Source organism: Micromys minutus, assembly GCF_963924665.1.
Source record: "Micromys minutus genome assembly, chromosome: 21".
NCBI classification, from domain to species: domain Eukaryota; kingdom Metazoa; phylum Chordata; class Mammalia; order Rodentia; family Muridae; genus Micromys; species Micromys minutus.
Genome location: NC_137956.1, coordinates 3,173,812 through 3,245,900, shown reverse-complemented (window position 1 = coordinate 3,245,900; position 72,089 = coordinate 3,173,812).

The window sequence follows — 72,089 nt, the reverse complement described above, 5'->3', positions numbered from 1 at the left end:
TTATTTTGATGGCATATTCTCTGCAAAAACACAAGCTTATAAAGGGTAAAGAGTATATGCCTCATGAATGTATTTACTCATGTTTAAGTAAAGTATCTCTAATTGACTGTAGCAGTTGCCAAAGCAGGGGCTTGTGAGACCCCATTCCTCCCTGAGTATTTATAGGCACGTAATGGTTGCTGGAGGAGGGAGAGACTTGTTCTCAGTAGTAAAGCCACCTGTGTGAATCCCATCTTCCTGTGAATGACCTCTTACCCATGGGCCTGTGAGCAACCCTAATGAAACCTATTGGGTAACCAAAGACGATGAGTGAATGAATGAATGAATGAATGAATGACAGGTGACTTAAGAGGCTAAGAGAATGGGCAGGAGTGGGATGGAGACAGAGCGGGATATGAGGCAGGAATACAACCGAGCCACATTATACACATGATTAAATGCCATAAGGGAGCCCATTAATAGATACTGACATCTATAACTCATATATGCCAATACCATCTTGTTAAAAGTGCCTTAGGGCTGGGTGTGGTACTACATCACCTTAATCATAGAGCCATGAGGCAGAGGCAGGCAGATCTCTGTGAGTTCCAGGCCAGCCTCATCTACCTAGTAAATTGTAGGCCAACCAGAATATCTAGTCAGATCTTGTCAAGAACAAATGAAGAAATAAACAAACATAATGTCTTAGGGCAGCTCTGGGTTTACAGCACGCACCTCCCCTCCCCCAAAGGTGGCTTCACTGTGGCGTCAACACCTTGCTCTGTTGTATTTCTGCTGCTGCAACTGAGTCCCCAACACTGGGACATCCACTACTTAACTACACTTCACAGTCTACGTAGCCGTCACTCGGTTTAACCTCTTGACCTTTTCTTGTTCTAGGACACCACTGGGGTCTCCTGTGACATTTGCCATCATGTTTTCCTAGCCTTCTCTGGGCTACGACAGTTCCTTAGGCTTGTTTTAGTTCTGGTGCTCTTGGCAATGCTGTGGCATGCTGGGTAGGTGAGTCAGAAAGAGGTGGGGAGAGGGAGAGAGGAGAGGACAGAGAGGGGCAGAGGCTAGAGGGGGATAAAGGGAGAAGGAGAAAGGGTTGGGGGAAGAGAGGGAGAGGGGGAAAGAGAGGGTTAGAGGGAGAGAGGGAGAAAGGGAGAACTGAAATTCAATTCTCTGCAGGAACAGTTAAGAGCATTTAATGACTGAGCCATCTCAGCCGCTGCTGAGTTTTCATTTCTCGTTCTTGACATCTTGTCTTAACTGTGGATCCACAGACCCATCTTATCTGAAAGTCCCAATGTGAGGAATCACTCACATCACCCAGTTTCCCACTCCCACCCTCATGGCTTTTGCCAGAACTTTTAATGATGGCTGACTTGTTCCTTTCTTCTTTGTCTCCCCAGTGTCTAATATCTTCCAGGGTGGGTGCTGTGCCTCTGCTGCTCCTGTAGAGTGCACGCTGTTATCCTGTCGATATGACAAGTGGATTGATACTGAATAAGACGGAGGTGATGTGAGGGAGATGAACAGGAAGTGATGAGAGCCACTGATGTAAGCCATACTGAAAGGGAGCAAGCAAGAACTGGGTAGGCAGCTGGGACCCAGCCAGGTCATCATAGGAATCACAAGAGTGTCAGGTCATTCCAAATGGGGCGGCATAATTTGGGCAAAGGCCAGCGATGTCCTAGGTGTAGGCTTCTCGGAGGTACAGGTCATCCAGTAATTTTCCATTTCAAGATGGCTAAAAGAGCTTCACAAAACAAAGATGGAGAGGACAGGGACAGCAGTGGTCAATAAATGGTAGGGGTTATAGGAGGATCTGGTTGAGTTAACACCAAGACACGTGAGGACAGCAAACTGAGCTCCTGGAAGTCAAGAGTGCTTCCTAGTTTAACTTCCCTGATGTTGCCATGACCCAAAGAAAGAAAGGAATATTACTGGGTGCTACTGAGCCAGCACATGGGGAAGGAGGACCTGTGGGTTTGCTATAGGGTTCAGCATGAGAAAAGGAAATGTCATTATATAAAGAAAGTTGGAACAATGCAAGGGTGGGCTCCAGAGCTCAGGGTCTAAAGGTTCGATTAGGCATATCAAAAGAAGCAACTGAAGAAAAGCTGCAGGACCACCTTTGTACAGCCACGTAAACGATTAGGATTGTTGAATGTTTCTTGTTTGCCACCCAATGTGAGGAGCAGCTTTGCAAGTGAAAGGATCTGATGACTTGCTCGTATGAGTCTAGGTCAGGCGCATCCTCCATGATGGTTTACTAGGCTCCTGGAAAAGACCAAACCTGTGGTCCAAATGAACTTCCTTGGACAGGTGGGCTGGGGCATGGGAAGGAATGAGGAATATCTGCATTTGGATATCTGGAAGTCAGAACTACAGGTCAAGAAGTAAGTGGCTGTTATTTCTGATCCACAATCTTTGAGCCCCTAGGAGCAGAAGAGTCCAATGTGGAGTTCAGGAATTCCCCTTTCTCCAATTTGTTAGGGACTTGGCTTCATACTCCTTAGAGCCCAATTCTTTTGTATGTAAAAGAGAAAAATTGATACCTTGGCAGCAGTATGACCTTCCCACTGTGTGAGATGACATTTGAGTCGGGGTACAACTTCCTCACCCACCTTCCTTCTCTCAGTCCCAAGTATCTCAGGATTCTCTGAGTTGACTGAGTGATTACAAAAGCAGGCTTTAGTGTCTCATTTGATTTTCCCTCTCATTTATTTGGTTAAATAAGTGCTGCTTACAATAAACATGGATGGATGGTAGATAGATAGATAGATAGATAGATAGATAGATAGATAGAATTAAACAAACAAAGCAGGGAAAGGTCAACAGATAAAGCAGTTGCCACACAAATGTGACCTCTTAGCTGGGTCCAGCATGAAAACTGGACAGGCATGGGGGCTACCTGTAACCCAAACTCTCAGGATTCAGAGACTGGGTATAGTTGGAGCAAGCTGGCTACATAAACCAGTTAGAATCAGTGAGTTCTGGGTTCAGTGGGAGGGCTCTGCTCAATAAATAAAACAGACAACAATTAAAGGAGTCATTTGATGCCAACTTCAGGCCTTATATGAACACACCACATACATATGCATGTATACTTGGACATACACATACACCCCTACACATGTGAACACTCATTTATACCAGATACATACACATAAAAAAATCACTTCCCCAAGTATACATGAAACGTATACTTGGTGTCTGACCCAGGATTTCACTTTCCTGCCTACCCCCCATTTCAGTCAGTTCATTTCCCTAACAGACAAGCAGGTGTTTATTTTGCAAATGGAAAGTTATTTCCCTGCAAGTATTTTCATAGTGGCCACTGGCCCCATCAACAGTCTTATTATTACTTCTGTTTTGTGCTAAGGTAGCAAACCCTGAATTTGCCAGGTGGGATGGTTAAACAGAGGGGAACACAAAAATGAGGACATTTAACTTTTGTCTTAGTTGTAACAACAGACAAAGTGAAGAACAAGTGTGTTGGCCGAGTGCCTAGTGCAGCTAAGTGCACCTTACAGGACTCTGGCTTCCCTCCCTGCTTCCCACCCACAGACTCTCAGATCCTGAAATTCCGTGTGGGTTGAGCCGACTCACCGGGGAGCACCTGTACACCGGCTCGGAGCTGGGCAGTGGAGTGACCAGGCGCACTAGTCACTGTTAAGGTAGGCTAACTGGGGAAAACGTTAACCTACTTTATTCCTCTCTAGAACTAATAGAAGGCTCTGGTGCACTTTTATCAGATCCCAAGAACCTAAATATTTTACATTTGGACGAGAAACTAGACAGCGCAAAGGCAGCTGGAATGCGCGTGTTACCCTTAGATCTACTGGGGCTCGTTCCATTTGGATTTTACTGCTCAGGCAGTTTCCAAAGGGTCAGACAGCCCTGGCTGTAAAACATACAATTCCGCTTATATCTGAGTTCCAGATAAATAGTACATGATTTGTTTGTCGTATGCATATGAATGTAACTATGAGACAGGGCACATTTCTTTGTCTTGTTAACTCGGTTCCTTTGCTTCCTTCTTGTTTGACCTTTAAGGGGCTTAATTCTAAGACCCTCATTAGAGGTGACTGAAGTGTGTTGGGCATCCCATTTACCTTTAGCTGAAGAACAAGTTTTGGTGAGGGTGGGAGCTGATACTTTGGGCGAAACAGGATGATGATCTGTTTCCCCCAGCCCACTGGCGTTTTGTCAGAATTAGCAGTAGATGGATTTGATTTTTCAGAGCAGTAAAATATTAAGGGAAAAAAAATAGTTTCAATTGTGGGATGACTATTATTCAGATGCTACAGTTAAATTTGATTTAATAAAGATTGTTTTTAAAAAGCAAGACAAAATGAGACAAAAAAATCCCAGCTACCCTATTCATCCCCGTTCACTCCTAAGGAGAGCAGCAGGTAAACCCTCTCTGTGTGGAGGATTCATTCTTACAATAAAGAATAATGTTTCTTAAGTCAAGTTGGCAGCCTTCCAATGTGTTGCCTTCATTTTTGTGTAGGCATCTCTGCAATCTGGTGCTGGCCCCAGGGTGAGATCACGCAGAGCAGACAGGTCTCTCGGTGTCCCTGTCTGATGACAGCAGCAATAATGATTGCACCATTATACGATCTGTTTGGAGACAGGGTCTCAAGCAGCCCAGGTTACATTCAACTGGCTAAGTAGCCAAGAATGGCCTTGAACTTCTGACCCTCCTGCTTCTCCCTCTATGATATCAGGTGTGATGAAACCTCTAGCTTGAGGCAGCTCTAAGGAATTGAAATCAGGGCTTTGTGCACGCTAAACAGGCATAGTGTCGACTGAGATATGGGTCCAACCTCCACTATCTATGTTTGTGGAGAAAACCAGAATATCAAAATAGTGTTGAATTTTGATAACCTTCCATAAACACCCAACTTAGTTTATTTAAAAGGTTTTTTATTTTAACCCCCCATACACACACACACACACACACACACACTCACACACACACACACACGAGTGTGTACACTGAGCGTAGGTGACTATGGAGACCAGAGGAAGGCATTGGATCCTTCTCGAGCTGGAGTTTCAGGTGGGAATGAGACATGGGTTCCCTGCAAGAGCAGTCTGTGCTCTCGGCTACTAGGCCACCTCTCCAGCCCCTTCGATACTGTACTTTTGAGAGGTTTGTTATTTTTACAGATGTGGAGGGACTCGCTAATCACAAAGTCTTTCCTTAACTTACATGGAAAAGAAAACTCTCTGCTCAGCTTCTTTGGAAGGCAGCTCGGCCTGAATTCCTCACCCTGACCTATGTGAAGTCAACACTTTGAGAACCTGATAATCTGACAGGAGCTCCATTGCTCCCCCTTCATAGAGAGTACAGAGGTCTTTCAAAGCACAAGTAATTAAGTCTCCTGGCACCTATGAGCTGGCAGGACGTGTGGCTCCAGGTGAGGGAAGTTGGGTATTTGCCAAAAGAGGGGTGTTCTTGGTAGCCATGCTTAGAAAGTAAGTTCCCAGCTTCAGATTCTCTCCCAACCTTCAATTTTCCATAAGGGAAAATGTCAGTGTGGAAAGTACAGAAGTGCCTAAAATAGCCAAGTAATTAACAGAAACCACGATTAAAACAATTTGCCCTATCCAAGTCTTCTAGTGGTTTCTTCAGATCTCCTCTAGCTCGAGAAGCAGATATAAGGGCAATTTGACCGTCAAAATATGGATGGGAATTTGATTTCATATGGTACAGAGGAAGTATTATTTACCAATGATTCCCAAATCCTTTCCTTTAGTGCTCAGGGCTTTACCCTGGGAAGAACATACCATTTTCATGAGCTCTTTGAAACAAAGAGACATCAGTAATGTCTAGATATACACTTGAAGGTGTATATGTCAATATATGCTTTGAAGACATGAGTATCGATCCCGACCCTTTAGAGTTAGGGCATCAGTAGCAGCCTCTTCACCGCATCATTCCTTTTCCATAATGATGGAGTTTAAGTATAATTTTAATATTCTATGAACTTTTGAAGGAATTAAAAGCAAAGGTACAAAACATATACACATTTCTTAAAGAGAATTTTTTTCCACATCAGGAATGGTGGGTACATGCCTGCAGTCCTAGCATTTGGGAGGCTGAGGCAGGAGGATACAAGGTGAAGGTCAGTGGGGCTGCATAGAGAGGGTCTAAACCAATCAAAACAAGATACAAGAGAACAAGACATCAACAGCTCACTTCCGGTTGGATTTTAGTGAGGTCATTTAATGTCCTCTCGTGTTATTAGATCCTACTGGATGGGTCGCCTCTCAATGGCCTAAGAAATCAAGTAGTAGTTGGGGACCCCAGACATTGTCTGCGGAGATGGGTTCTTTCAGCCTCTTGAGAACCCAGTTCTTTGGAAATTATCTAAGCTAAGGTATTCCCCATCTCTATTTAATCTCAGCTTACTTTCTCTTTCTCTCCGTGGTGTTTGCCTTCCTCCTTCGGACAGGCTTCCCCCCCATCACCCCAGCTCAGCTGAACAGGAGACAGCCTTTGGCTTGAATTCCAGAACTCTGTTTCACAGAAAGTCAGCTCTTGCTTTGGATATTTGATAAACATCGCACTAACTAATTTCTTGCTGTTTCTGAGTGATTAACATTTTTGCTAGCAAATACTGAGACCTTCAGACACTGCTCATCTCCCACATGACAAGCCAGCTAATGAACCCCACGAGCTGGGCCTGGCCCTCCATCTGCCTCTAATAGTTTCTGTCACCTGGGCCCAGCTGCCGCCCCCATGACTCCGCAAATCCATGTGCAGCCTCAGGGCAAGCAGGGAGACATAGATGACCCAAGCCCTCCAGTTGCAATTTCAGAGTGGCTGTTAGCTTAGGCTCTTCCCACAGATTTCTCTCCCTAACCACTGAATTGGATGATAATGTGCTATTTTTACTTATATTTTTTAGTGGAAAGAGCATCAAACTTTAGGGCGATGGCAGCATATCGCTGAATTATGTGTTTCAGTCCGACTGGAATAAATTAAACATTTTGGTGGAAAGAAGAGAAGTGAACATTGAAAAAAAAACTGTTAAATTTAAAAAGCTAGATTCTCCCACCTCCTACATTCCTGGGTATTAAAAATTAGACATGTTTAACAATACAATCATTTAAAGTAAAATCATTAGATTGTAAATGTTATGGACCTTTCTGAAACAAAGCATTTCTATCTTTCCTTTTTGAGTGTATGTATGCATATGTGTGCGTGTTCTTGTGCAGGTGCACATGTGTGTGTTTGTGTGGAGGCCAGAGGTCACTGCTCTGGTGCTGCCTGCCTCAGGGACCCACCTGTCTCTGCCTCCCTTGGTGACAGGATCAGAAGGAGATACCAGCATGCAGCATTTTCTTGCCCTGCGACCCCCTTTCAGTGTGGGCTCTGAGACTGAATCCACATCCTTAGATTCACACCGTAGGCACTTTACTGACTGAGCTATCCCACCAGCTCTGATTTTCATCACATTTATATCTTTTCAGCGATAATGTGTTTGGGGAAATCCAAATGATGGTATTTGAAAGGGGGGGGGAAGAGCACATTAGGAGGCTTTTCCAGAAGCAGCCAGGGCTCCTCAGACAGGACGGCTTTCATCCAGGGAGCTCTGCGGCCTGGCGGAAATGAATCAGAGCCTGGGGCCTTTCATTTCCTTAGAAACAGAAATAAGCTTAGGGTGGTTAGGATGGATGAACTGGACAGAACACACTCTGTGTTCTGCTTCTGATTTCAGTGAAAAGGAAACACTGCTCCCAGGCTTGGCTGAACAACAGCCTCAGCTTCCTCGTGAGCCACCTTCCCCACCCAAGCCAATACCTAGGGTGACCAAGTGAACTGCACGACAGCCTTCTGCAGATCTGCCTGCTCCCAAGGCTGCTGTGGTGCTAAGGGTTAACAAGTCTGTCCCTTTGGATTTATCATTTGTCATCTCTTAAATGAACCCCCCCAAGTTTATATAGCCTACAGAATGTTGTGATAGTTGTTAAAGTATTTCTTGCCAGGTATATTTAAAGTCCATTCCCCCTATGTGTATAAATGCGCATGTACACATGTATGTGTATTTGTGTGCATGTGTATGGAGGTCAGAGGTTACAGCTGGTGTCATATCCACCTTCCTCTTTGAAATGATACTGTCACTGGCCTGGAGCTATCTAATTTGGCTAGACTGGCCAGCCATCCCCCTGCCTCCATCTTGGCAGCACTGGGATCACAAGACTGGGCTATTGCATCCACTGGGCTATGTGGGCTCTGGGGCTATACCTTAGGTCCTCATGTATGCACAGAAAGGACTCTGCCTACCGAGCCATGATCCCAGATCTCCATATTCATGGGTTTTCATTACATCCACGACTACTGAGTAAAACTGTTACATGCAACCAGGATGAACCAACACATGCATACTCAGCAGTCACCCCATGTCTATGAGAAGGGGAGCTAGCGAGTCTGGCCCTCTCCTGGCAGAGCCTTTCCTCCTTCTTCTCTAGGTCAGGAGATGTGCATTCTGTCATCAGACTAAACGGGAGCTCAATCCCATGTCACCACTCTGAAACTAATGCTCAGGTGACCTTGCCTTCGCTGCAGTTAAGAGAAGAGAGAAAAGAGAAAGAAAAGGCCAGTGAGAGGTTCAGAGGGCAAAGGTCAGAGGGCAAAGGTGCTGGATGCCAAGCCTGATGATTTGTGATCTGTGTGTAATCCTTAAGACCTACAGGATGAAAGAAGAAAGCTGATCATGAAATTGTCCTCTGACCTCCACATGCACACAATTACACAGGCACACACACACACACACACACACACACACACACACACAGACATGCCCACACATGCACACACACACAAACATGCACACACAGGCACACATGTACACACACACACACACACACACACAAACACACACACACACAGAGACATGCCCACACAGGCACACATGCACACACACACACACAAACATGCACACACAGGCACACATGTACACACACACAAGCATGCCTACACAGGCACACATGCATACACACACACACAAACATGCACACACAGGCACACATGTGTGCGTGTGTGCACGCATATGCACACACACACACACACACACACACACACACACACACACCACAGGCACACACACTAAAATTGGAAAAAAGGAGAAGGAAAGGGTAAAATGCCCTGAGCCCAGCGCTGCAGATGAACTGGAGATGGCTCCCAGTTCTTCCCTAAACATAGATACCTCCTGCTGTTCAGGCAACCATAGCTGAAGGTCACCAAGGAGAAAATGCTGTTGGATCTTTGTGAAACTATACTAGTATTATCTACTTCCTCTCTGAAGGGCTCTGAAAGCATATACAGGCATGACCGAAAACATAGAATTTAGAAAGAGGACAAGAGGCATAAAAAAAAAAATCACCAAATGGGGTATTTTATTTGTTTAATTTTAAGAATTGTTTATTATTTTTGCTTATGTGTATATGTGTGCCTGCTTGAGTTTATGCGTACCACGTGAGCACATATGCCTATGAAAACCAGAAGAGGGTGATGGAGCCCCTGGAGCTGGAGTTACAGTCAGTTTTGAGCCTCCAGATGTGAGTGTTAGGACCCAGCCCTCTGCAAGAGCAGCAAGCACTTCTACTCCCCGCCAACACTGGCTTTCATTCTTACCATGAAACATCTGGAAGAACACAAATTTCACTAGTCAAACATCTGGGAGAGCACAGGATTGCACTAGTCAAACATCTGGGAGAGCACAGGATTGCACTAGTCAAACATCTGGGAGAGCACAAAATTTCACTAGTCAAACATCTGGGACATCAGAGGATTGCACTAGTCAAACATCTGGAAGAGCACAGGATTGTACTAGTCAAACATCTGGGAGAGCACAGGATTGCACTAGTCAAACATATGGGAGAGCACAGATTTGCACTAGTCAAACATCTGGAAGAACACAGGATTTCACTAGTCAAACATCTGGGACATCAGAGGATTGCACTAGTCAAACATCTGGGAGAGCACAGAATTGCACTAGTCAAACATCTGGGAGAGCACAGGATTGCACTAGTCAAACATCTGGGAGAGCACAGGATTTCACTAGTCAAACATCTGGGAGAGCACAGGATTGTACTAGTCAAACATCTGGGAGAGCACAGGATTTCACTAGTCAAACATCTGGGAAAGCACAGGATTGAACTAGCAAACATCTTGGAGAGCACAGGATTGCACTAGTCAAACATCTGGGAGAGCACAGAATTGCACTAGTCAAACATCTGGGAGAGCACAGGATTTCACTAGTCAAACATCTGGGAGAGCACAGGATTGTACTAGTCAAACATCTGGGAGAGCACAGGATTGCACTAGTCAAACATCTGGGAGAGCACAGGATTTCACTAGTCAAACATCTGGGAAAGCACAGGATTGAACTAGCAAACATCTTGGAGAGCACAGGATTGCACTAGTCAAACATCTGGGAGAGCACAGAATTGCACTAGTCAAACATCTGGGAGAGCACAGGATTGCACTAGTCAAACATCTGGGAGAGCACAGGATTGTACTAGTCAAACATCTGGGAGAGCACAGGATTGCACTAGTCAAACATCTGGGAGAGCACAGGATTTCACTAGTCAAACATCTGGGAGAGCACAGGATTGTACTAGTCAAACATCTGGGAGAGCACAGGATTGCACTAGTCAAACATCTGGGAGAGCACAGGATTTCACTAGTCAAACATCTGGGAAAGCACAGGATTGAACTAGCAAACATCTTGGAGAGCACAGAATTGCACTAGTCAAACATCTGGAAGAACACAGGATTTCACTAGTCAAACATCTGGAAGAACACAAAATTTCACTAGTCAAACATCTGGGACATCAGAGGATTGCACTAGTCAAACATCTGGGAGAGCACAGAATTGCACTAGTCAAACATCTGGGAGAGCACAGGATTGCACTAGTCAAACATCTGGGAGAGCACAGGATTTCACTAGTCAAACATCTGGGAGAGCACAGGATTGTACTAGTCAAACATCTGGGAGAGCACAGGATTTCACTAGGCAAACATCTGGGAAAGCACAGGATTGAACTAGCAAACATCTTGGAGAGCACAGGATTGCACTAGTCAAACATCTGGGAGAGCACAGAATTGCACTAGTCAAACATCTGGGAGAGCACAGGATTGCACTAGTCAAACATCTGGGAGAGCACAGGATTGTACTTGTCAAACATCTGGGAGAGCACAGGATTGCACTAGTCAAACATCTGGGAGAGCACAGGATTGCACTAGTCAAACATCTGGGAGAGCACAGGATTTCACTAGTCAAACATCTGGAAGAGCACAGGATTGCACTAGTCAAACATCTGGGAGAGCACAGGATTTCACTAGTCAAACATCTGGAAGAGCACAGGATTGCACTAGTCAACATCTGGGAGAGCACAGAATTGTACTAGTCAAACATCTGGGACAGCAGAGGATTGCACTAGTCAAACATCTGGGAGAGCACAGGATTTCACTAGTCAAACATCAGAGAGAACACAGGATTGCACTAGTCAACACTGGGATAGCACAGGATTTCACTACTGCTGTTTGTTAAAGGTAGTTTTCAAGCATTTAAAAGTTCTTTGAATGTATTTATTACTTTGTGATGAGATCCAGTGTCGGCTGGTATGGTCCTACAGAAAGGGTTGTACCTTTGAGAAAGTTTGCTTTGAGGTTGTAGAAGGCAGGCACAATTACTGGGGTTCTCTTGACTGAAGACCTGTCCTCCTCTAAAGAGAAGGTCATCATCAGTGGTGTGAGGGGCAAAAGGGGACACCACATAGGTAGCCAAGCAGATCAGCTGAATTTTTCCTGGCACTCAATGTGGTTACAGCTGTCACAGCCAGAGCATTCCCACTCGCTACTATAACTTTTTCTAGTGCTGGGACTAAAACTCAGTTTAACTATTATTTTAATGGAAGAACGGCTTTTCTTCCCGTGATACTTTTTCTAGAATCTGTCAACTTAGAGAACTCACAACTTCAGCCATTTGTAAACAGTTCCCAAATAACCATGCTTCTCTATGCATAGGCATTATTATTTCTAACTGTTCCCTTGGCTAGTTTACTGGAGGGAGAATTCACAGAGCAAACGGTGCCACAGTCTTTAGGACTTGAATGCAGGCCGCCAGGGAAGCCGAGTTGTTCATTTTGATCACTGTGTAAACCTCATCACTGGTTCATTGGCTCTTGGGTACCTAGCCCCATGGTTCCTGTGGGGCTGAGTGGCATTTGTAGACTAGTTACCTGAATGTTCTTTTTAATGTGGCGTCTTTGCCATGTTAGCAGTTGAAGCCAGGAACTAATGTAAGTCAAATATCCTATCACTCAGCTATTTGAATTCTTGGTTCCTATTTTCTTATTTCTTAAAAACTTATTATTCTCATCTCTCATTATTATTTTAATAGTAGTGGTATTGTGTGTCTGTATGTTTGTGTATGTGTATATGTGTGTATGTGTATATGTGTGTGTATGTTTGTATATGTGTATGTGTATAAGTGTGTGTATATGTGTGTATGTGTGTATGTTTGTATATGTGTATGTACGCAAGTGTGTGTGTATATATGTGTGTGTGTATGTGTGTGTGTATGCTTGTATACATGTGTATGTGTGTGTGTGTGTGTGGTTTATGGGTGAGATGGTGTGTACTACAGCCTGTGTCAAATATCAGGAATTTCACAATGCCTTCTTAACTTCCATTTTATGGGTTCTGAGTATTGAACTCAGGTCATCAGGCTTAGTGGCAATCTACTGAACCATCTTGTTGGGCCATATTCTCGGACTTTCATAGACAATGTATATTTTTTCTATTTTTTAACCTACTAACTTTGAATCTGTGTTTTTTTTATTTCCCTTAGAGACCAGAAGCTGATACCCATCTAGATGTATATGCAGAATTATATACTCTTTATTTGTTTAAAAGCATTTCTTTAGTGATGATTCTCCAGGAAAAATCATCAGAGCACTTTGTACTGATGGCTTCTCCTCACAGCTTATGCACATGTGTGAACTTATTTGCACAGCAGGATTAGGGGGAGGTGCTTTCTTTTAATATTTTACTGATTTTTTTTCATTTCCTGCTTCTTCACTTCCAATTCCCCTCCCCCCAGCTATTCTTATTCCGGCTTCTTTCAGTGTAAAAGGTGGCCAAGAGAGAGCACACTAGACAGCCATCTAAAATGACCAGGGAAGGAGAATCTTTGCCTTCAGAGTTTGGGGGGAAGTGATCCAGTGTGAGGTCTTGTGTTGTGATGTGGTGGGGTTCCTGCTATGACACAGAAAATCAGAAAGGGTTCTCTAGGTGTTTGTAAGGACGGCAGTGTAAAGGAGAATTAGGACTATCCGGTTCACCTTAAGAAAAGAGTCTTTCCAACGAGGAGCCAGACATTTAATGTTGAAAGATCACTGCTCCTTTATGTTCCTGGGCACCTGAAACAGCCGCGGCCCAGGTTTCTGTTCGAAATAGCCAGAGGCTGTCACGACACAGAGCTTGAGAGGAAGCCGGATCCCAGCAGCCCAGCTGGAGCTGTGCAGAGCGTGGCCGAGAACGGTGCATCGGCAGAGCGGTCGCCTGTCATCCTCCGTGTGACCGGGACATGGGTAGCCTTCTCTTTGTTTCAGTCACATGTTGATTTGGTTCCATTTATGAAATACATTATTTAAAACCTTGCAGCAAAATGTAAACTTTTCTCTTTCCTTATTTCTTACCTCAGTGGATGCAAAACTCATCTTATTTTTTTTCTTCTCATCAGTGAGTTTTTTTTCCATTAATTATTTTATTTATTTACATTTCTTTTTTTGTTTTATTTTTTTAAACTTTATTTTAAAAAACAAAGATAAAAGAAAAAAATTTTAAACATTTTTGCATAAATGTATACAAATACAATTGTGTCAGTGCTTGGCTTTTTTTTCTTTTTTTTAAGGTTTGATACTCTGCATTAAGGTCTTACTAGTTACAATGAGCAAAAAGTACATGTAAAACAGGATGTAACCCGGAATTAGTCAACGTTTTCTTGGAAAACTCATCTTATTAGAAGAGGCTTTTATAAAAACCAAACAACCTACCCCCGAAGACATTCCCCCCCCAAATCAGACAGGACATTCCTAAACCATGAGCCTTTTGTACTGCATTAAGATTTATCCCAGAAAGAGGGTGGGGATGGGGAGACTTGTGAAGAACACCGACAGCCTCTTCAAGTCTCTGTTTCTGAACTCTCAGGGGAGCCTTTGCCGTCATGCTCTTCCCCCCAGGACAGGGACTGACCTACGGCACGGTAGAGAGCAGACCATAGAAATAAGTGTCCACTGCAGACAATCACTTCCATTTCTTGCCAATCCCCCTTGCTTTGTTTCTTCTCTTTAACAAGCTGCACGGTGCTTTACCATCTGGGCGATTCCATATTCCTTCAGTGGTTCCTCCATGTCTCCGTGCTGGTCTTTACGTGTTCAGCTTTTCATTAGTCGCTCATTCTCTCTGGCTGACAGGCAGTGATGTAGGTCACAGGCAGTATACTAGGCACACTACATCTGGTTTTATCTGGCTTAAGCAAAGCTACACTGTAACTCTTCTTGAAAGCCATTCTAAGAGTAAGCGGTGGGTGGGCTCTGTGGCGGTGATTTCTGCACAGTAAGCTCTTGGTCATACCTGCTGCATTTTCCCCCACCCCCTGTACTCACTGGACCACACATGGTTGTCTGGTTTTAAACTCTAGGCCACCCTTTATATTTTCTTCTCATGCCACATTGAAAAGAAATAAAATCCAAGAGCCGTGCATAGCAATTAAACACCCAAGTAAGAGCTGTTTCCTCCCAAATCTTCCATGCCCGTTTTCCTTCCTCAGAGTAACAGTTAAGACCCACAGAGGCCCCTTCAGGATGAGCTAGTCTCTTCACCCTGTGAGTGTGGGAGGGGGGAGCATCTATGTAATTTTGGAGCACGGCTTCCAGAGGATGCTCCTGCGCATGGGGGAAGCTGCCTTCCGCTCAGAGACTGTCAAGGCCAATGTGCCTTTCGGGAGCCTTCGAGATTTTTCAACATTGAAACTGGGGGAAAAAAATTGAGCTGGACAGATCTTTGCCACTGCTACTTCTGCTAAATATAGAGGAGTTGTCACGGGTTGTACCAGCGATTTCCTGCTTCTGCAAGTAGGGAAGGGCGGTGGGTTCAGGGCCTCATGTCCCTGCCGGTTAAAGTGTGTGCCTGACATGAGGCGGTGAGGATATGGGGATGGAGTGGAAGGGGGAAGAGAGGAACACATTAACTTAGTATTAGTCTGTTACGATGGGGCTCAGGGGAGGGATCTGTGCTTGACGGTCATGTCTACTGTGTGCCTATTGGGATTTAGTGAGCTGGAGAAAGAGACAGACGGTCTTCTTTGAGTGAGACAGACAGACGTTCCTCTTTGAGTCTGTGCTTGTCTTCTCTCCGCTGCTTTGAGAAACACCTTGATAGTAGAAATGGGTTTTAAGATACAAACGTCTAATATTCCTGGGCCTCTGCTCTAACTTTATCATCTCTACTATATTTTAAAATCTTATGAGACAGGGTCTTGGAATACAGGCCAGACTGGTCTCAAATTCCTGATTCTCCCATCTTTGCTTCCCAAATGCTGTATTAATACTCTGTCTGGCACCCAAAGTTTGATTTACAGTGAATTACTTAATTTCTTGGATCCTGGACATCTTTACATATAAAATATAGGTTAAAAATATTGTCCTCAGAGCCTTCTTAGGATGAATTTTAGGATCAAAGTTCATAAGATTGCTAAGTACCCAGTATTTGTTGATCAGTCCCAGGTTCTCTCCTTTTCAGCTCATTGCTAAATCTAATTACTTATCTCTCAGCAAGTGCAAGGAGACATCTGGAATTTACCAAATTCTCTCTAGTCCTGTTACTGCCAACCAAAGACACCACCGCTCCTCAGCTAGGCTGTTGTTATGCCTTCTGACCCTATTTCTGTCTTTCGTTCTCAATCCAGTTCAACATAGCACAAGAGATGTTCTTTAAAGCTGTAAATGGAAGTGCAGGCAAGATGGCTCAGTGGGCTAAGGAGCTTGCTACAAAGCCTGCCAAACTAAGGCTGATCCCCACAATCCACATAGTGGAAGAAGAAAAGAACTGACTCCCACAAGTGGTACACACACACACACACACACACACACACACACACACATCACAGAAGAGATGGTAAATCACAAAGTCACATCCTGCTCTCTTCTGGACCTACAACCCTCTGATGATTTTAAAACGTCATGGTTCAAATTCCAATACCCTACGCTTGCTGAGTGACAGCTGTGTCGCCGCCACCAGTCTCTTGTCCCAATGCCTCATGACATCCTCCAAAACTCCAAGTGACTCAGCCCTGCACACTGTTGCCTCTTTGGCTGAATTCTTAAATTAATACTTTCTCCAGAGGCTATAGCCTTTTTCCATTCCTGTTATGCAGTCAAATTTCTGTTCCGCCCCAGGTCCTTTTCACTGCTTTTTCCTTGACTTATTCTCCTGGAGTTGAAAGTTCTTCAACACACGGGTAGGTCAAGTCCTGTTGTCCCCTCCTAGAATGTATTGTCCTTGACTCAGACCCTCTCTGTTAGTTCTTGGTTTATTTTCATGAATGCCACTCTATGTCTGCTTGAATAAAAAGACAATGATGTCTTCTGTGCACAGCAAGGCTTGTTTGTATAAGGGCCACTTAGCCATTTCCATGTTTCATTTTGGTGAGTAGCAGCTAGAATCTGGAAACAATTCCATTCAGTTTACTTGTAGTCCTGGGTTCACAGATCTTAGCAAAAAGAGTGACTCACAAGTGTAACTCTGAGTGAAATGCTTCAGGTGAGTGTTGTCTCTGTAGAGAGTAGTCAGCTCAGAATTTCTTCATCTGTCACACCTGAGTGGCAGTAACACTTCTGGGCTGGGCTGTACAAAGACCACTGTGCAAACTGGGTCATATCTCTCAGGGAAGAAGTTAGAAGCCATTTGAATAGAAAGAACAGAAGAAAACTTCCAGGAAAGGAGTCTGTGAAGTCCTGAGGGTTGTCCATAAATTCCTTCTCTTTTAGCAAGTGCTATTGGCCCCACTGCAGGTGACTATTTGAAATATATCAACATTTGAAAACACAAACTCCTTGATGATCCCTGGAACAAACCTAAAACCAATGAGCGTACAAATGAAGGGCAGATGGACTTATCCAAGGGTGTATGTGTGCGGATTTCAGAAGTTGGTCCTTGTCCACAAGTATAGCCATGCTTGGGAACAGTATAAGGAACATGATGTTTAAGTTAGGGGCTGGCAATTCCAAGTCAGCAATGCTCTCTCTATGAGGATTCCCACTCTGGTAGGTGCATAATATATATATACTTCTGGAAAGTTCTCACTGAAGTCTTTTTATACCTTCTAGGAAGCTAGTGATATCCAGTATTATGTGAGTTGTCCCCTATAGCTTTCTTTCTAATATACTATGTGTGGAATCAGTATGTCTGTTACTGATAATGACAGATAAATAACTAAGTTTTGAATGTCAAAAGATAGCCTAGAATCTCTCAAGCTTTTATATTCTGACCAGAAAGCAAGTTTCAGGAAGCAGGATAGCAGGGCAGCCATGGATTCAGGAATCAGAGGTAAATTTAGGGAGAGCTGAGGCCTGTGCCTTGATACCTGCAGCCTAGCTCTGTTCTCTCCAGAAGGGTTGGCTGGAAGCCCCAGGCAGAACCGTCCCTTCTCGGACACTTTGCAGCCTGACCCTTCTTTTCTCCTGCTCTCTCCTCTGCCTCTCATTAGAATTCCTAGGAGCTTTTGAATGCTTAGCATGAAAATGAGCCCATTTTATTTTTGGACCGCAGAGAGGCAGCCTTGAGGGGACTCACTGTGTTGCTTTTAGCAGCTAAACAATAAGGTGTGAAATCACTTACTGGCTGTTCTAGAACTAGAAGGGAAAACAGCTGAGAAGGAAGGTTCCGGACAGTGTGTAGTAACTTGGAGGTGACCTCGTGACTGGGGCTTCTCCCAGACTTCTTAAGTAAACCAAAACAGTGTTAGGAAGGTCTGTTTTTCTCACCTTCCTTGAAAGTTACGAGAGCAGTGTGGACGCCACCGAGACTATTCTCCACGTTGGCAAAAAAGAAGGAAAGAACACTGGGAAGGGACTAGTGTGAGAGGTTGCCTTAAAGCCTCTAATAATTTCCCAAACAGGAAGGGTGTGGAGGGGAGAGGACATTTTTAACAAGCTTTGAAATGCTAAGCACAGCCAGGAAGGCTAAGCAAGAAAGACCTGTGATACCTGAGGTTCACCTTGGGTTCATGACATTCGTGGGGTGGTACCTCCTTGTTCAGGGAGGCATCCGAGGGTCTCAACTATCTAGAAGAGCATATTTTGAAATGTTCTTTGTGAGTAGAGTAGTTCTCTTTAACTTTTGAAAGGTATTTGTATTTATTATTTTGTGTGTGTGCATGGAGCACATGCGAATGTCTGATGTGTGAGGGTGTGCCCCTGTGGCACATGTGGGGCCCGAGGAGGATATCAGAGGTTTTCTGAACCACTCTCTCCTGTTCCCCGAGAAGGCAGGCGTTTATGGAACCTGGAGCAAGGCTGGCTAACAAAGCTCCAGTAATCTTTCTGTCTCCAGCCCTTTAACACTGGGTTACCAGTACATACACAGCCATGTCTGGACTTTTATGTGGGTGGGGGGATCCAAATCATCATGCTTTTGCCTTCGCTTTTAACCATGGATCCATCTCTCCAACACTAAGAAACTTCACTTTCAATAGCCATCATGAATATAGTCTTTTTAAATACAATTATAGAATCTTTAAATAATATAATATACTAAGTATATATATTTTTTTTTTCATAAATTAAAAGTTGGGTATGTAGCTCAGCTGGCGAGTGTTTATCTAACATACAAAAAGCTCTTGGTTCAGTAGCCAGCACTCCAGAGAACTGGTTGTGGCTATACATGTCTGTAATCCCAGCATTCTGGAAGTGGAGGCAGGAGAATTGGAAACTCAAGGTCATTAATACCTGCTGTGTGAGTTTAAGATCACCCTGGGCTATGTATGACCCTACCTCAACACACACACACACACACACACACACACACACACACACACACACACAAATACACACATGCAAACACACAAAAATACAAAGAAATGTGCACACATGCACACAAATACACAGGCATTTGCATACACACAGACAAATACACAAGACAATATCAGAGACTTAGAAACTATATGTCTCTAGCAACAAGATTTCTCAGTTATTTATAGGTAGCACAATCTGCTTGAACTGTCTTGAGAAGAATTCCAACGCCAGTGTAGCACCCTCCCCACTCTCTTCTCTCTTCCTTGGCCCAGAGTATCCCATGTTGGGCAGTGGCTGTGTATCCTCATGCTCTAGTCTTTGTACAGGTGAAACCACATAGCCACTTGGATTAATGAACATGGCTCTGGAGTACTTAGGGGTCTGACTTCAGTCACTCCTGAGCCTTGTCTCACAGTGGGCTCCAGAAGCCTGTCATGTTATGACAGAGGCTAAGCCTCTGTTCATGGGCACTCAAGGCCAGAACTGCAACATCAGAAAATAGCAGGATGGGATGACTCCCTCAAAAGTACAAGTTATATCCACATCTCATAAAACATATAATGTCAACCTCCCACCGATTACCAGGGATGATCCTATGTGCTGGGACAGACAGACAGATGGGAACCACTACAACCTAAATGCTTTCGTAGAAATGTCCTCTTTGCTAAGAAAAATTCCCTGGGGGATACGGGTGGTAGGGATTCAGAGAGACCTGAGCTGAGGATGACCCTAATGTGAAGAGAGGAGAAAGAAGACAAGAGAAGAAAACAAACGAAACAGATGGAAGGGACAGAAAAGGAAAGGAACAAAGGAGACAGACAGAGATCATGCAACAAAGGGGTTGTAGAAGACATGTCTCTTGTGTTTCAAGCACCAGGTCCTGCTAACAGCAAGACTCTTCAGAGCCATCTGATTCAATCTGCCTGTCTATGAGCAAAAGCCCACTTTCCTAGTCACCTGCATCAGTTGCTTTTCTTGCTGCGATCAAAGAGAGAACCAAAGTATCCAGGGTTTACTTTTGCTCAAGGTTCGATGGTACACTCCATCACTGTGGGGCAATCCATCGTGGTAGAGTATGAAGCAGCTGGTTGAGTTGTTGCATCCGTGGACAGGAAGCAGAGAGAGAAAGAAAGAGATAAATGCTGGGACTCAGCTTACCTCTTTCTTTTCATCCAGCATGATGCTACCTACACTGAGGCGAGTCTTTTAGGAAACAGTCTATTCAATGCCTCACAGACATGCAAGGAGCTTGCCTCTTAGGTGATTCTTGACCCTATCAGGCTGATTAACAGTATGGCATCTTCTCTCTGCCCAGTGGTATTTAGCACAGCTTTTATTTGTCTCAGTCAGCACTGGGAATTCAAAGATGATGCCAAAAAGGAAAAGAAAAAAGTTTTATCTTCTTTAATTTTATCTTAAACAAAGTGCTGGATTCTTAAATACGTATTCTGGCATATATGCATGTATGTATGCATACATGATACACATACATATGTAAATAAACTATACCCAATGTTCTGAAACAAAGCAGGGAAAACCAGAAATGTATTGTTAGAGATGACTGTGGGAAGACAGCATATGTGCTGGTTGTTCGTTTTTTGTCAAATTGACACAGACAAGAATTAACTGGGAAGAAGGAACCTTACCTGAAAAAATTTCTCCATCAGATTAGCCTGTAGGTGAGGTCTGTAGGGCACTTTATGGATTAGTGATTGATGTGGGAGGGCTCAGTCCACTCTGGGTTGTGCCAACCTTGGGCAGGTAGGTGGTGGTCCCTGGTTGTATAAACACATCCTGGAGAGCAAGTCCTGAAGAGCAGGCCAGTAAGTGGTGCTTCTCCATGGCCTCTGCTTCAGTTCCTGCCTCCAGGTTCCTGTCATGAGCTCCTGCCTTGAGATCTCTTTATGATATGGACTAGAAGCTGCAAGGTAACATAGCCCTTTGCTCTCTCTAGTTGCTTTTGGTTCTTCACAGGAACAGGAGGCAAAGTAGGACAGCACCGTCCCCCCCTTATACTCTCAGACCTAGAAAATCTCTGAAACCTTGTCAAGGCCTTGGCCTTCCATGTGACCCGAGAAACTACAGGGACAGACACCTCAAAGAATGCTGCCATGCCATTTTCTGTGTTCTAATTACAGAGGCAGCTTCAAGAACCCGGGCTCCATCACCACTAGGGTGCTGTGGCTGTTCAAAGGTTTTCATGCTGTAGATTCTGCGGAAGGTGATGTTGGAAGACAGATAGATGCTGAAATCGTAACTCACCAAATGCTCTTGCCCGTTGTTTCCAGAGAGGAAACGGCTGCTCGCCTCCAGTGTCAGTGCTGCCATAGCTATGCATGGTGGCACTGGTGGCACACACATACTCCCAGGGACTCAAGATACAGAAGCAGGAGGATCCCTGCCAATCCTCACACAACCAAAACCAACCAGAGGTCAGTTTATCCACTGAGCTTTCACTGACCCCTCAGGAAGGGACAGGCTTCCTTTTCTGAGCTCCTATGTTTCTCAGTGTATGGGCATTTCTATGATTATTCATATCATATGTTATCACATGGTTGTTTTTATCTTTAACATAAGGGGGTCATGGTGTTACCTTTAAATCCCAGTGCTCAGAGGAGAGTCATGATAACTTTGTTGAATTAGATCTGAGCACGCATGTTCTCAAGGGGAAATTAAAGAGTGGATGTGCTATTTCAGGAAGAGCAACGGCTAAGCCCAAGCCTTCTTTCTCCTTCCTGATAATTTTGTGACAATGTGTTTTTCTCCCTGTGTCTAGGTATTGATTTGGAAGAATCCATTGCTCCTCAGAAACAGAAAGCAATGTAATCGTTGCTTGTTTGTTTCTTTATTTCCTGCGCCAAAGTCACAGTGACGAGGCTGGATTGCGCACGGGGTGTGGGTGTCAGAAACTGGAAAACCTCACCCTGCCTGGCCTGTCTGGCTCGTACGCTTGGGCAAGCACATAACTCCTTGGGAACTCCGTTTCCTCACCCAGTGGTAATGACTAGCTTCTCAGGGTGGCTGTAGCACTTAATTGAGACTGAGAAGGAGACAAAGACTAGAAATCATAGCATCCATGTAAGCATGATCTTCCACATGTATTTTTAAACCAGGTAACTTGTGGTAGGAAATACTTATGATAGAAGAAGAATCTAGCAAGCAGGGAAATTATCAATTTTCACTTAAAAACGACTTGTGTGGCCTGGCCTTGAAAGCCACGAGGTTGTTGCATTGGTTCTAATACATTCCATGACCATGACAGCTAAACTGTCTATGTATGCTGCACTAACTCTAGGCTCTGTTTCTCTGGTTGCTAGGGATTTCTCTATGGTCCCTTTTTGCTTAGGTATTCTGTGAGGGCTAAAGCTCCAGCCCTTAGTCTCTCTGCTCCCAAACCATGCTCAGATTCAGACTCAGGAGATACCACACAACCTTGGAGGCAAATCCATAGAAAGCTGCCCTTGTAAAGCCTTGTAAAGCCGTGACACTGTGCGGACTCAGGAATCCAGTTCCTCCTTGGAAGACCTTGGCATAATCACTTGGCAGGTCCATTGCTAACAGTTATCGCAGAAACTGAGCAAAGGACCCGTGGTCCTGAGGCAAGAGTGAGAAGTCAAGAGTGGGAATCACATGAGAACAGTGGGCGGAGCTACGACCTTCCAATCCTTATCCCTGCCTTGGTACTGTCTGTGTTTTGATCACAGAGGCTTTTCCATGGATCAAAGCTTTTCAGAAAGAGAAAGGCTCAATTGCATTAGGCTCACAAAGTACTTGAAAACATCACGTGGGGGTGTTTTTGCAAGAGGAGTCCACTGGAGAGGCCACCCATGATTTAAATAGAGACTATCTGTGGTCATGCCTACCCTCACTAGGCATGGCCAAGACATCAGCCTCAGCCTACCACAGCTGTCCTCAGGACCTGTGGGCTCACACTCCAGAGGCAGGTGGGTTGACCTTTGACATTAGGTGAGGAGGAGGAGGAAGAGGGAGGCAGATATTGCAGGTTGCCAGGGCAGGTGGCTGTGGAGAGAGGTGTGTGGTCACAGCTTATATAATGAGGATGGAGGACAGAGAGGGTGACTTCACAGAGGCAGATTCAGGGAGGAGGACGGCACAATGGACTGCTGTCTCGTTTGTGTACAAGGCAAAGATGTTGGTGTCTTCTGAAATCAGTCCTGCAGAGGCTGGGAAAATGAACACTTCATGTGTAACTCCACTTACTCTTCGTGTACTGGTTTATGGATATCAGATATTCTGGGCATATTTGCATATACTTATAAATAGGTAATTCTATATATATATATATATATATATATATTTTTTTTTTTTTTTTAAATGTGCCTGACTTTTTATCTCAATGAGGTCATGTGTGGAATGTTCTAGAAGCGGCAGCCTGTGCTCCAGCAGTTTTGGGCTTTGGGGTTGCTAGGAATCCTTAGATTGTACCATTTCTGAACTTGATTGTGTGTGTGTGTGTGTGTGTGTGTGTGTGTACACACTATAATAGGTATTTGCGTGGCCATTAATTGACAGTCTGCTAGAGTTCCTTCCATGATGTGGGTCTTGGAGATCCAATTCAGGTCATCAGGCTTGGCAGGGAAATTCGAACTTTTGGTGTACATAGATAATTTTCTTTGCACATTCTGGCTAGCAAAATATTGGGCTTAAGTTCATATTTTTTTACTTATGGGATATCATGGTAACTGGTCTTTGTGTGCCCATGGTAAAATTTTATGCAGAAGGACTGAGGTGGGAAAAGTTACCTTACAGAGTAAACACAGAAACCAGGTTATCGTAACTCATGGGGGACAAAAACAGCATATTCTAAGAAGCACACACATTAAAGCATATTTGTCATGAAATATGACCATACCCATCCCCTGAAAACCCAGCTTTCTAGGAAAAGACTCTGTCCCCTTTTCCCTTGAAAAGGGCTTTTATTTTTAATATGTCATCAGCTTGCTCTGATGATGAAGTAAAGACCTATTCATCCTTTACACTCTGTAGGCATCCTTACTCTTTAGGAGGCAGAGGGAAGAGACTCCCAGCCATCAACCCTTAGTGTAGTTGCACTGAGCACACAGAGGTAGAGGAGCAAAGTAACTACCACACACTTACTGCTTAACCTTGCAGCTGGTACCAGGGTACAAGCCTGTTGCCAACTCTCAAAGAATGCTTTCTCAAGCTACATCCCACTCTGAGGTCAAAGCCATCACAGGTGCTTTTGGCCAGCAAATGCTTGTAATCTCAGAAGCAAATGGGACTGCCAAGTTCAAGTTGCCATGACTCTGAACATGGTACACCATTTCCCACTCCAAGTCAGAACCTGCAACTCTCGTGGTTGTTCAGCCAAGAGCTCTGCTGGTACCATTCTGACTCATACACATGGCTCTGGCCAAGGTCCTGCAGCAGGTGAAGGACTTAAGTGTCACTAGGTTGGTTTCCAGTTGCTTCCAGGAAAAAAAAAAGATCATTGGCACACAAAATTCTTGCTCCTAACATGTGACACTTCCCTCCTGTGTTCACAAGCCACAGAGAGAGGAGGGGAGAGAGGGGGAGGGAGATCTTGGCTTTGATTGCAGTGTCTTCCTTTTGAGGGGGTCTGACACAAGAGAAAGCTAGAGAGTCCAGGAACTTACACATTACGGGGGTGGAGCACATAACCAAACCAAACCAAACCAAACCAAACCAAATCATTTTCTGTGTAATTGCAAACTCTGCCAAGCACCTTAGCCCTGACATGCCATGTATGACTCTTCCAGCTTTAGAACATTCTGTTTTAGAAGTTGTTAACGAGCCTGACACTTCATGCTGCTTTTACAGTGTTGATATACATCTACCAGAAAGGAGGCCAAGAGGAAAGACTTCATTAACTACCCTCTACCTTCTGCAGAAGGTCTGCTCACTCCTGACATTGTCCCCACCCTGGGCATTTGCCTCTGCCTTGGACTGGCTGTTTAAACTTCCCCCATTGAAAACCCTGGGGTAGCGGATTCACCTTAACACAGACTCTGTGTCTTGACCATCGGAGGGGAGTTATGTTATTGTTGTCTTGACATTTATGCATATTGATACTATGCACATCCTCTCCCATCTGGGATTGAATCTCTAGAGCATACAAACTAAACCTAGAAGTTTCTGGTCACATATTTGAGGTGTGTTTGCATCATTGTCAGACTCTAGGAGGTGAGCCCTAGTCACTGGCACCAACCACAGTCTTTATCTTTTGGGTTCCAGGAGTCAGCAGAAGCTTTATCTTGATGATGAGATCATCTTTAGAAGTGGGTGCTGGGGTTCAGAGAGTATCATTACTGAGAAAACACATTTTTTTTTTTTACACAGAGATACAGGCAGTCATGCACTGGAGAGGCAAAAAAAAAAAAAAAAAAAAAAAAAAAAAAAGAAAAGAAAAAAGAAAAAAAAAGTTGAGTTGCCACAAAACAAACAAATATTCAGCACAGGCTTCAGGAATTTTCCAGAAGATCAAAGAAGCTTTTATCTATTGAGGTTGGTCAGGAACATGTCTGCCTTCTCCTACCTTGGCTCCCAGGCTGCTGCTGGCTTTTATGCATCCACCTCAGGAGGGCATTCCAACTTCAGTTTACTCACTAAGTGGCCTCAGAGAAGGAGGTCCAAGAATGGCATCTTCAGCTGGGGTGGGGGCAGGGCAGATTACTCGTGCACCAAAAACGCTTCTATCTGAAGTAGCTTCCAGGCAAGGCTCAGTTCAGACTCCTGCCCTAACTTTGAAACGAGGAGCTGGGAGTGTCAAAGGGGTGGGGGATGCATGAAAATTCCACAGAGAGGGGGTGAGAAGGCTTTCTCAGTGTGTGAGTGGTGGGAAGAAAGGAAGGAAGAAGAGGAGGAAGAGGAGGAAGGGGGAGGAGTCTCTCTTCTGGTGAATTGAAGCCAGGAGCTAGATGATGTGTGGGACCCTAGAGAGGAGTTTGCATATTTTCTCTCTGGCCCTTGGGGAAGAGAATATGGTGCTGGTTGGATTTTGATGCAAATTATCTCCCCAAATAAAGGGGAAAGTTTGCCAACCCCTTGCAAACAAACAAACAAACAAAAAAAATTTTCAGTTTTAGAAATCAATGTCTATTCCAAAGTGATCACTTACTTTCGTCACAAGGTTTTGGGTGATATTTTTAATTCCCATTCAACAGATTAGGAAATTGAGACTCAGTGGTTTAGCACAGGCTCCAAGCTATAGAACAGAGACCAGCAAGAGCTAAGATTCCAATCCGGGTCTCTGCTGCAAGGGCTCTGCTTTGCCCAAGGCAAGTAAGTGCCCCAGCAGCCATGGACTACTAACCTCCTAACCACTGGATTCTATTGTTATCAGCAGGAATAGAGGAACTGGAAAAGCTGCAGACCCCAGGTTGGGGAGGGAATAGGAGGCACTGGCTGTTACTAGGGCCCTGTCTTTGCGTGGAAATAAACAGAACTTTTCTCTGAAACTATGTGTTGGGACTTGCTGCTGAAGCTAAAGGCGCACCCTACATGTTCACCTCTGAGAGCTAGGAGGTGAGAAAGCCTCTGTCTCTGGATGTTTCCAGACTGAAAGATGGCCATCTAGGCCAGCCCAAAAGGACACAGTTGCTTGCCTGGGAGCAAAGTCCCCTGGAGATCAACCCAACTCCAGCAAGGAGAATTCTACAAGCTTATTCCTGCTCGGATAGCCTACAGTGCAGATGCCTAGGTGTGTCAGAAAGGCCCCTGCTTATAGCTGGAAAACTTCCCCTTATAGCTGCCTGGCAGCTTCTGCCTTTTCTCCTGTGATGTAATAGATTTAGGTTACCACAAATAGGCAACTGTTTCCTATGATACAAGCCCATCCGTATCCCCGTAACAATGTGTAATCCCGTTCCTCGTCTGATTCCCTCATGCATAGAAGACCTCCATTCCCAGAGGCCCCTGGACGCATCCACACCATTGGTACCAGCTTCCCACACCCCCCTACCAATCTTTTTTTAAAGTTGATATAACATATCTATAAAGTCAACTATTCCTTTCAGAGTCTCAAATAGCCGTTTTAGCCACCTAAATCGGAGAGAGATAAATTTACAGTCCACTTTAGGTTTATGTGGAAACCATAAATATCAGGCTTGAGCCCCGAGGGCTAGAATTTCATGGGCCATTAAGCATGTCACTAGGAGGAAAGTTGTCAGTGTTTAGATGTGAGTTACACAGAGATAACCTCAGTCAGCCTAGCTTAGGAAAGTACAGCCCTGGTTGGAAGGGTGTCTTTTTAACTCACTCCATCACCTATATGCCAACTTCCCCTCCCTCTCCTGGACATTGACATTTCCTCCTTTTCTTCCATTTTGTTCCTCGGGCCAGTTAGCAGGCAGCCCCCAGTCCTCATTCCCCTAGCATGGAGAGCTGGCCATATGTAAGCATAGGAGATCCACAGCGAACCAGACCTAGATTTAAAACATGCCTTTGCCGTTGATAGCGATGGAGTAACGTAGAAATTACTCCGTCAACTTGAGCCTCAGTTTGTAGAGCTGTAAACTTACTATAGATAATTAACTGTCTAAGAAAGGTCTGGGTGTGGGAAAGGGACAAAGGATGGGGAGCAGAAGAGGCTAGATTTTCAAGAGCAGACAGAATAAGTTTATAAAAGCCAGATAGCTTCACAAATAGAATGGGCCGACTTAATGAAAGAAGACAAGACCACAGGCTTTATAAGTTAAGTGGATGCAGGTTGGTGGGTCCTGGGAATAGATGGGCGTGTCTAACACCCACTGTTAACTTTCTAGCTAATCTTGCTGATTCTGCAATTTACATATAGACCCTTCCAGAAAAGCCATAGTGAATCCTCTCAAGATCCCCTCAAATGACACTTTTATTTCCCACATTCATTTTCCTCCTAGAAAACCAATCCCATCCATGATTTTTTTTTCCTCCTCCATAATTAGGCAGTGGAGAGGCACATTTCCATCCAGTGAACAGAACATATTAACTATTTTGAAACACTTAACATTTAACACAAACCACATGGCTACAGTTTTAATTACTCCCCACAACACAAATGGGTCCATTTTTAGCAAAAAACAATGATCCACGCTGCCTCCTGCTCCCTCCCCCTGTTTCTCTGTTTGAGAGCTCAGTGGTATGGTCCTATCCTGCCCTGTGTTAGCCGAGCCCCTGGCACCTGCCAATAAAAATGATGGCAGACTTTGATGCTCTTCCAGGTTTCCAACAACAGGGCTCACTTCATAATCTCCAGAGTTCAGCCAGGAAGCCTGATCTGGGTGACCCTGGGTTTTGCCTCTGCAGTGTTTCAGGGCAGGCTTTCATTTCTGTAGGTTCTGAACTACTTTGAAAGTGAATTTTCCAGCATGCCAGGGGAAATGACCTCTGAGCCTGCAGACAAATCTCAACTGTTTGGCAAAGCCTTCACTCTTGATCCAGTGTGGCTTTGCTTGGGAAGTCGGTGCTGCACATGAACTGTAGATACAGGGTCATGCTTTGTGATCCAGCGTGTGCTTGTCTGTGTGTGTGCCTTCCTGTGCACTGGAACACATAGACGGTGTCGATCAAATCAGAAACTTACAAAGTGGTATTTTCTTTGTGTGTATGCACCTATATATTCATATGTGCACGTGCATGTGTGTGCACATGTGTATGTGTGGGGGCCAGAGGGTCAATCTTGAATTGTTCCTCAGAACGCTGCCCACTTTGTTTTAAATTAATTAACTAATTGAAAAAATTTAACGTTTGTTTGTTTTTCTGTGTGTGGGCATTTTGCTTACATGTGTGTCTATGTACCACAGGAATGCCTGGTGCCCACAGAGTACAAAAGAGGGCACTGGATCCCCTGAAACTATAGTTTTAGATGGTTGTGAGCCACCATGTGGATGCTCTTAACCAATGGGCCATCTCTCATTAGGTTGGAACTCGGAGTTTGCACAGGCTGGTCTGCCAGAAAGGTTAGAGACCTGCCTGTCTCTGCCTCCATAGCCCAGCGCTGGGATTACAAGTATACGCCCCATGCATGGATTTGCTTTTATATGGCTTCTGGTGACTGAACTCAGATCCTGAAGGCTTGCACAGTAAACATGGTCCTGACTTAGCCATCTGCACGGCTCCCCCAAAGTTTGATCAAGAGCAGCTGGTGTGGAAAGGGGGCCACAGAATAGGAAGAGGCACCACCAAAAGGGAGGGGTGAGACTGAGAAGCCATGGGTGCTCAATCATTCGGAACGTTGCCCTACTTCTGCAGAGGACCCAAATTTGGTTCCCAGCACTTACGTGGTAACGCACAACCATCTGTAACTCCAGTTCCAGAGGGTCTGACGCTCTCCTCTGGCCTGTGTGGGCACTGCTGCACACATGTGGAATGAAATGATACTATTTGGAAGGGGAAAGAGTTGGTTGGTCACTCCACTCTCAGAGTGACTGTCCTTATCATCTGTACATCGTCTATGCTACGGAGTCTTTCTGTGTCCTCCAGATAGCTCCTTCTTGTCACAGAGGGCGCTCAGAAAGGCCTCATTAGTAGGTGGTGGAAGCAGAGGAAAAGCCCACAGTGATTTCCCTGGAAGCTCCTGGTTTTTCAAGACACATTTCTTACCTGGTTTCTTTTTTGAGTCCTAGCACACCGTCATCTCCAGCCCTATTGAGCCACCTCGCCTCCGTTTTGGCCTCTAACAGATTTCTTGCTTGTGTGCCAGACCCTTTCCTTTCTTTCTTGGCTTTCTTATTTACTCAATGTTTTATGTTCTAAGCACCCTAGACAATTGTGTTTCATTTTTGAAATTTCCAAAACGTTAAGAGGTGACGGACAAACTGTGACAGAGGGAAGAGTTTGCCTGGTGATCCTGGGAAGCTAAATTTCCTGTAAGGCTGAAGGGGCTTCTCCTTTCTCCTCTGAAAGCTGTGGCTCTGAGGGTGGGGCAGGTGGACTTAAGATGCCTGTCACCTTAATCCCAGGAAACTGAGGCATATAGACTCATAGACCAGTGTCATTTCCAGGCCAAGGATGGAGAAGTCTGATTCCTTCCTTTCTTCCTTTCCCCCCCACACACTATAATCTTTTTGTGCTGTACTATGGATAATAGGATGGTTTGGGCTTACAACCTGAAATGTTTGGTGGCACAGTTAACTTTCTGTTTGAGAGGTAGCATTTTATAAAGGGGAGATTTATTTTTAGCCTTGACACAATTTGAATGTAACAGACGTCGTCACCAGATTTTACTGTACGCGTTCATCTCCCCTGGGACTGTATGATTTGGAATAAAGCACCATCAGCAAACAAACAGTGCCTACCCTCACTTGTCCTTTGTTGTGAGACTGGAATCTAGGCGCTCTGAAACCAGAAATGCATGTGTCTTTGTTGCAGGCTACTGAAAATGTCACCGCGTGGTCCCCCTCCCCAGCAGGTCTACATCCTAGTTTCCGAAACTTGCAAATATGCTATTTGATGCAAAGGGACTTCAGAGATTGTGATTGAATATCTTGAGATGGATTATTATGGATTCACGAGGCACTTATATGAGGGAAGCAGGGGACAGACAGACACACTGTGTAAAAAGAGGGGATGGTGTGAGTTCTGAAGATGAAGGAGAAGGCTATATGGCAAGGAACACAGGGGCCTTTGAAACTGGGAGAGAAAGAAGGCAGCTAGAACCTCTGAAAGGAACTTATCCTGTAGACAATTAGGTGTCAGCCCAGGGAAATCTTAATGAAGACCAGAGTCCAAGAACCCACAAGAAAAAGCTAGGTGGGGTAGCATGCCAAGTGCTCAATAGCCTAAGCTGACCGGCAGGCCATACATAGGTCCAGACCTTGTCTCAAGAAACAGACTAAGAATCCTGAGGGGCAATATTTGAGGTTACCTCCCTTCCCGTGCCACACATACAGAATGAGAGTAACTGTGCACTAAGTCCAAGCTTGTGACAATGTGTTTATAGTCACGGTAGAGAATTCATGCCCTTGTTTACCGCACATTTCTTCTTTTGCAGTTAGCAGAGCACTGAACATAGGAAGTGGGCTCTTCAGTGATATTCTTTAACACCTTAAAAATATAAAGAACTAAATCTTGAGAATGAATGGAGTCTCCCAGTTTCATGTCAGTATGCTCAAGTTTTAAAGTGGTCCTATTTTTGAGTTATTGTGGAATGTGTCTTAGGGCCCAGAAAGAAACTGATCGCAAGCTGTCCCTGCTACAGCCCTGGTATCTAGGAAGTTGCACACAAGTTCTTCAGTCAGGCAAGGTTTTTACAGAAGCTCACAGGGCTGCTTCAAGAGCACCTATGCCGTGCTACCAAAAGCTCCGCGGAGAGAGGAGAGACAGAAATAGTGTTAACACTTTGGACTACAAACAGCACCTTGAAGATCACCTCGTGTGTCAAGGGCACTCAAATAGTGAACGCTAGGGCTGGGAGGCATGCAACCTTCCTCTCCTACATATATACATGAGACACAGAGGTGGAGAACCTGCCCAGCATGTGCAAAGCCCTTGAGTTCACACTCAATGGTGTAAAGAAACAAAATCAATCACAGAATGACTGCCCCTCAGACTCAACATATGAAAAGATGAACCCACTCCACCCAAAGTTTTCCATAGTAGGACCAGTTTCTTCACCACCTCTAGCCTCTCTGCCTCCCTAGGTGATAATTTTGATCAGATTTTACTCACTGATTTTACACAGCAAGAAAAAAAAAAAAACACCCCTTGCCTCAGACATGGATGCAGCAGCTCTTAGACATCCGTACAGGCTTTGGTGTCAGCCTCAGCCCAAGAGTGACGTGCACCATGGTACCCTCAGCTCTCCCTTACTTGGTTTGTGAGCATGTCAGGGTCTCTTAATTTAACACAAAGTAGATTAAGACATTCTGGTTGATTGAAGAGAAGGTCCCTCAAGGAACTTAATACTTAATGGCTGTATTAGTGATTTACAGTAACCCTTCATTCAGGATTCTTTCAGATGTGTAATGGGAGGCTTTAAAAAAAAATCAATATTGTCTGCCAAACTGGAGAGATTGGATGATCCAGTTTTGAAGCCCAGGAACAGTGAAGAGTTGGTGATGAAGACTGAAATAGCTCCAGCTCTCTGGGTGGGGTAGTCAGAGTTGGGGTTCAGTAGGAGAGGATTAGGGAATCTCTTATTAATGGATCCAGGCAAACAGGCCTGGATGGAGATTCAATCTTATAGCCAGGACACAGATGATGAAAGACCAGGGTTCAGGGCCACTGAGGCCTTCCCAGCTGTGTGCAACCATTTGCCTTACTTCTTGTTTTAATTAAAGGTCTCTCCTCCTCCATTTAAAAATGTGTGTGTGCTCATGTGTGTGTAGTGTACATGTGTGTATGTATGCATGTAAATGTGTGTGAATGTGAAGGCAAATGACTGATGTAGAGAATCATCCTCTACTGCTTCCGGGCTTATTCAATGAGGCAGGCACTCTCGAACAAACCAAGAGCTCACTGACATGGTTAACCTCACTGGTTAGCTTGCTCTCGGGATCCTCTGTCTCTGCCTTTTGCAGCCAGCTTGCCACAACCACTTGGCGTTTATGTGGGTTATAGGGATCTGAAGTCACTGGACCATTTTCCTAGTCTTTGTTTTGTACGTATGTGTGTATGTATGTATGTATGTATGTATGTATGTATGTGTATGTATGTATGTATGTATATTTATGTGCATGTATGTATGTGTATGTATGTATGTGTGTATGTATGTATGTGTATATATGTATGTATGTGTGTATGTATGTATGTGTATGTATATGTATGTGTATGTATGTATGTGTGTATGTATGTATGTGTATATATGTATGTATGTGTGTATGTATGTATGTGTATATATGTATGTGTATGTATGTATGTGTGTATGTATGTATGTATATGTATGTGTATGTATGTATGTGTGTGTGTATGTATGTATGTATATGTATGTATGTATGTGTATATATGTATGTATGTATATTTATGTGCATGTATGTATGTGTATGTATGTATGTGTGTATGTATGTATGTGTATATATGTATGTATGTGTGTATGTATGTATGTGTATGTATATGTATGTGTATGTATGTATGTATGTATGTATGTGTATGTATGTATGTGTGTATGTATGTATTATTATTATTATTATTATTATTATTATTATTATTATTATTATATGATGGGGCACACATGCCATAGCTTATATTTGGAGGTCAGAGGACATCTAATTGTGGGAGTCAGTTCTTTCTGTCTCCCATATGAGTCCCAGGGATCATACTCAGTTTGTCAGGCTTGGCTCTTTACCCACTGAATCATCTTGCTGGCCCTTTTTTCTTCTTTTATTCTCTCTCTTTCCCTCTCTCTCTCTCTTTCTTTCATGGGCTAAAAATGCAATCGAAGTCTTTGAGCATACTGAGTGGGAACTCTTCCCTGAGCAACACAGTCACCCCAACTTTCTTTTACCCCAGCCTCTGAATGCTGCATCATGTGCTCAGTTTGTTTTGTTTCATTAGATAATGGTCCGAAGATCTTGCAAGCACACAAAAACAGACACCCAAGCCACCTTCAATGTGTCTGAAATCTAGCAAGAGGGCTTGGAGACACATCCAAGAATGGTGAGAGTCGTAAATGGACAATATATCACAGGAGACACACCAAAAGAACTCTCAAAATCCCTCCCCTTTGAGATAGCTTTTTCACATTTAAATAACAACTGTAACTGAACCTGTTGAGTCAGAAACTTCCTTCTGTTGCAAACATTCTCAAAACTCAGTACTTGGAATATCACCGAGTTTAGATAGCACAAAGTACAACATCTGAGTATCCAATCGGAAAAGATAAACAACTTACCCTGATCACACACAATGGGGTTTGAATGGGATCTGCTGGACAGGTATGTCACCATCTACCCAGGCAAGCCAACTCAAATGAGGCACTGAGTCAAAAGGGAAGGAACAGTAAAAGATAAAGCCACAGGCCAACACTCCAGGAGGCTGAGAGACCATTTATTAAAATACCACACTCAAGCTGGGATAGAGAAAAGCCCTTGGTTTGGGGCTCGACTACAAAGTCTTTGCAGAGAGGTTATTGCTCACCAGAGACTGTCTTCTTGGTATAATTAGAAGAAGAGAAAGGCCGTTGAATAGTGGGATTCATGAGCAATATGGGTCCTGTGTCTGCACTGCTGCTCGCCTGCAAGATGGGCTACACAGGTTGGCGCACAGCGCCGCAGATATTCGTAACCACAAACCCCTAGGGTTTCCTGAACAAAGTAAAAGGCCATGTCTTCAGATCGACCAGGTCGGAGGTTGGCTCATGAAAGAAGAGCCTGGGTGAGCGGCCAAGCTGCCTGTGAATTCATCTCCTCCTCCTGACCGTCCCCTCCTCCTTGGTTCATTTTGGATGGGGCTCCTTAGTGGGTCTAACAAAGGTTCTGCCAACACTTCGGAAATAACCCTCTGTGACAACTGCCAGGCAGGAATCCCAGAACAGCTCTGGACAATGGCACAGACATAATTCCATAAAGAAACCAGGCAAGCAGACTCTTCTTTCATTGGGGGACCAGAGAATAGTCCTTTAGTCAGGTTGGGCTACATTTGAGGGCCCCAAAATCCCATTCAACAGAAGCAGAACTTGGACCCTTTAAAAATATCTCCATAGGAGCCAGAGAGAATGTCCCTCTCTGTTTTTATCTGCCCAGTTACAGGACTGTTATCTCAGCTTGAAAGTGAACTAGAAGGCTTATTTGTTAAGAATTTAAAAAGGTGCTGAAGAGAGGGAACTTGCTGTAAAACCCAGGCATGGGAGCCTACATCTGGAATCTTAGTGCTCCTATGGTAAGATGGGATGGGGAAATGGGGAGATTCTGGGAAGTCACAGATCAGCTGGTCTAGCCTGTGCATCAGCAAACAGAGACTGTCTCTCACAGAATGAAAGGTGAAGCCAGGCGTCTGAGGTTGTCTCTGATTTCATGGGCAGTAGCAGGCAATGGCACAGGATGGGACAGCATGTTAAAGGGACACAGGGAATGAGGTGCTGTGCTCAGGGCAAAGTATACACAGATGGCTATACCAACCATAGCCCGGTGCCCATTCTACTCTTCCTCCTGGTTCTTGTGTTAGAACCATCGCAAACTGTTCTTGATTCATAGCAGCAATCCCTAGGGCCTCCCAAGGTCTGTGGGGAAGTAGGACCTGCAGAAAGCACTTACGTTGCACACCTATGCACTTTTCTATCTTTTTGTCTTAGAGGGATGGAGGAAGGAGAAGAGAAGGGAGAGGAAGAGGAGGAAGAGGAGGAAGAAAGTACGCAAGAAAGAAAAGAAAACAAGAATATGTGTGTAGGTGCTCTGATTTATGGTTCATTGTAAGTCACTAGGATTCATGAATTAATAAATGAAATGATGCATATATGCATATATAGCCAGCACACACATATATTCATATACACATACACATACATAACCATACAGGTATGCCGGACAGATTAGAAAAGCTAGCTTTTAGTGACAGGCAGGAGAAAGCATACATGTTTTCTGGGCTGGTCACCCCACAGATTTCACTAACAGGTTAAAATCCTTCAGTAGGTTTTGTACAACTACATTTTATTTTATTTATTTTATAAGCAAGGGGTTGGTCTTTCTAAAACTCTTAAAATGCCCCCTATTGTAAAAACATTAGTGTGCAGATGTGAGACTAGCTCTCCACTTGTAAGAGAGGCAACCTTCTGGCTAGTTTTATGATACAAGAGTTTTTGTTACAAGGCTAAGCAGAATTCATCTTTTTATTAGAAGGAAACTGTCCATGTTTTCACTGTGACATTCGGCATGTCAGTGTCAATGACAACAGGTCTCCGGAAGAGACCCCAAAGCAACGCCTGATGACGCTAGCCCAACCCCCCCAGGCTTGACCATCACCTCAGCCTACCTACAGAAAGTCCCTGTAAGCCAGGGAGAAGCTGCGGGGACCCTGCTGGATGTTGTAAGCAAGAACAAGTGGGGACATCACTCTGGGAGTTCGCACACTACTTGGGAATCTAGTGTCGGTAAAAAAAAACGCTGATTTAGGGCCACGCAGCCCAGAATCAAGGCAGACCCAACAGGCAGCCACTGTCTGGATTTAGAGCACTGAGCTGTTCCCCAGAGGGTGGCTGCTAATGAGCCTTTTAAAGGACAAGCTGCAGGTAGCCTGAGGGAGTGGGAAAGGACCCAAGTCTGAAGGGTTCTGGAAGCAAATGGAACTGACTCAGAAGAGGACAGTACACCCTTCCCGAAAAAACATGTCCTCAGTTCCATAACGGCTGTGAAGGCTACCAGGTGAACAATGCCCACTCAGCACTCACATGTCAGGTTTTATGACATACAAACATTGAAATGCTCTAAAACAACAGCACCTGGGTTTGATCTATGGAACCACCTTAAAAAAAAGTTAAACCCAACAATTGCCTATGCGTAATCCCAGCACCTCTACAGAGAGATGGAGGTGAATACAGAAGAATCTTCCAGAAGCTCATGGAACAGCTAAGCTAGTACACGGTAACAGAAACAAAGCAAGAGACATTGGGTCAACAAGATAGAAGGCAAGAACGAACTCCCCCAAGTTTTCTTCTAACTGCTACACCTGTGCCTGAATTCACACACACACACACACATACAAGTAAGTAAAACATTTTTTAAGATTCCAAAATAAGAGTATATGAAAGCTTATTTCTTTTTTCTACTAAAAATCAAAGTCAGGAAAACTTGTTGTAAAAAGAAATTTTAACTGGGCACGCACACACAATGCCAACACTTGGGGGGGGACTGAGGCAGGAGGATCATGAGTTTGAGTTCAGTCTGGATTATAGGATAAGAACCCCCTCAAATAAAAGAAAATATAATTAACGTATTTTTTCTTGCTTGTGTGGTAATGATCCACCCACTCTGTAAATTGATGTATGGATTGTGAGTGCTTAATAGATTATTTTTAGCATTTTGTATTTAATTTTTTTGATATAGAGTCTCACTATGTAGCTCTGGATATCCTGGAACTCACTATGTAGACCAGGCAGGCCTTAAACTTGGAGATCTGTCTGCCTCTACACCCATGTGTTGGGATTAAAGGTATGTGCCACCACGCCAGGTTTGATGTTAACTTCTCGAAGAATTCATTCTTTTCAACTCTTAAAGAGCCAATCTCCCTGAAGGTGCTAAGTCACCACGAACTCCCCCAGTCTTTAGCTCTAACTAATAGATTGTTTTTAACCCCATGTTTGCTGGTACAAACCTGTGATTGTTAAGACCTAATTATTTACTATCAAGTATAACAGTAGACTGCATTCAGATTCCACCATTAGCTACTTTTATCTCCTTTTCAGTATTGACTTAAATCAGTATCCAAGCAAGGCACTGATGAAAGGGACTGCACCCAGGTCACACAGCCTTTTAACTGTTACTTCTGGATGCTAATATTACTTAGGTCCAGATGAGGCCAGCTCTTTAACACCAAGTATTCAAGGATGTGAGATGGCTTAGTCCATAAATCACACACAAATCTGGATAAAGGCGCAGAACTGGAAAAACTAAAGAGCAGCAATTGCAGCTACTCCTCAGACATGCCAGTGATTCTGGGAGCCTTAGCCAAGTACCCTAAAAAAACTTGTCCAACGTAGCATTATCTTGTGGAAAGTCTATTAGGTATACTCTTAAGAGCCGTGCCTTCACCAGTGTGAAAAGCTGTCCTCTCCGGAGTGTTGAGCAGTTCAGTGACAAAAACAAGCATCTTAAGTTGTAGCTTTACTTGGAGTCAGAGAGAGGGAGAAAGAGCAAGCAACGGGGTGGGTGGGCGGGGCACAGCCTAAGTCAGCTACAAGCTGCTGCTGCTTTGACTTTGGCATTTTGGGAAAAGGAAGTCCTACGCTCCTCCACCAGGACTCTCTGGTAATACCATAGGCAAGCCTTGTGACTCATCTCTTGAAATCCTATTTTATAACATCAGCCTGTGTTTTGTAACACACATCAGAAGGAAATGAATGAATGAATGAATGAATAAGTGAATAAATAAATAAATAAATAGCTAGAAACAAAACCCCAGCCTTCTTGCATTGGGACCAAGGTCTCATGATGTGAGAGGGGCTCCTTACTTCAGTGACAGGAACCAAGGCCCTGTCTCCTTCCTTGGGAAGAACATGAGAGAACGTGAAACGTGAGGCTTTCTGGAGTCACACACTGCATGAAAACAGAAGCATTTTCAGACTTGTGTTTTCTTGGACACCTGCCTAGTGACTGGAATCCATAAGGGTGTGTAACTGACAGGCGTGTGAATCACTTGCAGAAATCCTGGCAGACACACACCAGAAAGGAAGTTTATGTGTTTTTTTTTTTTTTTTCCAAGCTGCCCACTCTTCCCCAGAAGTTAAGGAGCCAATTCTTCTTGTTCATTGAAAATAGCACCTGCTTTATATTGTGGTTCATTAGCTTCCCTCACATGCATGTATAAAAGCATGCTTGTAAATTGCACTCTCAGCACGAGTGGTAAGAAGAGGCTCTTTCACAATGCCTGCAATGTGCGGTCGGGTGGGTGGGATTAAACCTACTCTACCTGATGGCAGATTAGATGGCTCGCTCGATATTGGATGTGTGGGATTCCTCTTCCCAGAGTGAGATTCAGGGATTTTTGCCCCCTTGAAAAGCTGCTGTGTTCCTGGGCCCTTGTGATGGTAATACACAGGACAGACTGATCCAGCTGCCGGTGCCATCCAGAACAGCTTGGGAATCTCTTTCCCAGGGCCTCAGACACCGACGCTGTCAGCCCAGGCAAAGCGCTCTGCAGTCCACGGCTTCTCTCTGAATAAAGAAATGACCATCTGAATGGGCACTGCTATCACCCTGAGAGCATCCCTCTCTGTGCAAGGCAGAGGCATGGAAATGCAACACTGGAGACTCACAGAAGGCTTTATTCCATTTAGAACAGCCCTGATTCCATCTGAATTCTAGAGGTTCAGAGATTGAAATCCCAGCACCTGTGAAACTGGAAGCCTCTGTCACCGACCTGGACGGCATCTGGGACTTTTCTAGACCCTGGGGAAATGAGCATATTTTGGACTATGGAAATCACAGGATAGCTGAAAAACAAACACACGAGCTCTGGCTATATAATGTTGCCTCTGTGAACCTGGTGAGATGGCTCAGCGGAAAAGAATGTTTGTAGCAAAAGGCTGAGGACCTATGGTTGATTCCTCAAACCCACCACGGAGAGAACTGGCTCCTGGAAGTTATCCCTGGTCCCCACTCCCAGTCATAAATACGATTTTAAAGTTGTAAAAGGAATGTTGGAGAGATGTCTTTGAAGCATATGGAAAGAGAAACCCTAGATGCTACTTTATGTCGAGAGCATGTGTTTGTTTTCTCGTTGTGGGGGTCTTCATGCTCTGAAGTCAAAGTCAGATGTCACTAGATTACAGGCTATGCCAGAATTTTGAGGTACAAATGAAGGCTCATTACGACTTTGCCACTCTAATCATGGCTGGGAAGCTTGCTCAGCGAGACAAGTAAGGGACAGGACCAGTAACTCTCAGTGGTTCCCGTCTGACAGCCGTGGCGGCTCCCATACTCAGTTCTGGTTTTACTTATGAGAACAGCTGAACACAGGAACTAGACCCTCACAAGCAACCAGAGAGATCTGCAAAAATCCCTTTAGCGGTGTATCTGAATCACAGGGCAGCAGTAGACAGACAGACAGTCAGACAGACAGACAGAGCAGTGTGTGTGGCTAGTTCTTTATAGTCATTCTTTGTTCCTGTGCAAATCCATTTTACATGAGCCCCAATCATTGGACATGTGTTACTTATTTTTTACAATTGAGAAAAATGTGCTAACATACTGGAATGTCCATGTGGAGAAGGAAGGAAACATTTTATGGGATTGTACATATATGATTAATAATGCATACACATTCAGTACCAGAGATCCTAATGGAAAACACTTATTCAACAGAAAACAAACTTTTTAAATTTAGCATTTAAAAAAAATCTGGGTATGCTGTTATTCTGAGGATATGTATAAACTGCATCCGTTTAAGTCTTAGCTAAGCCAATAGATGTAGGTTATCTTAACTAAAGAAAATACATCTTCCCAGGTCCATTTTGCTCTCTGCAGTGAGTACATGGTATGCCACCCAAGTCCACATTCTCCCAGCAGTCAAAGGGCTGGTTCATTGCTCGAGGGTGGATGGCCGAGCTGTCCCCCTGAGCTTTATCCTTCATTAAAGAGAGCGCCCTGTCCAAGGTGCTGTGCACCCAGGAGGTGCTGGTGCACAGTGAAGGGTGCATCTGTCCTGCATCTGTCTGGAGCCACTTCTGGTTTTCCTCAGCACCTTCTGAACGCAGGTTGTCCCAGCATGGCATCTGGACCCTCTCATCATCCCCCTCCTCTGCCTCACAGGCATTGTTCCTAAGAGCACACCCTTCTAATTTCAGAGTCTCAGCATCTGTTCTCCAGGGAATTCCACATAGGACACACCCATTTACTTAACAAAACGCTGGGAATTGCTATGCAAGTTGGAAGAGACTGTGGCAGAAGCTCGGTTGGCTCAGGCTGAGGGAGACTCAGCTTTGATGTCAGCAGGATTGCTTTTGGGTGTTTCAAAGTCTGGCACTGTATGGTGAGCTTCAGGGGTGGCTATCATACATGATGCCAAGCTTGGAGGACTTGTTTAGAGCATGCTAACTCTCTTCTAGAACTTTCTCTTAGAACTGTGACTGCAAACACACTGACCATTAGAGTAGTTTAAACCCTGGGAAAAACTGTGGAAATGGGACCCATGTGGGTCATTTTGTTCATGAGAAATCTAACCTAAGAGAAACACACCAACAGACTCTCAGGTAAAGTAATTTAGGGCAATAAAAACATATTTTTCTAAGTGATACTGTCCCCGAGTGACTCCCATAATGAAAACGAGAACATCTTCCCGTCTTTCAAATCACCCCAGTTATAGGCAGGATTAGGTAACTCCCACAATCAGGCCATGGAAAGTACTTTCAGAGTTTATCCATCAGAAGTTGGCTTTGGGGGCTGAAAGTGCCATGAGGCAGGGTGTGTGTGTGTGTGTGTGTGTGTGTGTGTGTGTGTACATGGTTTGAGACCTAGCGTTTCCTATTCAGCCTTAGTCTTTAGGTTGGGCTGCCTTCTAGGACAGTCTTTATCTTGATTGCATGTTGCTCTCTGAAAGTGTAGCCAACAGTGGGAATGCCCTGAAAACCAATCCTCTCCCTGTGAATTAGACTCTATATAAGGAAGCCAAGGAAGGGACGAGAGAGGGTACCACAGACAGCATCTACCCAAAATCTAATGATGGGGGCCCTAGAGTTGGTTATACTTTATCCTGCTTGTCTTTCCTGCTAATAGCTGCCTAATGAGACAAGAATTACTACAAAACTGAGAAAACCTGAATTTACATCTTCTATGAAGAGACTGGCTTTATGTGGCAGGCAAAAAACAAAACAAAACAAAACAAAACAAATTTATTCTCTTCTTACAACTGCAAAGAGCTTCTTGACCTTGGAAAGAAAAAAAATCAGTGTTAAGAAAGAATTGGTTAGGTCATCGCCTAAGGAGGCATAAAAGGCCACCAGGAAATAAATTAAAATTAAAATAGATTCTTTTATTGGGTCACATCTCATTCTCTCATTTATAAGCAAGGTTTCCACTCAAGGAATTGATCCTGCAGGGGATAATCTGGTTTCTCTTGTTTTCTTGGTTCAAGAAAAAGTTATAAACAGAACTTGGGAGGGGATCTGTGTATGCTACTCAAAGAATTCACACAAGAGTTCCAGGGAAGAACCTGCAGCAACTGTAATAGTATAATAGTGTAAAGGGTCACACGTGAGGGAAACAATTTGTTTTCTTCTGTTAAGTGTGTGGATGCTGTAGATTTGAGTCTGTGGGTCACCCATATGCAATATGTGAATATGCCGTGTTAGGGTGCACACGCCCATGCATGTGTGCAGAACCTAGAGGAGGACATCAGTTGTCCTGCTCTGTCACCCTATTCCCTCAAGACTCCAGGCTGGCAGCAAGCAAGCCCCAGAGATTCTCCTGCTGCTAACCACCCCACCCCACCTCCCAGCATTGGGATTACATGCATATCTGGCTTCTTCACTGAGGTGCTGGGATTTGAACTCAGATCCTCTGGTTTGCATCCACAGTCACAAGATCACCCACTGAGCCATTTCTCCATTCTCAATAAACAGCTTTGAAAACTTGAGTGTCTGCTAAATCAAGACAACTCACAGATAGGCCACAACAGGTAGACAGAGGATGTTAGCTAGCTACATGTCCTGACCTTGAACAGTAAAATTCTTTCTAGAATTTACCCTGAAATTCAATGAAGTAATCTGGGGTTGTCAGAACATCGACTTCAGAAATGGTTTAACATTTTTGGATTGCTTTTTCCTCAACAGACCAGACAAAGATAGACAATCCCCGTGACAGAATATTCTACCTCCCCTTCTTGGAAAGGCCAGCCACTCTCTAATCAGAAGCTTTGTCCTTTGCATTACAGATACTGATGAGAACCCGCTTTATCTTGCAAATCTGATCACTGTGTACTAGAAACTTCTCACCAATAATGAAAACAAATGGTGTTTAAGAGCCCACCCCCAACATCAGCTGTAGCATCTTCAGAGGGATTTTTAGTTGCTTTTAAACCTCAGAATGAGACTCCAACCTCACTATGATCAGACAGATACTGAAGGACTTTTAGAAACAACAAGCTCTAAGGCAGAGACTAAAGAAGTCTCTGGGTGAAGCATTGATCTCTACAGTAAGAAAGCATAAATTTGATGACTGCATTTCAAGGAATATAGCCAATATTTGTCATAGCTGTAAAAAAACCTGTCATTTGCTCTAAGTGTGTAGGGAGAAGATCTGGTCACAAATTTGTTTGTGGATGTAATTACACACACACACACACACACATACACACTTAAAAACTACGTATATTCTAATCTTTCATCTCATCTCTCCCTTCCTTCCTCCCTCCAGCCTCCCTTCCCTCCTCTATCTCTTCTTTGTGCATTTGCACATAAATTTGCCAAATGCGTGCTTTGATGATTGTTTTATGACATGGTATCACTATATAGTCTTGGCTGGCGTGGAGCTCACTCTGTAGACCAGGCTGGCTTTGAACTTATAGACAGACATTCATGAGTCTCTGCCTCTTCAGTATAAAATGAAAGGTGTATGCCTGCCAGAAGAGGTGCTATGTTTGTTTTTATCGTTTTATTGTTTATCCTTACTGATTAGAGAAAGGCAGTAATTGCTAATTGTAAGGATGTTTTAAAAGTATCCCAGAGAAGAGAATAAAGTCAATTTGTGTTTTTCCCTTCTTTTCATAAAGTTAATTATATTGTGTGTGTTTGAGGTTCCTAATACAACATTCTGACTGTCTTAACGAATAAAACGGTTCCTACATTGAAGGAGTTACTTGAGGTACATTCTTGATACTCAGTCATTCTGAGCAAGATCAGGGTTGATCTCCACAGTTGGAAGATGCCCATGGGTACCTCTTACTTTGGTGTTCTGCAAGCACACTGCAGGACCACATCTGTTCTTCAATATCAACACTGCAGGACCACATCTGTTCTTCAGTATCCACACTGCAGGACCACATCTGTTCTTCAGTATCCACACTGCAGATTCATATCTGTTCTTCAGTATCCACACTGCAGGACCACATCTGTTCTTCAGTATCCACACTGCAGGACCACATCTGTTCTTCAGTATCCACACTGCAGATTCATAACTGTTCTTCAGTATCCACACTGGAGGACCACATCTGTTCTTCAGTATCCACACTGCAGGACCACATCTGTTCTTCAGTATCCACACTGCAGGACCACATCTGTTCTTCAGTATCCACACTGCAGGACCACATCTGTTCTCCTGTATCCACACTGCAGGACCACATCTGTCCTCCTGTATCCACACTGCAGGACCACATCTGTCCTCCTGTATCCACACTGCAGGACCACATCTGTTCTCCTGTATCCACACTGCAGGACCACATCTGTTCTCCTGTATCCACACTGCAGGACCACATCTGTTCTTCAGTATCCACACTGCAGGACCACATCTGTTCTCCTGTATCCACACTGCAGGACCACATCTGTTCCTCAGTATCCACATTGCAGGACCACATCTGTTCTTCTGTATCCACACTGCAGGACCACATCTGTTCTCCTGTATCCACACTGCAGGACCACATCTGTTCTCCTGTATCCACACTGCAGGACCACATCTGTTCCTCAGTATTCACATTGCAGGACCACATCTGTTCTTCTGTATGCACACACTGCAAGTCGCATCTCAATATAAAATCAATTTACTGACAAGCCAACTATTTTGAAGAGAATGTTTCAGGTCGAGTCTGTCACTAACAACTTCATACAGCGTTTTCTTTCCTGTACCACTAATTGAGAAGACCATGGAAGGCCATGTAGGAGATGGATATACCCAGTGGTGAACCTTGCAAACAACTTCTTTATCATCCTTTATGTTAAAGAAACCAGCATACAGACAAAAAACAGTTTGACAGACCACGTGAACATTCCCAACCCTTTTTTTCTCCTAGTTGCCATTCGTACAAAGAAGCTATGAATATGTATAGAGTAGGTAACACAGAGTACAATACTGTTTGTATGTGTGTGGATCCTAGAGTTTGCAGGTGCATGTGTGTATTTACAGATAGAGGCTGGAGGTTAACCTCAGGCAGTGTTCTTTACATGTTACTTGAAACCCATCAAGGAGGATGGGCTGGGTGCCCAGTGAGCCCCAGGGATCCCCTTGCTTCCTTCTCCCCGGTATGAGATTAGAAACCTGTACCAGTCCCACCTTGCCTTTACTATTGTTTGATCCCTCTTTATGTCTGCCCCTTATGGCAGGCAAGTGGTTAGTTAATAGGAGAACCAGAGACCAGAGAGGCAGAATCACTGGAAATCATCGTCTTGGTTGGAGCTGGATTGACGGCGGGCATCTCTCAGCCAGTCTGCTGTCCTAGGGAATCCTGACAGTCTGCTTTCTACTGCAGGCTAACATGTCCTCAATCGACAGATCAATTCGATTCCCACGCCTGCTCGACAAGCAAAGGTACCAATAATGCCTTGCACAGTGAGTTTAGGGACATAATCAAGTGGAGAGGGATCCGTGTCAGTCAGACTCTGTCTCCTTAAAAATCAAGAGCACCCGTGGTAACGGAGACGTTTTAACAAGGAGGAAAACCCTAGACAGTTGTCTCTAGGTTCTTTGCTGCCGCTTCAAGGACAACCAGGAAAAGAACTGCTATTTGAGGCAACTTCATTATAAAATCATTTTTAATAAGCAATCTTAACAAAGAGAGGGAACACTCTTGTGGAGAAGCCCTCCAGGGACCCACAGGCTGCCCAGTTAAGTTATTAGGAAGTTTCACACAGGGGACCAAACAGCTATTTCATTGGCCTCAGGGGACAGAGTTTAGTTTTTACCTCATCTCTAGGGGTGCTGGTGTTACCCAGTCTGCACACAGACAGCATAGGCTGGTAACACATATGACAATGCCCCAACTTGGTGGGAAGTGGAAATGGATTTTTAGATTTGTCAATACAAAAAGACGTGGTGTAAGGAAGTCATACAAATGAATCTTATATACTTAGTGATACTTAAAGAATGGGCAGGCAGTGGACACTTGCCAGGACCTCCCTAGTCTTTAAGAGGAACCATGGAAACCCACTTTGGGGAAAAGAAGAAATATCAATTGTGAGAAAAATAATATCTCCCCATTTTTTTCCAGGCAAAGATTCTTTGTAATGAAAAGGGGCTAACACAGTGAAGCTCCCTTCATCTACCTGAGACATAAGCAAGATTTGGACCTTGGGGTTCAAATTTTTATCAAGCTATTTGTAGCTGAGTTAAAAGGGCTGGAGAGACACAGTTTCCAGTGTATCACAGGAGCCTTGGCCAATTAGCCCTGGGATAAAAGCAAGCATGGAGAGCCATTAGCCATGGAATTCAAAGTGCATATGTATTTTTTAAGCTTCAGGGCTCATTCCATGCCTCTGATTTTAATGACACAGCAAGAACTGGTCTTACAATTAGACCTGAGAGCTGGGGAGACAGCAAAAGGGACCAACTCCTTCTCTTCTGTCAGGACAGACTTCTCTCTCCCTTGGTTGACATCTTCACTGCCCAGCAAGCATCCTCTTCATGCAGTTGAGCACAGGAGGAGCCAGAAAATAAGTTTCTATGTAAGGATCAGGCTTTGATTTGTGTTCAGAGAAGGGGCTGAGGCAGGAAGCATCTGATTCAGATGATGCTAAAGGGCAAGACAGGATAGCAATGTTTCCAGGCCACTGCATTTTCCTGTGTACTCCGTAGGCCATCGTTAGTCACAAGAGAAAGGAAACCTCCACATCTTTTCATTATCCATTTCCTCCTTGGTACCAGTAGACTTCAGCCACATGGGTACACATCATTGTCCCCAGAACCATCGACTGACCTAGTGATCTTGCCATAGTGTCAGGCAGAGCTTGGATCATCACCTGTGAGCTGAGCCCATAAGGTATTAAAACACAGCATGTAAGTGCAAACCCAGCCCTGCATTTCCTGGTGGCTCTTTTATTACAAAGAATCCCTCAAATCAGGGGGTAGAGAGGGAGGGGGCAAGGGGCATTAGGGAGGTGGGCAGTCCATAAAGTTCTGGCCTTGCAAGCTCGAGGACCTGAGCTTAATTCTCACAAGTCACTCACACACACACACACACACACACACACACACACACACACACACACACAAAAGCCAGACATGGGGACATAGGCTGGGGAGACAGAGACGGACAAATGCCTGGAGCTCAGTGGCAAGTCAACCTAGCCTACTTGACAAGTTCCAGGCTAATGAGAGTCTCAAAAATCAAGCTGTCTGGTGCTTGAGGAACAAGGACCAAGTTTGTCCTCTGGCATGTACATGCACACACAATCTTCAAAAGGATGTGGGTTTGTCTGTCTGTCTGCCTGTTTGCTTTCCCCTGCAGAGTAGGCTATTAGAGATGAAAAGGAATGTGGAGAAGAACTTTCTGCATGGGGTCTCATGCAGTTCAAGGTATGGGTTAGGGACTATGAGCATCTCTGCTTATAAACCTGCCTGCCTCCTAGTCCTGCCTTCCTACAGGTGTCAGCTGCTGGTTGCTAGGCAGCCTGTTTGCCATCCTTATGTCTCGGTATTACATTTCAGGACTTTTTCTTTAGAATTTCCCTTTTTGTCCCCAAAGTAAAAGTTGAAAACGAAAGGTTTATTTATTATTCCTTTACAGAATCTAAACCATAATCTATCTTTTTCTAGCATTTTCTGTTTGACAGTTTATTAATCAGTTATTTGTTTGTTGGAGACAGGGTCTCACTAAGCACCTTAGCCTGGCCTGGAACTCACAACTTCATCTAGGCTTGCTCCAGACTCTTAGCAATCCATTTCCTTCTCTCAGCCTTCGAAGTTCTGGGACTCCAGGTAAATGTCACCATGCCAGGCTCAGCTTTCTTTTTTCATAATTACACATGGCTGTTGACTAAGACAGTAAGTGCTAGAATTATTGCTTAGGTGGTCAACCCAGTGAAAGATGAAAGGAGTCTTCCTTTGCTGTATAAGCGAAATATTTGCCCAGAGATGGACGTGGAACAAGTAGGAAAGATTCCATTAGGAGGTACGTTTGGACAATCAAAGGCAAGAGGGGAATTAGCATGGAAATGAAATCTTTAGTTGCAACAATATGCAGATACGAGCAGCAACTATAACCAAAAGTTAGCACAAAGTTTTTGGGTAACTGTTCAAGTTGTTAATATAAAGTGGTGGCTTTTGTTACATTCCAAACACACTTGAATCTCTGCTTCTCCTTTACTTTTATTCCTTGCCTGTAGATCAACTACTCAGACCAACTCTTAAATTCAGGTAGGATTAAGCATAAGCAAAACCTAGGTCCTATCTTCTAAAAGAGATCTACTTACTTCATTTTTAATGTCTGTGTGCCTGTGTATGTGTGTGTTCATGCCCACAGGGGCCAGAAGAGGGTGTTTGATCTCCTGGAGTTGGCGTTACAGGCATATGTAAATTGCCCTGTGTGGGTTTTGGAAACCAAACTCTATGCTCTGCAAGAGCACCAAGTGCTCTTGATCAGGGATCCACCTCCCCAACCCTGTTGCTGCTTATCTCTCAGATACATTCCAGTCTCCAAATATTCAAACCTGCAATCTTGTTTGCTTGGTTGGGTGAGGCTTCAAGGGTGTGCTGAATCGCACTGTCTGTGGACACGGAATGTTAAACACCAATGATCAAGTTGAGTTAAAAGAATGAGAACTGTAAGTGTCACTGGCAATAATGAAGGCCTTTTGCTTCAGTGGAGATCAGTTCATGCCACTGGACATGCACATGGCTAGTGGTTGGGGCTTTAGCTCTTCCAGAAGCTTGGGAACCTCAGACAAGCTGCTCTTATCATGGGATCAGCTGGGTTGTATGAACAGTGACACTGACTGCTCATTGTCTAAATATAAAACATGATCCCTTTAACCTGGGAAGGCTGGAAGGCTGCCAGCAGACCATCTTGGTTAGATGAACTTTTCCATATGGCAGAAATAACATTCTTCTGTGTCAAAATAAATTGAGTCTTCAAGTTGAAAAGCCTACCTATACATGAAATAGTTCTAAGATAAAAAGCCAACCTAAAGCAAACCAGCAACAACAACAAAACCAACACCAGGGGCCTACAAGATGGCTTCCTAGGTAAAGGAGATTGCTGTGCAAGCCTCACAATTTGAGTTTGATCTCCAGATCTCCAAAGGTGGATGGAGAGAAATGCTTGTACAAAGTTGCCCTCTAATGTCTACATGTATGCCACAGCATACATACCTGCACATAGACATCACACACCTCGAGCTTGAGCACACACACACACACACACACACAATAACTGAGGGAAACTAAAATATAAAGTGATTTAAAGAAGTAAGACCTCAGACACCTGTAGCCATGACTGTGTTGTGCTTGGCTTTTTCCCCTGCCTTGGAGCAGGAGCGCTACTGTAAGGAAGCCAGCTGACGGTAGATCTCTTTGCCTTTAACTCCTATGTGCTTGAGACAAGCTACAGTCTGTGGCTTAGCTTCCATCTGTGAAACAGGAGTGGTACAGGATCTACATTACAAAGCCATGGCCTTGATGTAAAGTTCTCTCAAAAAGTGCCTCTCACCAAATGGTCCAAAGCATGAGGCACTGCCCATGCTAAAGATGCCGGGGGCAGCTCTCGCATGCACAGGAACAGTCGTCTGGGCTCTGCCCATGACCAGATGGGTGAGGAAACAAGTTTTTTGACTTCTTTAAGCTAAGTGATTCACTCTTTAGGTACAGTTTCTTATCTGAAACTCGTTGCGAGGGTGAAAGCCAATGGAGCCCATGAGAAGATGAGAGAAGATAAAGCCAGCATTAAACAGAACATATAGAGTCTGAGAAGTGCCTAGCAAGGGGGGCACACCACTGTTGTGACTATGAGCACTTCTCTTCCCACTTTTGTGTTGCTCTCGTTGCTGAATCGAACGTAGCACCAACATCTAAATTAGATAATTAGCATCTCTCTTTCCACCCCGACCCCCTTTCTTCTTCATACAAATACCTGGTGTGTGTATTTGTGTGTGTGTGTGTGTGTGTGTGTGTGTGTGTGTGTGTGCATGTTTGGGGGAGGCTAAAGGTCAATAGCAGATATCTTCCATGATCTGCCCTCATCCTGTTTTTTAGAGGCAGAGTTTCTTGCTGAACCAGGAGATCACTAATTTGGATAAGATGGCTGGCCAGGAACCTCCTAGAAATCCTCCGTCTCTGCCTCTCCTCCACTAGGATTATAGCTGGGCATCGCCATACCTGCTTTTTAGAAAATTGTTTGTTTGTTCAAACACATGTGTGCCTGGGTTCTGAACTGATGTTCTCATGCTGTCATGGGAAGCATTTTACCAACTGGGCTTCCTCCACAGCTCCCAACTCTCTCTTAAAGTTCAGGCCAATGGTACATTGAGAGTTTATTAACTAGGTAATAAATCTGCCAATTACACACCAGTATCTAATAAGCCAGATTATTTTTGTTTTCTTCAAGAATTGTAAAGAGTCAGTTACTACACCTCAACCCAGTCTTGGAACCTATGTTATGAAGTAGTGTCCTGATTAGGTTTTTGTCACTTTGAGACAAACTAGGGCCATCTAGGAAGGGGGAACTTTCACAGAGAAAGTGCCGCCACTGTATTGACTTATACATAAGTTTGTGGGACTCTTTCTTGATTAGTGATGTAGGAGGGGCCAGGACACTGTGGACATTGTCACCCCGGGGAAAGTAGTACTGGGAGTACAAAAAACAAATTGAGTGAGCCATGCGGAACAAGCCTGAAAGCAGCCTTATGGCTTGTGCTTTAATTCCTTCCTACCTTCAGATTCCTGCCTTGGGTTCCTGCCCTGACTTCCTTCATGCGTGACTGTGACTGGAATGAATGAAGAAACAAACCCTTTCTTCCCTGACTTGTTTTGGTCATGGGTGTTTATTAAAGTAATAGAAAGAAAACTTGGACAGAAAGGAACCCAAATACTTTTGTCCTAAAGTCAGTTCACAAATCTGGAGTCTACTAACCAAGACATGCTAGCACCAGGAGGCCTGGGTGGAAACACTTAGTGGGTATAGCACTGCATGGAGCATTTGTTAGCTGATGGACTTCTGTGCAGTTCATAGGGCCTCACCCTGATGTTGGGTTTTAAGACTATGAGAGCTGCCTGCCTTGGGAGAGCCCCCAGGGCCAAGCACGGCCCATTGATTTTGAATGTGATGGGCCACAAAACAGCTTGGAAGGGTGTAGCTGTATTCTCACAGACTGATTCTAAACAATGAAATCATTTCCAGACTCTATGCCAGACGCTTGGCTTCTTGAATCTAGTTGTTCTTGAAGGGAGTAGGTAGTTATTGTTCAGGATAGAAATGAAGGGAGGTGAACAATTGGAGCCATTTGTTTCTAGGGTCCCAGGTAAAGTCGTTGTATTTACTTGGTTGTTCCCAGGTGTTTGGGTCACAACATTTGGACTCTGTTTAGAAAGCCCAAGTCTTTTCTTTTCTTCTATACTCCAGCTAAACTTGCTTTCTGCTTATGAGTGGAATCTTCTGGAATGGATGTACTTGATACTCGCATCTTAAGTTGTTTCCTGTGTCTATTTGTCCCTACTTTCCATGTCTGACCCAAGCTCTGTCCCTCATTTTACGGAATCCCTGAGGTTAAAGGACCTGCCAACACAGAGCAGTGTGAGGCATGAATATTGCATTTTGGTTATGTCCCACTGTCATCAAGCTTTAATGTATGGGATGGCTAATAGCCAGCAAATGACCTTTCAGTGACTTTATGAGCCTAAATGTAAGGTTTTTCAAGATCATTTATCAATGAGCCAAGTGATGAGAATGGAGGCCCGGCCCACTAAACGAAGGATCATGTCTATCTTAATGTCTTAATGAAACACCCTGCCAGCACTTGAAATAATAATTACTGAGTCAATTGGGTTGTCAAGGCAACGTATGAGCTCCATCACCAAAGCATCCCCCTATAGTCTTGCCAAGAATGGCCTACGTTTCTCTGGTCTGTGAAAGGTCTCAAATCTGAGATTGCTGAGACTCTACAATCAAAGAGTGGCTTCCAGAAAAGGAGAGGACACTGGAAACTAGGCTTCTTGGGCTTTTGGTTCTCCTGAGTAGAGAGTGATAATTGTGACCAATTGTCTGGTTTATTTTGTGGGATTTACAAAGACTCAGGAAGAAACGTAGAGACCCCCAAACTCATTTTCTTCAAGTCAAATTCAAAACCACATCTCTGGGAATAAAAAGTGAGCACAGGGCTTGGTAGTTAGAAGGATGACTAGGAGCAGTTGTTGCTCTTGCAGAAGACCTGGGGCACCCAACAATGATTCCCATCACCCACATGGCAGCTCACAACCTAAGTGAAATTTTACTCTTGGGGAATCCGAAGCCATCTTCTGACTGTCTTAGATACAAGGCAAATATGTGGTGCATTTATATACATGCAGGCAAAACACATAAACATATAAGATAATAAAATATAGATACATTGAAGAAAGGTGAATACATTAATCTATTCTCTTTTAAATGAATGCAATAAACACTTTTTAAAGGGATATAAAAGATAGCAGCTAAAAGAAATATTCAGATTTATGCAAAAATATTTTGACTACTGAGAATCAGAATCTATTTATAAATAATACAGTGCTTTAATTATTTACTTTAGGTGTTAGCTTGTTACAACCAAACATAAAGCGATCTACTAACTTATCCTTTAGTAGCAATTTGTGTTAATACTAAAATATTTTGGAATATTTGGATACAATATTTCTGTTAGTATTTGTATGTTAGGGTTGTATGGAAAGTTGACAAATCAACTTGAATCAGGCTTTTGACTGTTTATTACTGAGTCACCTGTACTTTCTAGAGGTGTGTACCTGTGTGTAAAAGAAAGAGGCGGGGCAGGCTTGGACTGGAAGAATAAGGAATACAACAAAAGACGGCAGTAGGAAGAAATGGCAGTGCTCAGGTACTGCAACCTTGGCGCCTTTTAAATGTCCCATGTGCCTGCCTTGTAGTGGCTGCATTTTAATTCTGTTTGGTGACAATTCTATGGGAAGGATGGCCTATTGTAAGTTTTCTCCATTTTAATATTCATGTATGTGTACGCATATGTTTCTGCCCTGTGAATGCAGCTGTCTATAGAGTTGAGAAGAGGGTGTTGGATCCCTTGGAGCTGGAGTTAAAGGTGGTTGTGAGTCAGCAAGAATGGATGCTGGGAACCAAACTTTGGTCCTGTGGAGGAGGAGAATAGCCAGTACTCTTAACCAACAAGCCATGCCTCTAGCCCCCCCTTCCCATTACAGGTTTTCAGCTCCTTATTTGTCCTTGCATAATGTTTTAGTAAATTCAGAACTGTCCAAGCAGAACTAAAGATTAAGAAGTCAGGAAATCAGGAGTGAATAACCAGTTTTCTTTGACAATTAAGAAATCTAAACAGATGAACAGTGGCTGATTCGGGGGCAGGGGGAGTGTTATCTACCCAGTATTATTTCATCAGCAAGAGAAACCAGAATAGTCCTGTGAGAGAGCAAAGTCAAAGTGCTCCTGCAAGTGTCCAACCAGAGCTGTGTAATCAGCATGAAAATGAAATTGAAATTCCAAACCACAGTGTGAAATTGATCTAATATGTCCCTATACCACAAGTAAAGATTCTGTTTCATGTTCACATTCTAAACCTAATAGCAGCATTTGCTATCAACAACTGAAAAACATTACAGATGTGAGAGTTTCTCAGCCAATTTGGGCATGATGGCTCAGCATGAGAAACGTCCAAGCTTTAACTTGTCCCCCTGAGCCAAGTAGAGTTAAAACATTTAGGCACCCTCCAGAGCTCGGGAGAACCTGACTTCTCTGAAGACTATGCTCAGGGATTCATTGGAGGCTAGTGATCTTATGTCCTTTCATGAAACTTAAAAGCTTGGTTTGCCCCAAATGTGTGTGTGTGTGTGTGTGTGTGTGTGTGTGTGTGTGTGATATGCCTCTGAGTGTCACTATGATTGAGGTTCACTTGATAGTTTTTGTACCTCTGAGTAGTTCATATGTGACACACTAGTCTGATAATATATTTGGCAACTATACCTATTAATTTGTAAGTTGAGCAATCTCTTTAGAGGGCAGTTTGCAATCTCAGATTGAAACCATGAATGCATGGTGACTTGAGCTGTCAATTATACAGTCAAGGCTTGACCAAGGTTTCCAGAACCCTGGCTAAAAGTGAAAAAATTTCAGCCAGTACAGAAACAACTTCACTGGTAGTGAAACTTCTTAAAGAACAGATGTCAAGAGGACTTAAGAGGAGCTGAAATTTAACATCTTTAAAAAGAAAAAAGAAAATGGTGAAGCATGTTAAGATGGTTTCATTTCCGACAGATTGGAAGGAAGAAGTCATTTGGTTGATGGCTATTAGAGAAAGAACTGATTGATTTTCTCTTCCAAAATACACTGTGGGCCTTGTAGAGACACTACAACCAGAAACACCAAGGGCTATCTGTCAAGCTGGGTGACAGAAACAATCTGTGTTCCAATGGCACAGAAGACTTCTACACAGTCATGCGGCTCCAAGAGTTAAATCTCTCTGGACACTCAGCCCTATATCCGCTGTCAGAATGCTACTCTGTCCAACTTGTTGCAGGGATATTTTATTCTAGAGCATCTCTGGCACTCAGAAGAGTTAAATATCATCTTACCCTTCCCCAGACACTCAGGCATCATTGAGCCTAAATCCTTCAGGCAAGGACACTAGCAAGCGTCAAGTTTTCTACAGGTGCTTCATACTTAATGTCTTCCAGGGTATCCAATATGCAGTCTTTAGGGCTCATGCAGTCCAGGGTCATGTAAACGAAGCCCCGTATAAAACCATAAACTCATGTAAACATTATGATAATAAACTTGATGGAACTGAGAGGTTTTCCAGCATGAACTTTGTAGATGATGATGTCTTTTAATGGTGTCAGAAGGTTGGACACCCCAGATTGACCTTCAAGGTTAGAAAAAAAGTACCATTCTGGCCATACCCTTTAAGGTTGCAGAGATGAAACTGTGAAAGCTTTGGTGGACAGGCCTACCTAGTCAAGTTGCCTGCTACTAGAGTATAACTTTCCATCTCTAGTCAGCACTCTAGTTGCTGTCCCCTAAACGCCTGCAAATTGTTTTCAGTGATGGCGACACCTTGGCTGTCTTTGTAGATGGACTGTCTACACAAAACAACACCCGTGCTCTGCCTTCTGTTTTCTCATTGGTTGAGACGTCCTCTTCATAGCTAATGGAGTTGGACTGGGTTCTTTTGTCTGCTTATCCGAGAGCCAATTCACAATGCAATCTGTCTGTATCTTTCTGTATATTGCTAGGTGGCCAGGAGTCCATACCCCACACCACCATAAACAGTAGGCACAATCAGCAGCCCCTACTTGGAAGAGGCCCAGGATGGAGCTAGCAGAAAGACTGGATTACTTACCACCTCTAGAGTGGGTCCCTCCAGGCCAGGGACGAGCTCATGGGCAAGGCTGTGCAAGGAAGCTCTCTGTACCATGCCTGCCCTGCGGATATACAGAGGACTTCAGTGGCCTGTGCTGTCAATCTCTCAGTCAGCATGAGCTCAATTATGCACCGACAACAGCAAGAACAACAAGAACAACGACAGAACAACCCCAAAAACTAAGGGTCACAGACTACCCTGATGGAGGGGGCACAGCAACTACAAATGTGGGGTGCCATCCTGAGCATACGTCATCTAGCTTGGGCCGGACCTTTCATGGACTTCAAACAAGCGTTCCATGGAGATCCATGAGAGTCACATAGAGGAACTGCAAGACGGGGCCCTAAATATCAGGCAGCTTCTCAGTGCAGGATATTTCTTTTCCTTTCAAAAATAAAAATTGTAATGTCTTACATTTCTCTTTTCTACAAATACAGAAAGACAGACAGACAAACCCAAGAGCACATTTTGAGTCAACTGAGGCACAAGTGAAACTATTTTGATGTTATATAGGTATTGCTTCCCCCGCACCAAATGATTCACGTGAAATTAAAAAAAAAAAAAACACAAAAAGTTGAATGAAGAAAAATGTGGGGAATATATCCTCACCATTCCTCTGTCGTGCCAAAAATAGATCCAATGCTCTGCTTAGGAAGATGCCCAAACACATTTCATCGGTAGTACATATCTATGTTCTAAAATACTCATCGAATTCTAAAGACTCCATTCATTCAAAGCCTAAAGAATATGCTGGTCAACTAGAGCGAAGGTTGGCTGCTTGCAACAGCAACACAGTGTTTCATCCTGAAGTTCAAGGCTCAGTCAAACATCACTGCTCAGACTGCAGATCACAGCACCTTACACTGACGTGAGTTGGGAGGCTTATGGTGGGGTTTGATTGAGCCAGTTGATGAAGGCGATTGACCCTGAGAAGTGGGATGAGTACAGAGCGGAGACCCAGCACACAGTTCCACACCAAACTATCAATGCCAGTTACCAGGGCCCCCACGGGCCATGCCATGGTTGTTCAACAGCGCCTCCATCCCCTCAGGATGTCTGCTCCACAGACATAAGAACAAAACAAGCTCATCTGTGAGCTAGTGGGAAAGAAAAGGAGCGAGAAGCTGAACAGAAATCAGGGTTTTCTAGAAACTCTTCTAAGAAGGATCCAGAATAAGAGGTGAGCAGTAAGTAATGATCCTCCTGACTAGATTCGTGGTGTCTCTAGAGATTTGTGGCTTGGAAAACCAGAATTCATCAGCTTATGCCTGACCTCTCTCTTCAACACACACTCAGCACAAACAGGTGAAGATGTGCCAAATCCGACCACCACAGGTTCATAGTATGACCACTGTTGACCATGGAAACATTGGCTTATGCTGGAAGGGCCACAGCAGCCAGACATATGTGAATTCCAACTCTTCAGAAAACTTGGGACAGAAACAAAATACACGACTTACATGTGTGCGTCTTCTTCGTGACTGAGATACCTGGAAGAGAAGAGACAGAGACAAAGGTCAAGCAAGGTCTTGTGAGGGTCTCTGTGGTCATAGGTCATGCAGCTGTGGGTTTGAAACTTGTCCCCTTTAGCTGGTGACAGGGAGTGGGGGTTCATCAAAGCCTCGAACCGTAGATGGCAGGGAAGGTGAGCTCATCCACTCCCTTATTAACTAACTGCATGCCTGAGAGCTCACTCAGCACTGTGCCTGCCTTGCAAACACAAAATCCATGTTTAATAACAGTAAGGTGTGTTGGCACATGCTTGCAATCCCTTTGCTGAGGAGCTAGTTGAAAGCATAGCACAGTCCTGGAGCCTGCCTCTCAGCCAGCCCAGCCTACTTAGTAAATTTCAGGCCAGTGAAAGACTATCTTCAAAACAAAAGTGGGCAGCATTAGAACTATACTCGGGGTGTCCTCTGACCTCTACACACGTGTGTATACATGGACCTGCACACGCACATACACCCTCGCTCACATGTGCGTAGACATACACAAAGCAAAGGCACAGCCAGTAAGGAGTACAGCAGGATGAAGGAGATGAGCGGAAGCTCTCGGCTCTCTTGTCAGTACAGGAAGGGATGGGGTTAATAGGCAGGCAGAAGGCGCAGGAGAGCAATGCCAACCCACTCTGAGAAGAGGGAGCTGAACTGTGGAGCCATTCATTTGGCACAGCCTTTGATTCCAAGTTTTCCTTTAATAAAAATGTTTCTTCCTGCTCACCTGAAGCATAGCTTTTTATAGTGAAGAGAAAACAACCACACACAAGGTTATTTATTCGTCCATATTCGTTAAAGTCCATAGGGGAATGGTGGCTAACTCTCTACAAATAGCCTCTGTATGTATGGTGGGGGAATAGAGAATGTATGAGTCAGCACCTTGGATGTTCCCAAGATGATTTATGGGTGACAGGTGACAAGTGGAACTAAGTAGTAGCTGGCAAATAGCACTGACAGAGTGGATGGCCATCAGCAAGGCAACTCCAGCTTCGCTTCAGTGTCTCTAAGCTCCGAATGCCTCTCATGCCTCCTTCTTCTTAGGAAATACTCTCAGGGCTAAACCGGCTGACAAATAATCGAACTGTTGAAAACATTTAACTTGTGACTAAGAACTGTGGTAAACCTTGAATTTTTTTTCTTTCAAGTTATTAAGAGAACCATTTAACCCTCCTCTGGAAAGGAAAAGTAGCTGGAAATTTTGGCAGCCTGCATCAGGGCTATTACTTAACTATGGAACAAGTCGTTCGGGGAAGAGATCTGTTACGAAAAACCTTGGTAGAAATTAAGGGGAAAAAGTTTCAAAGCTGTGAGCCAAGACCAAAATCACACACTTGCTTCTCCAAAGTTTTCCAAAGGCCTTACTTAAGGAAGCTGAAATTACATAGCCCAACTCAAATTTGTCGTCTTTTGCCCCCACCCCCACTCTGCCCTGCCCCATCCCCTTCACTTTATTGAGGAAAACTAGATGATTAGCTTTCACTGTGTTTACTTTGGCTTGGCAGAGTAAGCAAGAACCTTCTGTGAAGACCCTCTAAGACTCTTCAAGGAAACTACAGAAGTATTCTAGAACTTTCAGAGCTTCATTTATCCTAGCAAAGCCCCTTTCCCCAAAAGCGGTGGCGAGTGAGCGAATCTTCAAATCCGAGTATGATTTGTGAATCCAGCTCATGACACCCGAGCCAATAAATTGATCCATTAGTGCCTTTTCAGCATTACTGGGGAAGTGAGCGTACTCTCCTTCGGAAATGGTGCCTTCTGTAAAAATCACTTTGAAGAGAAAGCGCTTAGCTGTCACTCCTGATTATTCAACCCCCCACACACAATTGGATTGAGCGCAACCCCAAACAGACCTATCTATATTCGCTGAGTGCGGAACTCTCTTTCTCCTGACACTCGCAGGCCTGATGAAAATCCCACCGCGTTGAGTTTTCTACTTAAAGTTATTATTCAGCGTGGTACCATGTTCTCATCAGAAGTTTTCATGATGATTACACTCTTAATAGATTTTTGAATCTCTTTCCAGGAAAGCTGCCTGCTCCAGGAGGCTAGAGTAACAGGCATGAACGCAAGCGTCATAGCTGTCTCTTGAGAGAAGGCATGCCCCCCTCAAGATGGATCAAACTCTTGGTCTTGTAGTTTTGGGGTTCCGCCAATTAACCCGCTATATTGGCAAACAGAGGTCATGTCAATGTTGGGGTTGCTAAAGGTAACAGATGAAACACAAACTGACAGCTTATGTTTGAAGTATTTTACTGAACATTGAGTATTCTATCTGGCAACTCTTGTTTATAAAAATATAACCCTAAATTACATTACTATTTACAACAAAGAAATGTTAACCAATCAGATGAAGAAGAGAATAAAACTACACCTCCTTTCAAGAATACTATGCTTTTTTTTTTTTAAGGCTCAAGTCATATTTATGACACTCTAACTAGGTGTATTATACTTTCTTTTTTAAACTAAAGAGCTATTTTGAAGACAGAATTCTGTTTTCCTAGAAAAAGCAAGCAAGAGCAACAGAGTAAACACGTGAGAGATAAATTCTATGGGATAATGGGACATTTTATAAACCTTCCTTTGTCCTCCCCACTTGAAAAAATAATTATCTTGATTATGCAGATACTTGACTTTGTCCCTGTTCTTTCTCCACAGGAATTGTGATACTTTGTATCTGGGACTCTACAGACTTCAAATAAAGGACAAAGAAGATGATCTCTGTTTTCCACAGACTGAGAAACCAAGGCCCAGGGAAACTTAATTAGCATATTTGACATTTCTCTGAAAGTTACTGCTTGATGGGGAACAGTCCTAAGGCAAGCCTTTAAGACCCTGGTATAGATAACACCTGTAAATGTGTACTCAACAAGGGGGTCTGTTCCTTTCAACATGCTTCTTAGAAGTGAGCTGTGTAAATCATTTAAACCTATGGGAAGAGTATTAAGCCCTGTCTCCAATTTATTTAAACCAAGTCCCAGTTTAGGTTTGGGGGAGAGAGTCAAATACACAAAGAAAATCCAGTCTTAACAAATAGAAAACAAACATAATCTAGAATAGTCTAGAAGAGAGGAAACATTCTGCAGGGACTGCATCTGCCCTTATCATCCTCGTGTCTGGCTGACATAGGGTCTGTTCACCCGGCTTTGGTCAAGCCTATCCCTTTTCTCAAATCTGTTATCATATTGTGAAGTACTCTAAATTGCTATGTGGAAGAGTGAGTGTGTTTGCTTTGGAGGTGGTTGACAGGGAACTGAGGTATTTTCTCTGTGTGGAAGGGTAGCATTGGTCTTCCTTCCCTGGTGTGACAAATTCCTAAATGGGCATCTTTGGATGTGTGCTAGGCCTGGTGTGCTAGACAAAGGCTTGCTCCGTTTGCAGTGCTCGTCTCCTCTGGTTCCCTGGCGACGGACATCACCTCGGCAGGGGTATCTAACTGTGCTCCCTTCTCTATTCAATATCAGAGCAGGCAAAGGCAGTAGAGCAAACTGAGTAAAAATGCAGGAAAGTTAACCTGCTTTCTTAGTTTCACCTCCCCACATCCCTACATTTCAGGTGACTGTGGCAGGGAACAGATTGTCAGTGTGATAATCTGGGATTTATTTGGCCCAAGTCACCCCACTGGGCCAGCCTTTACACACACACATTGGTGGTTTAATTCTAAGAAAGCAGCTTCCCCAGATCTAATGGCCTTACAGGATTGTGAATCCCATCTCACAAGACACGGGAGGGACAGGTGTATGTGTTGTCAAATGTGGCATCTTGGGTAAATCATTTCACCTCTCTCAGCCTCAGCATCCTTAATAAAAGGAGGAAAGGGTTGGTCTGATTCTCTGAACTTTGATTCTCTGAACTACGAAAGAGGTAGTGGTGGTAAACTGAGTCCTCCAAGGATGGAGACAGCCTCCCTGGAACGAAGTGCTTGGGGCCCATTTCTGCTAAAGATGTTACTAATTGCATGCACTGCATCTCTATATTTTGAACTAAATAGAGGGACTGCTGCTAAACATGTGTCTAATCTGGGCAGCCAGTGCCTGAAGTCTTCGGCAAATTTCAGCAAACAAAGCATCGAGCACTTAACCTCCTGTGTACCATCAAGGGGCACCAGGCTCCTTAGACTTTATCCAGGGAAGGAGGAAACCAGCAGTGAAGACCATAGTTTACAGGCAGCAAAAGAACATTCATTTAAGAACTAAGGCACAACCTTCCCCACCCCCTTCCTTTCCGAATGGTCAACAGTTGTTTCACAAAGAAATCCATCTCACTCTGTGCTCACCCTCTGCCCCTCCTACTCCACCTCCAACTGGCAGACTTGAGCTTTCTGAGTTCTATAGGTCAAGGAGAAAGCAGCAGGAAGGGGGGTGGAGTGGGGATCAGGATACACTCAGAAGAGGCTGGCCAAATAGAAACAATGTTACAAAATGTTGTCCTTGTCTAGGACAGAAGAACTATTTATGATAATCTTATTGACAGTGCTCCAAGTAATCTCGGGACTTTGTTTCAGAAATTCTTAATGGACATTAATGCTTAGAGTTCACTCAAAAGAGAAATAAATTACATGTCAGGGTTGCATGGACCAAGGGCAATAGGCAGAAGGCACCAGAGCATCTAACAACGACAATCAACTCTTTTATAATTGCATAAAAGCCTTTAAAATCATTTAGAAGTACTAATTATCAACATTAATATTATTTTAATGTGAGTTTCTTTCATGTTAGGGTAGAGCCCAGTGTGAGCTGATTCGGTAAGAATATTCCAACTTTTTAATCAACAAAGGTGTTTTTCTTAGTCATGAAACCAGTTCCCCTTTGGTGTGAAAAACGGTTATGGGAATGAGAATATCCCTTCTCTCTCTCTCTCTCTCTCTCTCTCTCTCTCTCTCTCTCTCTCTCTCTCTCTCTCTCTCTCTCTCTGTCTGTCTCTGTCTCTCTCTCTCTTTCTCTCTTCCTTCCTTTCTCTCCCTCTTTCTTTCATTTTTTTTAAAATTAAAGTGTGTGTGTGTGTGAGAGAGATAGAGAGAGATAGAGAGAGAGAGAGAGATCCGAGGACTTAGCAGGTCACACATTCCAGGACACACAGACCATTAGTCTCTCTGGGAAAGAAATGTGGGTATCTTAGAAATTCCTCTGAGAAATGACTATTCATTATGAAAAGTCCATATTGAAGGGGAGGGATTTCTCCTGGTGGTACCAAACACATGATTAGCACCAGAACTGAGAAACAATCATTAGAATCTTTATTCTAGAAGGATCGACTTTCATCCAGTTTGCATATGAAAAGTGGACCTGTTTAAAAGGTCTCTCTCAATTGGTTACATTTGACCTCAGAGTTCTGGGCAGGGGTATGAAATGGTGACTACCAATGGTTCCAATGTAACCTGGAATTGAGAGGTGTGTGTGTGTGTGTGTGTGTGTGTGTGTGTGTGTATGTGTGTGTGTGTGTGTGTGTGTGTATGTGTGTGTGACTGTGTGTGTATGTGTGTGTGAATGTATGTCTGTGTCTGTGTGTGTCTGTGTGTGCCCAGCACACATGTGGGAGTCAGAGCCAGGGACCTCACAGACCTGAAACTTCACTATGTAGGTCAGGTTAGTCAGGCTGTGAGTTCCCATTAGATACAACAGAGGACCTTTCTGCGTCCATCTTCAATCTTGATATTTCCAACCAGAATCACAAGCAGCCAGACCCTCAGCTGGGTCTCAGACTTGGCAGTACTGCATTTATTTACTGCTGATCTATCTGCCAGCTCTGTACTTGGCTTCTTATGTGGGTTCTGGGTATTGGGTTCTGGTACTGAACTTGGGTCCTCTTACTTGCCAGGCAAGTACTGTTTGGAATGAGCCATCTCCTCCTCACTTCCCCCCGGCGATTGAGAAGTTTTATCTAATATATTGCATTCGAATTCAACAGTAGAGATGTTGATACCCTTTTTTCCTCAAAAAGCTTTTCTTTAGGGACTTCTGAAATCTCTTGAATCTATTTCTCTTTGACAAACTCATGGGGCAGGCACAGACTTGAACTGCTTATGCCTGACTCACCAGTACGCTGTCAGCAGGAGTTTCGATCCTTGAAGACAGACCTATCAGAACTGGTTAGATAAGGATAACCCAAAGACTTTGGGGAAGGTAGAAACAAGGTAAATTGATTCTAAATCTGGAGGGAATGATCTGCACAGTAGGAATAGATAAGAACAAAGAGATTCAGAATCCAGTGGGATAACTGACAGTCAAAGACGAAAATGCTTCAGTTAGTCTAGAATATATCAAAAACCATTTTTTTAATGCCAACATTAGCCAACCTGAGTGACAGAGACAGAGATTATCTCAAAACAATCAGCAAGTAAACCTACATTTCCAAAACACATAGAAAAGCTCAATATGATTGTTATTTTGAGGAAGAAAGATTAAAAACAACAACAAAAAACAAAACAAAAGGACAACAAAAACATCAAAAGCCCCAGACTTATAAAACCATCAATAATTCAATCATAAAGCGTAGTTTGCAGCATCTACTCTGTTTAATTACAGGATTTTAGATAAGCTTTCTGGATTAGATATGTTGTGAAGTAATTTAGAAAAGAAGAAGGGGTTTAACAATGACAAATTGTGTGTGTGCATGTACACATGCATGTGGGTACTCAGGGAGGCCAAGAGGGCTCTCTCATCAGAGCCCCAGGAGCTACAAGTTACACGCATTTGTGAGCTACCTAATGTGCATACTGGGAATAGACTTTAGTCTTTTTCCAGAACTGCAGACTTTCTTAAAAGCTGTTTTGGTTTGAATAAGAATGGCTGCTTTAGGCTCATATGTTTGAATTCTTGGTCTCCAGTTGGTGGAACTATTGTGGAAGGATTGAGAGGTGTGGCCTTGTTGGAGGAAGTATGTTTCTGGATTTTGATGTGTCAGAAGCCAACACCATTGCCAGTTAACTCTTCCTGCCTTGTGGTGGTTGACTAAGATGGAAGCTCTCAGCTACTGCTCCAGTATCATGTCTGCCTGCCTGCCACAATGCTCCCTATCATCTTGGTAATAAAATCTTACCCTCTGTAACCCTGAGCCCCCAAATCAAATGCTTTCTTTTATAATTTGCTTTGGTTACTTCAAAGTAATAGAAGAGTAACTAAGGTAGCACTCGAGTCCTTTTCATCTTTGAAGTATTTATTTATTTATTTATTTATTTATTTATTTATTGCTGAATATGTATTTGTCAGGAGTCTGGATCAGGAATTCCTGGTTTGGTCAATTACCTGATATGTAATTTTGGGTAAGATACCTAACTATTCATGCCTCTGTTTCTCTAATTGAACAGGGATAAGATTGTTTTCTTTCATCATAAAATTTTACCATTAGAACTTGGCCCAACTGAGATAGTCACAGTGCCATGTGACAACCATCTCAGCACTAGGGAAATTGAGACAGGAGGGTTGGCACAAGTTGGAGGCTAGCCTAGACAATTCAGAGAGTTCTTCCTTAAAAAAAAGAAAAGAAAAAAAGATGTGTCTGGAAAAATGGCTCAGTGGTTAAGAGCACTGGCTGCTCTAGAAGAACTGAGTCCAATTCCCAGCAATCACATGGTGGCTCTCAATCATCTGTAATGGGATCCGATGCCCTCTTCTGGTGTATCTGAAGACAGCTACAGTGTATACATATAAATAATAAATAAAGTTTAAAATACTTAAAAGAAAAAAGAAAGAAGCAAAAGGCAAGAAAAACAAACAGAAGCAATTAAGCCATACTGATTCATCTTTGGTTCATGATATATGTGGACCTTTTCATTGTCACCTGCTTATTTGAGTGATACACAAGGCAGGAGGTACACAAATGTCAACAAAGAGGATGACATAGGTCAGAGATGTCTACGTCACGGGATACAGGAATCCCAGACAAGGATGACTTAGCAACATGAAGCACCGAGACACAAAGATGCAAATTGCCAGAGAATAATCTTTGCCAAAAAAGAGCAAGCACATTGAGAAGACAGATTGAAAATGTATCTACTAAATTAACAAGAGTGGTTATTTCTGGGAGGCAGGAAATGGTGGGTCACTGTTTCGTTGCCTGTTTCCTAAAATCTCTATAATAAAGTTATATAAATAAACTTTTAATCATAAGAAAAAGGCTTGACTGGAAACACCCATCTCAAAAGGCTACTGGGAAGATAAAGCAAAACAATGAATGGTAATGTTCATTCAGAATTGCGTTGTTTTTCTTTGTTTCTATTATTGCAGGCGTCTCTTTGTGAGACCCCGTTTCTCATGGCAACTGCTAATTGCATGCTTGACCTTTCCTAGGGGACTAGGTATGCTGTGAAGAAAAAGGCCTTGACAGAGCTAGCTACTTTCATTAGGGTCTATAGTGACATATAATCAGGTTAATAGTTAGCCTAACCAGACTCTACATCTGAAAAGTTATCCCTGCTTAACACAGTATATGCAGTGTCCCGGAGTGAAGGCAGTAACGGGGTAGGCACTGTCTACGTTTTAATTCCGGGGAAAACAAGCATCCGTATCTGCCAGTCAGAAGTCTCCTGATGCTCACAGAGAGATACATTCAATGCTTCAGATCACCACACCAGAAAGGCTCTAGAGAAGCACAAAACAGGAAATCGAGTTTGTGGATGTGGCAGGTTCGGAAGGCAAAAATGATAATCTCAAGGCCGTCCTGAGAGTCCTGGGAAAGGGACCAAGGGGACAGAACTATTCCTGAATGAAACAAGACAGAGCACGGGACAGGGCACCATGTATCAAAACCTTGCCAAAGACTGATTGGGTGTTGGTGTATGAGAGTTCACCTACTATTGACCTGTAGATGAGTGGGGGTGAATCTGGAGTTCACTGATTACCAGACTAGCTAGAGAGCAACAGTCCCTGGGATCTTCCTGTCTGTGCCTTCCCAGACCTGGAATTATAAATGTATAGCATCACATTTTTCCTTTTCTTCTCTAAGTAGGTTTTGAGAATCTCAGACCATGCGTGCTTGCATAGCAAACACTGTACTGGCTTAACTGATTCTTTTTCTCCCTTTTTCCCTCCCTTACTCCCTCCTTCTCTCTCTCTCTTTCTTTCTTTCTTTCTCGTTCTTACCAACAGGGTATCATGTAGGACACGCTTGTCTCACACTCACAATATAGCTAAGGGTGACCTTGAACTTCTGATGCTTGTCTCACACTCACAATATAGCTAAGGGTGACCTTGAACTTCTGATGCTTGTCTCACACTCACAATATAGCTAAGGGTAACCTTGAACTTCTGATGCTCCTGTCCTCAGACAGGAGGGATTGCAGGGATTGTAAGTGTGTGCCATCACCCTCATCTTTTGAGGTGCTGAGGACTGAACCCGGGGTTTTGTGTAAGCAAAACAAGTGCTATATCCCTAGCCCCTGAATATTTCACAATAGAAAGATAATTTTAGCTAGAAAGGGGTGGCTAGAAAACTGAGATATTGTGTCTCCCTCATAGGAAGTGGGAGTGATTCCTGCCTGAGCTGAGAACATAGAGGAATTCACTTGGCAGCTGAAGGAGGTGTTACTAGAACAGGTTTCAATGCCTGGGGAAGTAGGTTATAGAGGTACCCTGTACATAATGTCCATTGAAGGGTGTGTGTGATGCCTCAGCTTGTAAAGGTACATGCAAAGAAAGATGAAGACCAGAGCTCAACCCCACATGGTGGGACACAACCAACTCTAGTTGTTCTCTGATCTGTGCATGTGTGCTGTGTGTGTATACGTGTGCTTGAACACACACAATTTAAAGAAACAATTTATTTATGGAAAATACTTAATCTCATCCTTTCTTCTACTTTAAACTCTTGTTGGCAATGAGGTCTTAGTCTTTCCAATCTTGACTTTGTCAACTAGGATAGGTTTTAGGAACATAGCTTAATTTGTGCTGGAATTTGTTATGTCCCAGTGAAAGAAGCATAAAACCGCAAAGGGGGTGGGTGGGTAATGGGGTATCCTAAATGCGATTTTCAGAATGTGTCCCTGTCACTGGGGAATGTGTGACCACAGTGCCCCCTGCAAACATCTTGATTTTCCTACTTGTGTTCCAAAGCTGCTGCCACATGACCTAAGTATTTCCAATAATTTTTTGAGTGATGACGCTGATACTGTTCCTCTTGACACAGATGAAACCCATGCCTCAGTTTCCAAGGTAACAACCTAGAAAACAAGTCATCCCACAGGCCAGAACTGGTAAAGCTGGAAGGCTTTGAACCCAGACACATGGAACATTCCAGCTAAGTCAGCTTCCTCTTGACTTTAATGTTTTCCTTCCCTGTCTGTATTTCACTCCACGTTCGAACGGGCACGTTAAACACAGCTTTAAAAGCGACAGGGATGGAGCAGGGAAGCGCTCAGAATTTTATCACCAGTAATGAAAGCAAAAATGACTCACCAGAGCGAGTGAGACTCAGCCAGGAGTTCCAGTCGCAGAGCCAGCCAGCACCAGGTATGGCCTCTGTGACTACCGGACTGCAGATGAGCCACTAGGCTGCAAAGAGTTCCTTCATCCCTTTGTCACTGATATACATCTGATTATTATTATATACTGTGCAGTCTTAGAGCCTTACTGTAAGCCATTATTTTATTATAGTCTTATGATAGTAAGATACTGTATGAGTGGAATTGTCAACTGCTACCTTTTCTCATGGGGGCAGTCAAAGTACAAGACTCCTTCACTTACAGGAGCTATCCACTCCTAATGGGAACAATTCATTTAGCCTGTACTCAATACGCAACTGAAGAGTGAAGTATCAGGCACTGGGTGGGTCCTGTGGGACTAGGTCCTCCCAGCTGGCCCTCCCAACACTTGATTCATTGACCAGAGTTCTACTTTCTTTCTGCTTAGGAAGAAAAGAACATTCCTGAGAAATTAAGTTAACTATTAGCCAAATCCCCACAAGCTGCTGGCTTGGGTTACATAACAACTCTGTAATTCCAGCAGCTAAGAACAGGAAGCCAGCATATTCTCAGATTTCTCCCCCTTCTCTCTCTCTCCCTCCCTTCCTCTCTCCCTCCCCTCCCTCTCTTCCTGTCCCTCCCTCCCTGTATATGTTTGTGTGCATGCAATGTGAACATATGTGTTCCTGTGTATGCACATATGTACATGTGTTTATGGAAGCCACATGTCAGTGTCAAGTGTCATTCCTTAGGCACTGTCTACCTTTTACATTTTACTTACCCTGTGCGTCCATGGGTATGTGAGTACCCTCGTGCATGTATGTGTCATGGTGTGATCTTGTGTAAGTTAGAGGGCAGCCTACAGGAGTTGTTTCCCTCCTTCCACCATGTGGATCCTCGGAACTGAACTGAGGTTGTCAGGCAAGTGTCTCTATTCCCTGCTCCACCTCTCTGGCCTTGCCTAACTTTGAAGGACCATTTCACAGTGTGGAAGTTAGTTGAGGAAGCTGAATGACTGGGAATCCTTGGGGATACTCCTGTGTCTGCCTCCCCAGAACATGGCTCCACCATGTAAGTCAAACTGAAGCCCTCAAGTTTGCACTCAATTCACTGAACCACCCCCAGCCTTGTTTCTCAGACTCCTTTCCATTTTCCTGTTTTTCCCTTCTGTCTGCTCTTCTCCCAGCGCCCAGCTCCCCCTGCCTTGAGCCGTCTAATGGGCTCTTATTCCTGGACTGTTTTAGAGATGTGTATACATCCTCGTACACAGTGGGATAGCCTGGCTTTACTAAATGCCTGGTGTCTGTGACTCTCGGTTGAGTCCCTAGAACATTCTCAGAGCCTGGGACTCTAGAACATGCGCTAAGAATCATTCATGCCCCAAACTGCTGTTCCAGGATCACGGAGCTTGTTATTTGTGCTGTGGAAGGGAATGCTGAGGGGAAGTGAGGGCACAGGTAAGACCTGCTTTCCCTAAAATGGAGAGAGCCAGAGAGGCAGCTTTACTCCCCAGGGACGGAGTCCAGATTCCTCTGGGTTTGGAACTAAAGTGATGTAACATGAGCCAGCTCTCTCTTTAATCTGGGACCACAGGTAAATCCGACAAGCTTCTGGGGTGGGGAACCAGCATAGGAAAATGGGTTCCTGGGATTCTAAAGGATTTGTACCTAGAGAAAAGTGGAGATCTCCCAGTTACTGGGGGTGGTTAAATATCTGTTTTCTTCCGAGCAGCTGCCAGGCTGTAAAGAAGTTGTCCTCTGCAGTGAATAGCAGTGATGCCTACTAGCTTGACACTTTCTGTACAAGTTTGCATCCTTTCTAGCAAGTCAGAAACACAGACAACGGAAAGAGTCACACAGCCCTCAGCACAGTGCTTCAAAGCCCACAGGCCTTGATTTCTTACCCTTTGCGTTTCCCATACAGCAGCACAGATGAAGCCTCCCCTCCTCACATCTGCTGGGTACCATGGGAATTTAGAATGTGGCCTTCTTTGGGGTTATTGAGACTAGATCTTGCTCTGAATGTAGCTCTGAATGTCCTGGAGATGCCATTTAGATCAGACCTTCCTGGACTTTGGATGATCCTCCTGCCTCCACCTCTCCAGGATTATAGGACTGCACCACCATTCCTGTCTGCTCCTTAGTAAGGACCCTTTACCAAGTCTATACTGAAAGTGAACCTGGGAATGTGGACGAGGAACATTTGGTGAAATGCTGGCCATGAGAGCTTGAGGACCTGAGTTGACCTTTGCACCCACCGAAAGAAGCCAAGCATGGTGGCACGCCTGTCATCTCAGCACTGGAGAGACAGAGACAGCTGGATCCCTGGGGCTCACAAGACAGTAAGCCTGACTGAATCAGCGAGCTCCAGAATTCATGAAAAACCCTGTCTTAAAAAAATAAGGCGGAGAACAATTGAGCAAGATATTAGATGTCACTCCTGACCTCCAGAAGTATGCTCACACAACATCCCTGTACATGTCTGTGTGCATACACAAACACGTACACAGTGAACACGGCTGCTCTTACAAATCTGTCTGTACTTTCCCTCACAGCTGGATGAAGCAGGAATGCTCTGGAGTCCCTGAAATCAGGGCTCCTGCTTGGTAGAGGAGGCAGGAGCATAACCCTGAAGAGACATCATGCCCACCTAACTCTTTAGAGTCTCCTCCAATTTGCTAAGTTACTTTTGTTATTTCAAAAACCCAGCTCTTTGTAATAAACATCCAGGATGCCTGGGGGCTCCATTCACAGCCAAGGGTATCTCCCCCCACCCCAGGAGCCATCAGCAGGCGGCATTCCCACTAGTGAGGCTGCTTTACTGCAATGACAAGTAAACTCCTGCACCCCTCCCCACACTCCAGGAGACAGGCTTATAGAGCAGGATGCGCTGCCCTTTATTGCAGCAGAAACACCTGAGTATCATAAAAAAAAAACCTAGGGCTGCCATCACCAAGTGGCGAGGCCTTCATTGCATTGTAGAAATTGTCATAAACCATGTTGCTCAATTTTTTTAGGATTTATTTTTATTTGTATGTGTGCATGTGTGCGTGCGTGCATGTATGTACCGTATACGTGCAGGCATCTAAAAAAAGGTCAGAAAGTGTTGGATCTTCTGGAGCTGATATTATAGGTAATTGGGACCTGTCTGATGTGGGTGCTGAGAACTGAACTCTGGTCTTTTGCGAGAGCAGCAAGTGCTGTTAACCCCTGCGGCATCTCTTCAGTCCTTCAAGTGGTTATTACATACTCCCGTTTAATATCAAGCATCAGACAGTATTTTCTCTTTCTTCTTGGCACACCCACGTGCAGAGCAAGCCTTTTAGAAGGGAGGGTGTGAGGGGTCCCTCTGCCCAGCAAGCAGGCGATCATTTAAGTGATGAATTATGGGTAAGTATAGTCAGTCTCTATCCACTGAGCCATCTTGCTAGTCCAACCATTCATCCTATGACTCCTCTTCTCCACAATCACTGCTTCTCCAAGGGGTCCTATAGAGCAGTGATGTGCTAAAGAGGAGGTGACACTGATGCAGGGAGGAGGAGCAGGGAGTTGTCATCTCGGAGTCCTTGGCCCCTTTAGGGCAAGATGAGGATGTCTCAAAGAGCTCTTGCCTTTTCCACGGTAGAGTGGGAGGTCGTGTTCACTGCACTCTGCGAGGTCTTGGCGACCGAGTAAAGCTTACATCCAGTTCTAGTGTGAGAACAGAAGACATTTCAGCAAGGAAAAGCTTTGAGCTTTTCTCCAAAGTGTCCCCTCTAGAACATGCTCCTTCTGCGTGGTGTTGTATCTGAATCCTCGAGAAACTCAGTCAATGAAGAAAGGCGCCTGGCTTCTCAGTCACGATTCGTCCCCCAGTGTTGTATGTTAGTAGAGGGCAGAGACCTCTGGTTTTTGGTTTGGGGGGCTTTTGTTTTAGTTTATGTTTTTTGGGGTCTCCTGTTTCTTTTTTTGTCAAGAATTCTCTTCCATTTCTGCTTTTTTTCCCTTGGCTGGGCTCTGGGCGAATTTCCAGGAAGCCACCAAGACTTACCCATGTCTTCCCTCCCAGGCCATGTTGTCTGTCTACCGGAAGTTCACCCACATGCTGACTTGACGTGTTCTGTTGTGCTGGTTACACAGATCCCAAGAGCATCATCCCAAGAGCATGGATGGGTGAAACCATGTTTCACTCCCTAATCCATGTGGCCTGGAGCAGGCCCATATCCATCCCTAGGGAATAGGTAATATTTCCAAACCGCTGTGCACCCTTATTGGTGCTCCTCCTTGTGCTGTGTAATGCCACTGTCGCTGTCTTCCCTTCTAGACGTTGGGGAATACCACTCTTTCTAGATAAGTGGAGGGACCACATCCTTTTTCCTCTGCATCCTGAGTCCTTGTTCCAGCACAGGTACACAGTAACTGATTGGGAAATCGCTCTTGAATATTGGTCACATGGATCAAAACTGCCTTCAAAGCTGGACAGATAGCTCAGTTATTCAGGGGCTTGCTGAGCAAACCCACTGACGAGTACAAATCCCAGAACCTTTGCTTCTCTCTCTCTCTCGCTCTCTCTCTCTCTCTTAAAAAAATAAACAGTGTTTTCAAGAAACATGTAATTCTTGGCAAGAACTCAGTCTTCTCAGACATGCTAAGGCCTAAACTCTACTGCTCAGTCTGACATGATGATAGGCAAGAACATGCTTGAACTGGTAGGGACGGAAGAATTGGTCAGGACAAGTCTCACTAAGCAAGATAGTATCTCACAGAGGCCCACAGGGAAACCTGTACCTGAGACCCAGCTTTTTAAATGTTTGGGAGAAGTGGGTAAAATGTTAAGAACTTTCTAATGCACACCCGTTCTGTCCCTTGAAGGTAAGAGAGTTCACTCACTCACTCACTCGTTTATTCTTTCATGTATCCGTGACCCCACTCACTGTCTTTAGGACCTGCTCCTTCCACAGCACCCTGGCAACCCTCCTCTCTGTCACCAACTCCTCGTGGTTCTTGACCCTGGCTCAGCACACTGCTTCCCCTTGGTCCTGCCCTTGTATACT